The sequence below is a fragment of the Nyctereutes procyonoides genome, unplaced genomic scaffold (genome assembly GCF_905146905.1).
Source record: "Nyctereutes procyonoides isolate TBG_1078 unplaced genomic scaffold, NYPRO_anot_genome, whole genome shotgun sequence".
Lineage (NCBI taxonomy): Eukaryota > Metazoa > Chordata > Mammalia > Carnivora > Canidae > Nyctereutes > Nyctereutes procyonoides.
In genome coordinates this window covers 13531254-13602805 of record NW_026575025.1, presented here as the reverse complement: position 1 = coordinate 13602805, position 71552 = coordinate 13531254, and the positions used below count along the sequence as shown (strand labels likewise).

The 71552-nt window shown below is 42.9% G+C and overlaps 3 protein-coding genes across 3 annotated transcripts; all 3 read left to right on the top strand.

Annotated features, from left to right (window-relative positions):
- The first annotated feature begins 2133 nt into the window (after positions 1 to 2133).
- On the top strand, positions 2134 to 3082 carry LOC129499735 (mammaglobin-A-like). The gene is made up of 3 exons (XM_055309606.1): positions 2134 to 2195; positions 2561 to 2748; positions 2986 to 3082. The coding sequence occupies exons 1-3, from the start codon at positions 2141 to 2143 to the stop codon at positions 3022 to 3024; spliced, it is 282 nt and encodes a 93-aa protein (XP_055165581.1). The 5' UTR covers positions 2134 to 2140; the 3' UTR covers positions 3025 to 3082.
- Positions 3083 to 19636: 16554 nt separating this feature from the next.
- On the top strand, positions 19637 to 22837 carry SCGB1D2 (secretoglobin family 1D member 2). Its single transcript, XM_055309243.1, has 3 exons — positions 19637 to 19731; positions 21405 to 21595; positions 22714 to 22837. Exons 1-3 carry the CDS (start codon positions 19677 to 19679, stop codon positions 22738 to 22740), a joined length of 273 nt encoding a protein of 90 aa, XP_055165218.1. The 5' UTR covers positions 19637 to 19676; the 3' UTR covers positions 22741 to 22837.
- Positions 22838 to 46889: 24052 nt separating this feature from the next.
- ASRGL1 (asparaginase and isoaspartyl peptidase 1) lies at positions 46890 to 69659 on the top strand. Its single transcript, XM_055315073.1, has 7 exons — positions 46890 to 47163; positions 48305 to 48528; positions 56885 to 57027; positions 57614 to 57771; positions 66487 to 66605; positions 67354 to 67464; positions 67907 to 69659. The coding sequence occupies exons 2-7, from the start codon at positions 48327 to 48329 to the stop codon at positions 68110 to 68112; spliced, it is 939 nt and encodes a 312-aa protein (XP_055171048.1). The 5' UTR covers positions 46890 to 47163; positions 48305 to 48326; the 3' UTR covers positions 68113 to 69659.
- The last annotated feature ends 1893 nt before the right edge of the window (positions 69660 to 71552 follow it).

Below are 71552 nucleotides of genomic sequence, written 5' to 3'. Positions count from 1 at the left end.
CTTTTCTGATTCCACACAAATCTTAAAATAATTTGTTCTAACTCTCTGAAGAAAGCCCATGGTATTTTGATAGGGATTGCATTAAACGTGTAAATTGCCCTGGGTAACATTGACATTCTCACAATATTAATTCTGCCAATCCATGAGCATGGAATATTTTTCCATCTCTTTGTGTCTTCCTCAATTTCTTTCAGAAGTGTTCTGTAGTTTTTAGGGTATAGATCCTTTACCTCTTTGGTTAGGTTTATGCCTAGGTATCTTATGCTTTTGGGTACAAGTGTAAATGGGATTGACTCCTTAATTTCTCTTTCTTCAGTCTCATTGTTAGTGTATAGTAATGCCACTGACTTCTGGGCATTGATTTTGTATCCTGCCACGCTACCAAATTGCTGTATGAGTTCTAGCAATCTTGGGGTGGAGTCTTTTGGGTTTTCTAGGTAGAGTATCATGTCATCGGCGAAGAGGGAGAGTTTGACTTCTTCTTTGCCAATTTGAATGCCTTTAATGTCTTTTGTTGTCTGATTGCTGAGGCTAGGACTTCCAGTACTATGTTGAATAGCAGTGGTGAGAGTGGACATCCCTGTCTTGTTCCTGATCTTAGGGGAAAGGCTCCCAGTGCTTCCCCATTGAGAATTACATTTGCTGTGGATTTTTCGTAGATGGCTTTTCAGATGTTGAGGAATGTTCCCTCTATCCCTACACTCTGAAGAGTTTTGTTAAGGAATGGATGCTGTATTTTGTCAAATGCTTTCTCTGCATCTATTCAGAGGATCATAGGGTTCTTAGTTTTTCTCTTGCTGATACGATGAATCACATTGATTGTTTTACGAGTGTTGAACCAGCCTTGTGTCCCGGGGATAAATCCTACTTGGTCATGGTGAATAATTTTCTTAATGTACTGTTGTATCCTATTGGCTAGTATCTTGTTGAGAATTTTTGCATCCATGTGCATCAGGGATATTGGTCTGTAATTCTCCTTTTTGGTGGGGTCTTTGTCTGGTTTTGGAATTAAGGTGATGCTGGACTCATAGAATGAATTTGGAAGTACTCCATCTTTTCCTATCTTTCCAAACAGCTTTAGTCGAATAGGTATGGTTTCTTCTTTAACGTATGATAGAATTGCTCATGGAAGCCATCTGGCCCTGGACTTTTGTGTCTTGGGAGTTTTTTGATGACTGCTTCAATTTCCTCCCTGGTTATTGGCCTGTTCAGGTTTTCTATTTGCACCCCGATGTTTATAACAGCAATGTCCACAATAGCCAAACTGTGGAAGGAGCCTCAGTGTCCATCGAAAGATGAATGGGTAAAGGAGATGTGGTTTATGTATAGAATGGAATATTACTCAGCCATTAGAAATGACAAATACAAATTAAAAAAAAAAAGAAAGAAAGAAAGAAATGACAAATACCCACCATTTGCTTCAACGTGGATGGAACTGGAGGGTATTATGCTGAGTGAAATAAGTCAATCGGAGAAGGACAAACATTATATGGTCTCATTCATTTGGGGAATAAAAATAATAGTGAAAGGAAATAGAAGGGAAGGGAGAAGAAATGGGTAGGAAATATCAGAAAGGGAGACAGAACATGAAGACTCCTAACTCTGGGAAACGAACTAGGGGTGATTGAAGGGAAGGAGGGCAGGGGGTGGCAGTGAATGGGTGACGGGCACTGAGGGGGGCACTTGACGGGATGAGCACTGGGTGTTATTCTGTATGTTGGCAAATTGAACACCAATAAAAAAGAAATTAATTATTAATTAAAGTAGGAGGGGAGCGAGGAGGGTATGAAGACCACACTAATAATAAAACACCTGGGACAACAACAGAGGCTCAGTTGGCTGTAATATGACTAGGTAGCAAGCACGTCTGCATTAATTTCGTCTAAAGTCATGTATCATTATGGAGTTCCAAGCTCTGTCTCCTTGGTTTCTGCAAACACAGAGCAGACTAGCTGGGTTGCAGTTGATTCTTGCTGCCATTTCCTGGTCCGAAGCCAGGTTCATGATGTGACTCATTCCCTCATTTATGGGAGGGATTAAGGTAGTGACCAGGAGAATAAAGGGAGGACTCCTAGGTCCTCCCATCCAACGTGAGTTCCTTCCTCCCTGTCAGACCAGCCAGCAAGAGCTGACTTCAACCATGAAGCTGCTGAGAGTCCTCATTCTGGTTGCCCTCCCCCTTTACTGCTTTGCAGGTGAGTTTTGGGTGGGGAGGACAGGCTTTGGCCTGAAGATCTGTCAGCGCTTTCTGGAAGATCTCCTGTTCCCCAAACTCCAGTGTAGAGATCTCATTTCTCTGGTGTCTTCCTGGTTCATGGTTACTAGTGTCTAGCTTCTCTGGACTATGGAGGGAATGTGAGAGGGATCGGGAGGAGGGGGCACACATGTTCGCGGGCTTAAAGGAAATTCCATGCTAGAATCGAGAACTCAAGACCATTCACCATAATCTTCCTAAATGTATATGTCTACTTGAATGTAAGCAGATGACCACTATCTTAGAGACTCCCTAAAAGGCTTCATCCCTACATAATTGAGACCACTTTTGCATGTTTTCTTTCAGGTTCTGGATGCTTATTTTTAGAAGAAGCAATTAACAAAGCAATCGATTCTCAAGTGAGCATAGATGAATACCAAAACTTCCTTCAACCTTTCACATATGGTCTTGAAGCTAACGAGGCCATAGCAGAGCTGAAGCAATGTTTTCTCCAGCAGTCGGATGAAACTCTGAGCAATTTTGCATTGGTGATGGTAACTATGGTTTCTCCTGATGTGCTTTCAAACCAGTTGACAGGGACGAGCAGGCTCTAAGCTTGTCACTCATTATTCCACATATTTCTGACCTTAAATCATACACCGAGTTCCATGGGTACCAGATGTATGTGGACAAACCCAGCAAGCCAAGGAGAAGAAATGTTTGTCTTTCAAGATTTTCCTTTGTCACAGAGAGCTGAAAATCTGAGCGATGTCTCTGCTTTTATTTTCTAGGACATAATATATAATAGTCCTTCGTGTGTTCTGTTTTAACCTTCCACGTGATCTGGGGCTCTGAGGACTGCAGAGAATGGTTGGACGCCGACTGCTGATTAATACAAACCACAACTTTCTTTTCCTTTTTGTCTTTTGATCTATGAACTACAAGATAATTGTTGAAACCTTGAGTACATTTTCATTTCAATAAAGTATCTGCAAATGGAAGTTTGTTTTTCTTATGTTATCTGATCAAAGTGGAGGCTTTAGAGAGGCTCTTCTATCACCGGTGCATGTGCCCGGGTGCACACACACACACACACACACGCACACACACATTCATGCATAGTTTCTCATTGGAGAACACCTGCGTGAAGGAGTGGGGAGTCTGAAAAGCACTTTGTTCCTCCCCATGTGTAGCCCAACACGGTCCTCTCTCTGTCAATGTGCTCTTCCACCCTCCTGACCCCCATTTCCCTCGGACTATCTGGGAAGTCCTCAAGACTTAGTTCTGGTGTTTGTGAGGCTGGCAGTTCCTGAGCCACCACAGTCTTTGCCTGTGCTGCAAGCCAAGCTCCCGCGGCTGGGCCCCTCTCCACTCTCTGCCCCGGACCCAAGAGTGCGGGGCCAGGACCAGAGCCAGGGAGAGACGTGACTCATACAAAGCAGTAGTGACTCCTGTCTTGATGTTAAACTTTAATTAATGTGGCATGCATTTTGTTTTTTGAAATATTTCTTCAAAATCTGATCTGCCCTCGGGATCCCTGGGTGGCGCAGCGGTTCGGCGCCTGCCTTTGGCCCAGGGCGCGATCCTGGAGACCCGGGATTGAATCCCGCGTCGGGCTCCCGGTGCATGGAGCCTGCTTCTCCCTCTGCCTATGTCTCTGCTTCTCTCTCTCTCTGTGACTATCATAAATAAATAAATTTAAAAAAAAAATCTGATCTGCCCTCATTCCTGAGGTTGGGCAGGGCCCCGTGAAATTGTGTGAGTGCCCCTACTCCCGTCCCGGCAAGTGGCAATGTGGCCCAGTCTCTTCACCATAATGACCTACAAAGCCACGTAGGTTGAGGGAAATATGTGTGCTCTTTAGGGATGAGGCAAAGCCAGCAGTTTTTATACTGAACCATAGCTACCCTTGCTTTTACCTGTCCCCTCATCCCGGTCACCAGGGATAGTTTAATGCCACCCCTCTGCTCACAGCTCACAGAACCTCTCTTCCTTCACAGGCTATCCTGTCACCCCAGAAGCCCCTCGACTTTTCCTCAGGACTGTTTCTCAGTTTCCACCAGGGCTGACCTTCACCAGGCATAACCCATACGGAGAATTAGACACATGATACTCAGGACTCCACATGAATGCTATACTCCCCTTGAAAACATAACCAAGGGACACCTGGGTGGCTCAGCGGCTGAGCGTCTGCTTTGGCTCAGGTCGCGATCCCAGGGTCAGGGGATGGAGTCCTGGATCAGGCTCCCTGCCAGGAGTCTGCTTCTCCCTCTGCCTGTGTCTCTGCCCCTCTCCCTTTCTCTGTGTCTCTCATGAAGAAATAAATAAAATCCTTAAAAATATATATTAACCAAAAGTGACTGAAGTAATAATGAATATATACCAACGTACCAGTGCGGGGTATATTCTTCTTTATTCTAATGCAGCTGTAAGATATCATTTTTATTGTGCTTTTCATGGAAACTGGCCCAAAATAAATAAGACTCAGAAAAGTCATAATGAGTCTCACCTCTCTTTTTTTTCTCCCAAACACCTCAGGGCCCTGTAGTGCTATTAGACTTGGGCAAAAGGACCCTTGCCCGGAACCCACATTTTAAAAGATCCCCACTATTACACACACACACATACACACACACAGACACACTCACACACACACACACACACACACCAAACCATTTATTCATTAAGAACGCATGGACCGTACTCAGTTCTGAGTGTTCTCAGTGCACCGTCACTGGCGAGTGGGGGGCACCATTTCTTTCTGCCTTTCATATACGGGGGCCTCAGTCCACCCTCTCTCCCTCTTGGACCATAACAGGAGAGGAACAGGAAGAGATTCAGCTGCAGGAAATGGAGAGGACACACAGCGATGCAGAACTTCGTATCTTTTGAGATGAGCCCGGTCCATTTGATGAAGGTGTCTACATGTTAAACAGCAAATTTCATGCAAGAATTGGTAATAGAGCGTATTGCAGGATGGGAGCAGTAAAAAGGGAAGATAAAGGACGTGCAAAGAAGGATCATTTGGAAGGACACTACTGACTCTAGAACTGGAAACAAAAGGAGATTGTATAATAAGTAAATATAGTGGCACATCAGCAAAAGTGCCTATGAATGAAGGTATAGGGGTGTTCTTCCCCTGCACATATGACTTTGTCATTTCTGTACCCTTGTAGGAGTACTTTTTGGTTTTTGTTTCCAACCAAGATTTCACCTGAATTCAAAATGGTTAATTAAGAGCGTGGTATTGCTGTCAGGGTGGAATTTAGGGATTGGGGGCATGGCAAGATGGCAGAGGAGTAGGGTCCCCAAGTCATCTGTCCCCACCAACTTTCCTAGATAACTTTCAAATCATCCTTAAAAACCGACAAATTCGCCCTGAGATTTAAAGAGAGAACAGCTGGGACGCTACAGAGAGGAGTCTGCGCTTCTAACAAGGTAGAAGGCGGGGGGGGGGGGGGGGAGAATCCAGTGGGGAGGGCCCCGAGGAGCCGAGCTAAGGCCCGCGGTGAAAGCCGTGAAAGCCCCCGGGGACAGGGAAGCCCAGTCCCGGAGGAGCAGGAAACTAAAAATCCAGACCGGATTCTTCCTGGAGGGAAGGGCGCTCAGCAGGGAAACTGGGCAGAACCGCAGGAGGGGCAGGGGAGCCTGCAGTCTCCTGGGGTCACTAACAGAGGACGTGCACCCCGGGGGAGAGCGCCCCACATGCCGGGCCGATGCGGTAAAGGGCTGGAGCGCGCTGCTCAGGCGGCGGCTCAGGGCGGAGGGGGCTGCGCCCTGCTGCCTTCGAGCCTTGCGCCCGGGGGCGCGATTCTGCAGTGCAGGCCCCGGATCCCAGGGCTCGAGCAGACACAGCCGGGGATCCTATGCTCACCCCCGGGGCAGGCGCAGGCCGGGAGGACGCAGGGCAGCGAGGACCCTCCTGCCGCCGGGCGCCCCGGAGCCGTGCAGATCAGCACCCGCCCCCGGAGCATCCAGGCCGGCGCGGACTGGGAGACTGCGGCAGTCACTGCGGGAGCTGACTCCGGAGCTGGAAGGCCGGCTGCCGCCAGTGTGGTTGTTCCTCCTGGTGTCACCCTGTGCCTGGGATGGAGCGGGGCCGCCAGGGAACAGGGGCCTCACGGGGTAAACAGCTCCCGCTGAGCCCGGCACCTGGCAGGGGGGCGGGGGGCGCAGGGCAGCTCCCCCAGGTGCACACACCTGAGAATCAGCACAGCAGGCCCCTGCCCCAGAAGGCCAGCTGGAAGGACAGGGGAAGAGCAAGTTCTTGACTGAGCAGCGCTGGACAACTCCAGGGGAAGTCGAGGGATTTACAGTACATAGAACTAGATGATACCCCTCTTTTCTTCTGCCTTCCTTTTTCCCAGTACAACTCGTTTTCAGCCACTCTGCACTGAGCAAAATGACTAGAAAGAAGAACTCACCACAAAAGAAAGAATCAGAAACAGTCCTCTCTCCCACAGAGGTACAGAATTTGGATTACAAGTTGAGGTCAGAGAGCCAATTCAGAAGCACAATTATAAAGCTGCTGGTGGCTCTGGAAAAAAAGCATAAAGGATTCAAGAGACTTCATGACTGCAGAATTTAGATCTAATCAGGCCGAAATTAAGAATCAGTTAAATGAGATGCGATCCAAACTGGAGGTCCTAACGACGAGGGTTAATGAAGTAGAAGAACGAGTGAGTGACATAGAAGACACGTTGATGGCAGGGAAACAAACTGAGGAAAAAAGAGAAAAACAATTAAAAGACCATGAGGAAAGGTTAAGGGAAATAAATGGCAGCCTCAGAAGGAAAAATCTACATTTAACTGGGGTTCCAGAGGGCACCGAGAGGGACAGAGGACAAGAAAACATATTTGAACAAACCATAGCTGAGAACTTCCCTAACTTGGGGAGGGAAACAGGCATTCAGACCCAGGAGATAGAGAGGTCCCCCCTAAAATCAATAAAAACGGTTTGACACCTTGACATTTAATAGTGAAACTTGTAAATCCCAAAGATAAAGAGAAAATCCTTAAAGCAGCAAGAGACAAGAGATCCCTAACTTATATGGGGAGAAATATTAGATTAACAGCAGACCTCTCCACAGAGACCTGGCAAGCCAGAAGGGGCTGGCAGGATATATCCAGGGTCCTAAATGAGAAGAACATGCAGCCAAGAATACGTGATCCAGCAAGGCTCTCATTCAGAATAGAAGGAGGGATAAAGAGCTTCCAAGATAGGCAGACACTGAAAGAATATGTGACCACCAAACCAGCTCTGCAAGAAATATTAAGGGGGACTCTGTAAAAGAAAGAGGATGCCCAAGAAATAATCCACAAAAACAGGGACTGAATAGGTATCATGATGACACTAAATTCATATCTTTCGATAGTAACTCTGAACATGAATGGGCTTCATGACCCCATCAGAAGGTGCAGGGTTGCAGACTGGATAAAGAAGCAAGGCCCATCTATTTGCTGCCTACAAGAGTCTCATTTTAGACATAAGGACACTTACAGCCTGAAAATCAAAGGTTGGAGAACCATTTACCATTCAAATGGTCCTCAGAAGAAAGCAGGGGTAGCCATCCTCATATCAGATAAATTAAAGTTTATCCCAAAGACTGTAGTAAGAGATGAAGAGGGACATTTTATCATACTTAAAGGATCCATCCAGCAAGAGGACTAACAATCATGAATATTTATGCCCCGAATGTGGTGGCTGCCAAATATATCAATCAATTAATAACCAAAGTTAAGACATACTTAGATAATAATACGCTAATACTGGGAGACTTCAACACGTCGCTTTCTGCAAATGACAGATCTTCTAAGCACAACATCTCCAAAGAGAGAAGAGCTTTAAATGATACGCTGGACCAGATGGATTTCACAGATATTTACAGAACTTTACATCCAAACGCAACTGAATACACGTTCTTCTCAAGTGCACATGGAACTTTCTCCAGAATAGACCACATACTGGGTCTCAAATCAGGTCTTCACCGATTCCAAAAGACTGGGATCGTCCCCTGCATATTTTCAGACCATAAGGCTTTGACACTTGAACTCAATCACAAGAAGAAATTTGGAAGGATTTCAAACATGTGGAGTTTAAAGACCATCCTGCTAAAAGATGAAAGGGCCAGCCATGAAATTAGAGAAGAATTAAAAAGATTCATGGAAACTAATGAGAATGAAGATACAACCATTCAAAATCTGTGGGATACAGCAAAAGCAGTCCTGAGGGGGAAATATATTGCAATAAAAGCATCTCTCAAAAAATTGGAAAAACTCAAATACAAAAGCTAACCTTGCACCTAAAGGAACTGGAGAAAGAACAGCAAATAAAACCTACACCAAGCAGAAGAAGAGAGTTAATAAAGATTCGAGCACAACTCAATGAAATAGAGACCAGAAGAACTGTGGAACAGATTAACAAAACCAGAAGTTGGTTCTTTGAAAGAATTGATAAAATAGATAAACCATCAGCCAGCCTTATTAAAAACAAAAGAGAAAAGACTCTATTTAATAAAATCACAAATGAAAAAGGAGAGATCACAACCAATACCAAGGAAATAGAAACGATTTTTAAAACATATTATGAGCAGCTATACACTAATAAATTAGGCAATCTAGAAGAAAAGGACGCGTTTCTGGAAAACCACAAACTGCCAAAACTGGAACAGGAAGAAACAGAAAACCTGAGCAGGCCAATAACCAGGGAGGAAATTGAAGCAGTCATCAAAAACCTCCCAAGACACAAAAGTCCAAGACCAGATGGCTTCCCAGAGGAATTCTATCAAACACTTAAAGAAGAAACAACACCTATTCTACTAAAGCTGTTCCAAAAGATAGAAAGGGGGGCAGCCCCGGTGGCGCAGCAGTTTGGCACCGCCTGCAGCCCAGGGCGTGATCCTGGAGACCCTGGATTGAGTCCTACGTCAGGCTTCACGCATGGAGCCTACTTCTCCCTCTGCCTGTGTCTCTGCCTCTCGTTCTCTCTCTGTGTCTCTATAAATAAATAAATGAATAAAATCTTTAAAAAAAAAGGATCCTTTAAAAAAAAGATAGAAAGGGATGAAATACTTCCAAACTCATTTTATGAGGCCACCATCACCTTAATTCCAAAACCAGACAAAGACCCCACCAAAAAGGAGAAATATAGACCAATATCCCTGATGAAGATGGATGCAAAAATTCTCAACAAGATACTAGCCAATATTCAAATTGGCAAAGAAGTCAAACTCTCCCTCTTCGCCGATGACATGATACTCTACATAGAAAACCCAAAAGACTCCACCCCAAGATTGCAAGAACTCATACAGCAATTAGGCAGTGTGGCAGGATACAAAACCAATGCCCAGAAATCAGTAGCATTTCTATACACTAACAATGAGACTGAAGAAAGAGAAATTAAGGAGTCAATCCCATTTACACTTGTACCCAAAAGCATAAGATACCTAGGCATAACCTAACCAAAGAGGTAAAGGATCTATACCCTAAAAACTACAGAACACTTCTGAAAGAAATTGAGGAAGACACAAAGAGATGGAAAAATATTCCATGCTCATGGATTGGCAGAATTAATATTGTGAAAATGTCAATGCTACCCAGGGCAATTTACACATTTAACACAATCCCTATCAAAATACCATGGACTTTCTTCAGAGGGTTGGAACAAATCATCTTAAGATTTGTGTGGAATCAGGGCAGCCTGGGTGGCTCAGCGGTTTAGCCCTGCCTTTGGCCCAGGGCGTGATCCTGGTGACCCAGGATGGAGTCCTGCATCGGGCTCCCTGCATGGAGCCTGCTTCTCCCTCTGCCTGTGTCTCTGCCTCTCTCTGTGTGTTTCTCTCGTGGATAAATAAATAAAATCTTAAGAAAAAAAAGATTTCTGTGGAATCAGAAAAGACCCTGAATATCCAAGGAAATATTGAAAAAGAAAACCATAGCTGGCGGCATCACAATGCCAGATTTCAGGTTGTACTACCAAGCTGTGATCATCAAGACAGTGTGGTACTGGCACAAAAACAGATACATAGATCAATGGAACAGAATAGAGAATCCAGAAATGGGCCCTCAGCTCTATGGTCAAGTAATATTGGACAAAGCAGGAAAGACTATCCACTGGAAAAAAGACAGTCTCTTCAATACGTGGTGCTGGGAAAATTGGACAGCCACGTGCAAAAGAATGAAACTAGACCATTCTCTTGCACCATACACAAAGATAAACTCAAAATGGATGAAAGATCTAAATGTGAGACAAGATTCCATCAAAATCCTAGAGGAGAACAAAGGCAAAATCCTTTGTTTTCTTTTTGGTTTTTTTTTTTTCAACATCCTTTTGAACTTGGCCCCAGCAACTTCTTGCAAGATACATCTATGAAGGCAAGGGAAACAAAAGCAAAATGAATTATTGGGACTTCATCAAGATAAAAAACAAAAAAACAACTTCCGCACAGCGAAAGAAACAGTCAACCAAACTCAAAGACAACCTACAGAATGGGAGAAGATATTTGCAAATGACTTATCAGATAAAGGGCTAGTATCCAAGATCTATAAAGAACTTATTAAACTCAACAGCAAAGAAACAAACAATCCAATCATGAAATGGGCAAAGGACATGAAGAGAAATCTCACAGAGGAAGACATAGACATGGCCAACATGCACATGAGAAAATGCTCCGCATCACTTGCCATTAGGGAAATACAAATCAAAACCACAATGAGATCCCACCTCACACCAGTGAGAATGGGGAAAATTAACAAGACAGGAAACAACCGATGTTGGAGAGGATGTGGAGAAAGCGGAACCCTCTTGCACTGTTGGTGGGAATGTGAACTGGTGCAGCCACTCTGGAAAACTGTGTGGAGGATCCTCAAAGAGTTAAAAATAGATCTGCCCTACGACCCAGCAGTTGCACTGCTGGGGATTTACCCCAAAGATACAGATGCAGTGAAATAGCAGGACACCAGCACCCCGATGTTTCCAGCAGCAATGTCCACAATAGCCAAACTATTGAAGGAGCCTCGGTGTCCATCGAAAGATGAATGGATAAAGAAGATGTGGTTTATGCATACAATGGAATATTCCTCAGCCATTAGAATAGACAAATACCCACCATTTGCTTCAACATGGGCGGATTTGGAGGGTAGTATGGTGAGTGAAGTAAGTCAATCAGAGAAGAACAAACTTTATATGGTCTCATTCATTTGGTGAATATAAAAAATAGTGAAAGGGAATAAAGGGAAAAGGAGAGAAAATGAGTGAAAATATCAGTGAGGGTGACAGAACACGAGACACACCTAACTCTGGGAAACGAACAAGGGGTGGTGCAAAGGGAGGTGGGCAGGGGTTGGGATGACTGGATGTGGGCGCTGAGGGGGGCACTTGACGGGATGAGCACCAGGTGTTATGCTATATGTTATGTTATATGTTGGCAAATCAAACTCCAATAAAAAATATATATACAAAAAAAAGAATTTAGGGATTCATCCCTTCATATAATACCCAGTGCTCATCACAAATACCCTCCTTTATGCCCATCACCCACTTAGCCCATTTCTACCCACCTCCCCTCCAGCAGCCCTCACTTTGTTCTCTGTAGTTAATTAAGAGTCTCTTATGGCTTGCCTCCCTTTCTGTTTTTATCTTATTTTATTTTTCCTTCTCTTCCTCTATGTTCATCTGTTTTGTTTCTTAAATTCCACATATGATGAAGCCTCCCTCAATGACCCCTGGTTCGGTGGTCATTTTCCATGCTCCCATAATTCATAAAGTACTGTCCAAAAGGACAGCCCCAAAAGGGCTTCTGTGGGTCCCGGAGACACTATTTCTACAACCCCTATAAGAGATGATGTCAAAAACTGAGAAAACATGACTTCTGTCTTCTTCCCACCTTTAAACTCCCATCAGTGCCTTCCACTGGAAAACCACACAAGGCAGCACTGGTAAGAGAGTCTGGGATATGTAACTCACAGGCCTTCAGTTCTAGTGATAGAGATGTGAGTAAGATAAGCAACTCTGGAACTGAGAAGACACAGAGCCTATCTGGTACACAGAGATTTAACCTACAGAGCCTGGGTATTATTTTCCAACGTGATGGAGACCTCTTGTGTGACCTATAGAAAAGTTAATAGCTGGTGTGTTCGTTGCCTACAACATAATAAACATGACTTACTGGCATAATAAATATATCAACTAACACAACCATATTTTATTGGTCAATACCTGTTGTACTAGGTAATGCTGGGATAAGAAGTCCTTGAGGTCTTATGTCTTATGTCTCAAACCCAGAATGGCAGAGCTACAATCTGAGATTTGGGGAAGATGCTAAAGCTACATGTACATAGATATTAGAGTACAGTGGAGATTAAAGAGGATCAGTACCCTCAAGGCACAAATGAGTTTTATTGTCCACTTCACCTCAAAGGACTTTTCAAGGAGAAAGGTTTTCTGGTAAGCAAAGTAGAAAGGTCAGCAAGTAAACAGTCTTGTAATCCTACAGTAAATTCATCGGTTCCTTGGCAACCTCACAACTCCTGAGGTTATTTGGCCTCTTCTTTATGCAGTTCTTCCAAAATTTAGAAACAATTTTGCCTAACCTATTGTTGATGCCACAGTGTCACTGCTTTCCTGCCCAGGCTAACGATGTTGAAAATCTAAGTGGCATCTGAGTGAGATTTACTTAAGTGATTGCACAGGACTCCAACTCCCCTGTTTGGAAGGTACCTTTCTTTGATGAGGCTGTGACTTGCTGTCCTCAAGGTTCTTCCCACATGGGCTGACTTAAAATAAGCAGCATGGACCTCAGGATGACCCAGCACATCTGCCTACTGTGGGGATGGTCAACAAGTGTTGTTAGCACCTGGCCTTGAGCACCACAAGGCAGCCTCTCTGGAATTGCTCTCTGTAACATCTATTCCTCAGACAGAGCTCATATATTGTTACAGAGTCTCACCTTGGTCTGGTGGCCCTGACTCCACCTTAAAAGGAGCTTGGGATGAGAAGAGTCCTTGACCTTCAAGTGTCTTCTCATGGCAGAACAAAATTGCTAGGAGTTCCACCTGGAAATCTCTGGGGCCATGATAATTTCATATGCGCAGTTGATTGCAGCCCATTTTAATGCAACCTGTATATTTATTGTATTATTGAGAGGGCTTTAGGTCACTGTAGGCTTGTTATTTGTGATTTATTTAGTCCACAATTTGTCACTAACTTAAATATGACCTTTCTAGAGATCTGGGATTCTGGTGTTGGGGTATGATATGTGGTTGTAATTTGATGTTTAAAACATTGGGATGTGTGGGAAACTTTGTTTCAAAACTTGAGACTCTATTTTTGAGCAGAATTCCCACAAAGAGTCTACATGAAGCAAATGGAGTAACTCGTCAATAATAGGTGGATCTGGGTAAATGCAAACAATGTTCTTCTAGGGTACATAACATTGCATAATTCCCAAAAGCCTCTAGTTCTTTTCTTTAAAAAAAAAGATTTTATTTATTTATTCATGAGAGAAAAGGAAGAGAGGCAGAGACATAGGCAGAGAGAGAAGCTGGCTCCCTGCATGGAGCCTGATGTGGGACTCAATACCAGGACCCTGGGGTCACTACCTGAGCCAAAGGTAGATTAATGCTCAACCACTGAGCCACCCAGGTGCCCCTCTAGCTATTTTCAAATACAAAGTTAACAATTGTATTGCTCCGGGAAAATGAGATGAACAAACTTCTGTCTTCCCGAGAAGGAAGGGTCAGACCATCCGAGGAGAGTACCTGATATAGTCGGGCCACAGGAGGATCCCAGTGATGGGTGATGGTGCATTAAGTCAATGTGCAGTTGGATGAAAGATCCTCAAACTCCAGGTTGTGTCTGAAAAGGCACCTGGACTGCATTCCCAGCATTATTAAATGCAAGAATGGGACAAGGCACACATTGAGAACTTGTTATGGAAAATTCTGAAGCAACCAAGCATTTCTGACTTTTTTCTTCATTCTTTTCCCTATGTATGACCCAGAAAAAAGATTTAGACACCTTAGGATCATTGTTTTATGGCAACAGTTGGCAAACACGTGTCAGAAACAATCTCTGACGCCCAAGGACAATTTCCACATCATGGGCTTCTTTCTGCAGCTCGCAGCTTGTAGCAAGACGTTTGAGCATGCATAGGGTGTGAGGTTCGCTGCAGATGATGTGGGAGTAGTAGATGGCTCGGTCGGCTCACACATTTCCCTAAGGAACCTCATGGCAAAAATCTCAGGGTAGAGGCTCAGTAGTACAGAATGACAAGGGAAGAAACAATAAAATGGCTACATATGGAGTGAGTACGATGAGACACACTGGTGATTTGGATGTCATCAAAGATGCTTGTAGCTTTGGCTAAGGACATATATATGTTTCAATTTTTGATACTTCTTAAATGTGTGATGCAAAATATTATTGATACATTTCATAAAGAGCTGAATGAGACACTTTTTAGTTTTGTGTGTCCATAAATATCATGTATTGCTAAAAGTGTGTCAGGTTTATTCATGTTTTTCATCTTTAGAGATGTAAATCCTGAAAAGACGCCTCACATGAATGTGAAGATGGGAAAAGAGTGAATCTATGGCAGTGATGTCACTCCATCCTTTGAATTTCCCTAGGTACCAGCTAAAAATGACATTGTGATCTATCATTCTGATTTACCTTTAATGATTTATCATCACCAGCTAAATCAGATCCTTTAATGTGATCCAAGCAAGGAATCAAAAACCACTTCCTATAGAAAAAGATTATGTAATACAAAGTATTACTTTTAGTTATTTTTTTTTTTAGTTTAGAGATTTATACACACAGAGTCAATGCTGTTTAAGACCTGATGGGTGACATGCATGCTTCTGTCTTTAAAAACTGGAGCAAGAATATTTGTTGCAGGGAAAATGTGACATGACAACAAGTGTGACCACAGGATATATCTGTTGTAACACCATTTGTGGACCTTATGATCCAGAAGTAATATCTTAAATCTTTGCATGCCCCATGTCTATGTTAAGCACTTAAAGACTTAAGCCCTAGAGAATCCCTGGGGTTTAAACCACAACCAAACAGACACGTGTTCCCAGTGCCTCCTGATGTGAACAGGAGCCCAGAGACTCTTTGTGCCTTGGGGATAACTAATATCTATGGCCACCCACCACTCCCCTATACCTTTAGTTCCAGTACTCAGTGATTAGGAATTTAAAATCACAACAGCCATTTCAATATGATCAGCAAAATAAAAAAAATTAAATGACTGAAATGTAATGTGGGAGAAATTTTAACTGAGGAAAATTCCATTTTAACTTGAGAGAAATCTCAAAGGAATCAAAGACAAATTCTGAAGTATATGTTATTCACATAAACATTTCTCGTTGGTGGAGTTAGTTAGATTCAGTTTGAGATTTGATTTGAGAGTGAGCAAATTTATTTTGTGTGACATTTTACTGGTGTAATTTCCTTTTTGTTACCTGGGTGATAGCTGACATTACCAGAAACTCTGCTGAGCGTGTTTCCTGTATTAATTCATTTATGTTCACATAGATTGTATGAGGTAAACATTGTTATCACCTTCTTTTTACAGATGAGGCACCAGGCTAAGAAGGTCAACATCTTGCTGATATGCCCACAAGTAGAAAGTGTGAGAGCTGAGCTTGAGCAACCCAGAGTCTGGCCCTACAGTTGGACCCTTATACACTGGTCTCACTACTCAAGGAATGAATATATTCTACTTTGAAAGATCCACGGGATCCCTGGGTGGCGCAGCGGTTTGGCGCCTGCCTTTGGCGCAGGGCGCGATCCTGGAGACCCGGGATCGAATCCCACATCGGGCTCCCGGTGCATGGAGCCTGCTTCTCCCTCTGCCTATGTCTCTGCCTCTCTCTCTTTCTCTCTCTGTGACTATCATAAATAAATAAAAATTAAAAAAAAGAAAGATACTTCAGAATTCAAAACAAAGTGTAAAACTGTTCAGTAAAGATTCTGATGTGAGCTGAGTTGGATTTGCAAAATAATTTGAGAAGAGTGGATGTCCTGAATGTTCTTCTATTTCCATCAGGAGCAAAATGTGTGCCTCTATTTTTTCAGATTCCTTCATCAGTAAGTAAAGTAAGTAAAAGTATTTTTTACTTACTTTTATCAGTAAGTAAAACTTCATGATTTTATCTTTAAAGTTTTATGTATTTCCATTTATATATATCCTAACATAATTCTGTTGCTGCTATTGTTCAGTGGCCAATGGCATCTTTCCTTCCGTGTTGTAGCAGGTAATAGGAGGTTGATAGGAAAGTGATTGATGTTTACATGTTTTCAGCTACACAGGAAACTTTTATCACGTGTAATACTTTTTTTTAGTAGATTATTTTAAGTTTTCCTGACAGTTGATCAACTATCTATACGTAGTGACAATTCCATTGAATCAGGGTTTTTTATTGTTTTCTTGCTGATAGAGAATATGTGTTTTGTTTGTTTGTTTAACGATTTTATTTACTTATTTGACAAGAAAGAGAGAGTGGGGGAGACAGAGAACAAGCAGGGGGAACAGCAGGCAGAGGGAGAGAGAGAAGCAGGCTCCCCGGTGAGCAGGGAGCCAGACATGGGGCTCCATCCTAGGACCCTTGGATCATGACCCAAGCCGAAGGCAGAGACTCAGCTAACTAACTGATCCCCAAGCACCCAAAAGAGAATGTTTTTTTAACAGGAAGTTTCCTTCTTTCCTAATAGCTTTTATTGGGATACAGAAGTGTTAGGTTCACAGAAAAATTAAGCAGAGCACACAGAGTCCCAATGTGCCCCTCACCTCCACACGTGCACAATCTTCCTCACGCCACACCTGATGGTACATTTGTCACAATTGGTGAACTTATACTGCCACATCCTTATCACTCAAAGTCAGTAATTTAAATCACATTTCACTCAGGTTTCTACATTTGATGGGTTTTAACAGATACATGGTGACAGGTATCTGGCATCATCATCTCATACAGAGTAGTGTCCCAGCCTGCAAATCCTCTGCATTCTGCATATTCATCCTTCTTTCCTCCCCAACTTACAGAAACCATGGATCTTTTACAGTCGCCGTAATTTTGCCTTTCCAGGATGTCATAGAGTTGTAACCATACACTACGCAGCTCTTCAGATTGGCGACTCTTATTTGGTAATATGTGTGTAAGGTTCTTTCGTGCCTTCTCATGCCCTACAGCTCATCTATAAGAGCTCAATTCCATAGAATTTTGCAACTGTATTTCACTGTCTGAAGGTACCACAGTTTCTCCGTCCATCGACCTATTGAAGGACATCTTAATTGCTTACACAATTTGGAAATTATGATTAAGAATGCCATAAACATCATGTGCAGGTTTCATATAGACATGTATATAGCTCCTTTGCATAAATACCAAGGACACAATTGCTGGATAATATGGTAAGACTTTGTTTACTTTTATGAGAATTTCCACAATGGCTGTACCATTTTGCATTCTCACCAGCAATGAATGAGTGCTCCCACTGCTCCACATCACCAGCATTTGGTGTTGTCAATAAATTATATTTTTTCAAAAGCAAGAAAAGAAGAAGAGAACTGGAGAGAGAGAGATGAAGAAACTAGTTTGAGGATCATCATCCAGAAGAATTCAATTGAGTCAGAAACTGAGATGCAAGCAGAGAACTTCATTGTCATCAGCCCTCTTCCACCTGACTTGGCACCACCTCTAGCCATCTTGACTGAAAGTACCACTTTGTTACTGTACAATTCATACACTATCATGCCTGAGCTAGACCTACTGGCTTCCAACCCGAACAAGTTTGAGCAAGTTTCTTACTTTCTGCAAGTTAGCTGACTCAACTTTTAAAATAGGAAATAGAATTCTTCATAGATTTGTAGCAATGATTGAAGATGATAAATTATGTTTGCACATTGTCTGGCCATAGCTAGCAAGCAAAAATTAGTGCTACTCTTTTTATTGCACAATTATTATTGGCTATGTGAGGTTTTGAAACCCAAAGGAACTGTACAGAGGATTATAACAGTATGTTGCCAGATATAATCAGCCCACTGTTCTTGTGATTACATGATTTTTATTGAACATGATATTTCACCTGCCCCAGCCTCTGGCAACCAGCATTTGCTCTATGTCTATGAAACTGACTACTCTAGGAACCTCATACTGGTGGAATCATGTAGTGTTTTTTTCTTTTTACTGGCTTATTTCCTTTAGTGTACTATCCTCAAGGTTCACCCATGTTGTAGCATGTGACAGGTTTTCCTTGATTTATAAGGCTGAATGTGAATAGTACTACATTATATATATGTACCACATTTTCTTTATCTATCCATCTGCCCATGGACACTGTGTTCTTTCCACCTCTTGGTTATTGTGGATAATGAAGCTATGAACATCAGTATGCAAATACGTGTTTCACACCCTGCTTCAATTCTTTTGCACAGGTACTCAGAGGTGACTCGATTGATCATATTAACTTTCCTTTTAATTTTTGGAGGGATATCCAGGCTCTTTTCCTCACAGGCTGCACCATTTTACACTCCCACCAAAAAAAGCACAAGAATTCCTATTACTCCAAATCCCTGCCTACACTTGTTCTCTCCTGTTATTTTTTTTTACAATAGTCATCATAATGGGTGTGAAAAGCCCATGTGATTTTGACTAGATCTGAAACCCAGCAGGAAAGCACTAGTGCAAATAAACCTACATGTGTCTCATCCCACCCACCATTCTGCCCCCACATCCCACGGAGTACAGTGGAAACTCTCCTTGATTTGGCCAGTCCAGTATCTCTAGTCACACAACTTTCCCTCTGCCACTATGTACTATTATATATTAAATATTAGCTTAAATTAGTAAATTATTATTGGGGATATAGGCTTCCTCTTGACATTGTCTTCTTTTGGGATACCATAAACCACTCATTCCTCTCACTGGGGTCACCAGGCTACTAACCTTTCTCCCTCACCTGCCCAAAGGGAAACTTGGCAGAGCAGGCATCATTTCATACTGAAGATACACCCTAAGTTTAGGGGTTTGTTGATTCATAGTCACTCATTTATTCTAAGAATATTTGCTTTTCCTCTCATGTGTGCCAGACACTATGCTAAATAAACATGAGCAAAACCAGAGGTTGCCCCTGCACTTCAGGAGCTAACATCCAGGGGGGCTTGCATCAATTAATTGACTACACATTTGTGAAATCACATCATCAGTGTTTGCTACAAAGGAGAGGTGCATGGTGCCAGCAACGACCATGAACAGGAACTCTGACCCTGCCACTGGGGTCTGTGACATCAATTGATGACATGAGAGAGGAACAGAGGGCTGGAAGCCAACCCCTTAACCTGACCACATGTTTATTTGGGCAGCACCAGAGAGGCTCTCTAGCTATAAGTAGCCCTGGGCTCCCTGGGCTCCTGAGTTCAGCTCCTAAATTGCTCACCATTCACTAAGCTGAAAACTCAAAACAAAATAAACCATGAGGCTGTCCCTGAGTGTCCTGCTGGTCACTCTGGCTCTTTGCTGCTATGAGGGTGAGTATCATTACTCATCAGACAGGCACCAGCCCTGGTGAGTACCCTTCTCTGAGCTAGGTGAACCTAAGTGGCTTTTCTCTTTTTCTTCTACTTGTGAACTAGTCCCCAACCCCTTCTCCCAACCTCAGGGCTCATTTTATCAGTTCCCAACACTCTAGAGTTTTACAAGAAATTGTTGCAGGCAAATTTTAAGAGTTTTCCAAGGGAGCCTCCTCCTTATTTGTGATCTGTGTTTCAGAAGCAAGAGGAGAAAGATTTAGGTTTGATACATGGCTCTGCCACTTACCAGTGTTTTGAGCTTGAGCAAAATGCTTAATCTCTTCTCATCCTTGGATTTGACAGATACCACAAGAGTAGCTACAGCAATGGATGAGATTAAGTCTGTTAAGGGTCTAACTTTTGTCTACTAGTTCCTAGACATTCCCCTTCCCAGAGTTTTTCAGGTGCCAGTGTAGTCCACAGCTTTTTAACTCACGGATTCAGACTCATAAAATGTTACAGCTGGAAGGGTTTGGGAGAGTTATCACTTCCAGAAGAGCCTGTGTTCTCTTAGTCTCTGATCATAAATCTTCAAGGAGGCTCTGGTAACAAGCAGCAATCACTACAGCTACTAATGAGTAGATCTCACTGTATCTACCAGTCCTCCTGGTTTTCTAAGAGTGCTACCAGTATTTTGTAATACACCAAGTACACTTGGAGGGGTAGGATTTCTGTTTATCTAGATGAACTGTGGCCATCCACTCACAATATTTTGGCCTGTCTTCTTACCCTTGATATTGACCCAAGTCTTCTTCAGTCTTTCTATTTCATCTGATTAAATGTCCTGGTCTTTCCCTCTGCTGACTGTGGTATGAACCTCTCAAATTCCTTGCATAGTTTCACATCCAATCAGGGGTCAGATCAGAATCTAACTACAGTGCGGTTACAAAAACTTGGGGAGATAGAGAATCCACACTAGGAAAAGTGGTCACTTCAGGCCTCCACACAGTTTCATGGGATCAAGAAAGAGCCCCATTCCCTGCCTCTCACCCTCTCTAAGATATTCTGCACATCACTGAACAAATAAGAGAGCCTATCATAGTTTTGTAGATAAGCTTCAAATGTGTTCAAACTGATTACCTAGGAGGTTGTGTTTGTATGCATGTGGTTAGCTTTTTGACCTGTCGGTGTCCAATGACATAATATTATTCTTTAGTCTGAAAGTGGCATATTCCAACATATAAATAATGTGACCTGCTCTTCTCCAGATTACTCTCCCCTTCTCTGCTCTCTGGAAAGATCTGGTTCTACCATTCACTTAAAAAAATGATTACCAAAATCTCCTCTTCTCTGATATCCAAGACAAAAATAAGGCATCACTCTGTTCAGGCAGACTTAATTGTTTGAAATAAAAAGAAAGTAAACTTCTGCACCAGGAAATCTTGTAAAGGAGGGAATGTGCCTTAAAAAGGACAAAAACTGAACTAGGGATCACTAAGTCTATAGTCTAGTCCTGGCTCTGCTGTTTGCTCCCTGCCTGATGTGAGGAAGTCACAGCTTCCGGGGTCAGGCATCGTCATTGGCACTATTATGGCATGAGATCCTAAAACCTCTTGTCTAGTTCTGACTTCAGGGAGCCACGGGAAAATGTGATTTTCCTTACATAGGTTGTATATCTTTTTCTTCCCCAGGCAATGCAATCACCTGTCCAGGCTTTGCACTTGAATTGAAGAGCTTCTTCTTTCTAGACCCAGCTAGCTATGAGACTATACTTCGGATACTATGTGACCCACCTCAAGAAGTCATTCAGGCCAAGTTGAAAGTGAAGAACTGCACAGATCAGATATCCCTTGGGAACAGAATGCTAATTGCAAGAACAATGGTAATTCCTTTCTTCTTTGTGCATAGAGACTTCTGCTCAGCTGAGCAGCCAGGAAGGCAGTCAGGGTGCTGCTCCACTGGGGACACAGGTGGTGGAGGTACCTGTCTCCCTTCGCTGTGATAGGCTTAAAGATGGCCACAGGGCAGATGACGTTATACCTGGGGAGCTACACTGAGGCTGCAAGGAGCTCTGGGCACATTCCTCCTTCTTTAGGCCACTTCCTGGGCTCTAGGTTCCCCAAAGTGTCCTGAGGAGGACAAGCAGTGATGTCGAAGGGCCAAAGCCTGGCGGCCTCCTTATCAGGGAGCTCTACTGTGGGCGAGCTCCCCCCTCAGATTGGACACAGTCACAGGGGAATCCCATGGAGGTCTTGGGGTTGAACAGAGAGACAGCTTGAAGAGAGGAAACCCAGCCCTCTGTCAGCATGAAGAGCAGCCTGTCAGCTGCTGCAGAGCCAAGGCCTACCCTCCATACCTCAGCTCACTTCACCATCCCTGCCTACTATTCTTTCCCTTATTATGCCCATGTCCAGAGACCCTCCTTCCTCTGTCTCCTATAGCCACCTGTGAGGGTGAAACACTTCAATTACATCTTTGTCGAGAAATTAGATATTTAACAGTGCCTCTCAGCCCATCAGGTGCTGGCTTTGGGTCATGAGATTCAGTCACAAATGTCACAGGGGCTGAGTTGGATTTCCACACCATGACCCTGGGACTCACCTGAAAGCCATATTCCTCAAATCCCCTCCCACCCTTTTTCTAGTCACTCACTCTCATATCCCCACTGCAATGAAAATTTAGAGTCCTCTGCCTTGAGATAGTAGAGAAAAAACTCCCGGGCTGCTCCTCCTTGCATTAGAAACCTGGGTCTAATGGCTCTTGGCTCATCTCAGGATTTATTTGCCAGACTATGGAAATAGATTGTTCCTGAACTGCATGGTTTGTTCTAATTGTGTCAGATGTATTTAGCTTACCATCCTCTCTGGTTTCCTGTCTTGTGCCCATTCTACTTGCCTTTTGTTGGTCAAAACTTCACTGACAAATTTTTGTGAGTGACAGTCTGTGTTAAGATGTCATCCCCAGGAGCAGCACTGATCTCTCTTTCTTTATCTATTTCAGGTGAGAATCATGGAGTCCTGTATATAACGAATCTTACATACTAGTATCCCTGTCTCCCAATGGTCACCTGATCTTGTAGAAAATGTAAAGGTTTCAACATCTTGCTTCAATAAATCACTCTCCCTGCACTACTCTATTTGTCTTCTTATTACTCCACAGTCTCCAGCCTTGAGTTGGGGTGGTCTTTGTCATGAAGTGCCCATTGGGTGCTGTCAACAGTAAATTTCAGAGACTTAATATCCAGTTACTCATGGCAACCTGAAGAGCAGGACCACAAGAGGGAATATTTGCTCAGGAATAATCCTGCACCACTTTATAGATTTCCCACTCACATGGCCATGATCGTAAATGAGATTTCAGAATGATGCACAATTAAAATGTTACTGCTGTAGTTTTGTATGAGGGATACCCACAGCTTGTCTGGTCAGTCACACGTTTCTCAACCAGGAGCATCTCTAATATTGTGTCCTTATCACAACTACAACCAACCTGCTTGGTCCTCACAACTTCACTCTGATTTCAATCCTATGATTCTCTGGTACAATTTGTTTTCTGTCTCCTTCTCAGTTTTTAGTGAATCTCCAGGGTTCACCCTTTAGTTAACTCTTTTTGACTCTGCACATGCACATTGCTCTGTGACCTCTAGACCACTCATCAACACCTCAGGCTAATGCTTTTTCCCTCATATTCTCCTGAGAGCTCCAGAAACAGCATCCAGCTGCCATCTGGACAACTTCATTCAAGACTCCACAGTTTCTTCAGGATAAATGTATGAAGCTGTATATACTGCCTTGCTACCTGCTCTTCCTTCCACAAGCCCCGCGTTCTACTTAAGGCCCCAAGCCATGAGGCACCTGATGCGGAAAATCTGGATTAATTTCCAGTGACTGCTGCAAAACACTACCACACACTTGGTGGTTTACACCAATTATTTTCTCAAGTTGGGATGACAGCGGCCCAAAATCTGTAACACTTTGCAGAAATCATTGTGTCGGAAGGGCCACGCTCCTTCTGGAAAGTTGAGGTGAAAATCTATTTATGGCTACTTATAGTTTTAATGGCTGGAAACCATCATTCCTTGTCTTGTGTCCCCTCACTCTGATCTCTGCTCTATAAGGTCACACTGCCTTCTCTTTTCCATGCCTGTCAATCTTCCTCTGTCTCCCTTATATAAAATATATGGGTTTTCAGGGCACCTGGGTGGCTCAGACAGTTAAGTATCTGCCTTCAGCTCAGGTAGTGGTCTTAAAGTCCTGGAATCAAGCCCAGTTTCAGGCTCCCTGCACAGCAGGGGTTCTGCTTCTCCCTCTCCTTCGCCTATCCTCCTACTCATGTTCTCAGCCATTCTCTCTCTCTCTCATAAATAAATAAATTCTTTAAAATAGATTAGATTGCATTTAGAGGATAATCCCCAAAATTCAGGATAACCTGTCCATGTCAGAATCTAGTTTTATCACATGGACAAAGTCTTTTTCTACCATGAAGGGTAACATTGCAAGTTGCAGGCATTAAGATGTGGGTGTCTTTTGGAGAAACTTGATAAGTTTAACACAATCCCCTTCCCCACTGACCTCTAAAATTTCTTTATTTTTTAAATTTTTTTAAAAATTTATTTATGATAGTCACAGAGAGAGAGAGAGAGAGAGAGAGGCAGAGACACAGGCAGAGGGAGAAGCAGGCTCCATGCACCGGGAGCCCGACGTGGGATTCGATCCCGGGTCTCCAGGATTGGGCCCCGGGCCAAAGGCAGGCGTCAAACCGCTGCGCCACCCAGGGATCCCTGACCTCTAAAATTTCACTGAGTTCTGCCCCCCTCCAATCCCACAGTCTCACTCTGAGCTTCCCTCCCAACTTTCCCCACAGCTGTTATCACAGTCCAGTCCCATCCTGCCCAGCTTGGGTCAAAGTCACCTATAAGGTTCCCTGAACTCTCTGGTACCTTTCCTGCAATACCTCCTCCTCATCAATGCGAAAGTGACCTTCTCACCTAACTATGAATCTGACCTCACTCCTAGAACCATGAATTACAAAAAGTTAAGTGTTTCCAAACCTTTTCAGTAAGAGGACATTTTCAATCTTAAACCCAACTCTAAAATTAGGATCCCTGGGTGGCTCAGTGGTTTGGCGCCTGCCTTCGGCCCAGGGCACAAGTCCTGGGATCGAGTCCCGCGTCGGGCTCCTGGCATGGAGCCTGCTTCTCCCTCTGCCTGTGTCTCTGCCTCTCTCTCTCTATGTCTATCATGAATGAATAAATAAAATCTTTTAAATAAATAAATAAATAAATTATAGTCAGCAATTGATACTACCTCTTGACGGAGAAACAGAAGGTGACAGCTATCTACCATTATCAATTATTAGCAATGCCTTAATAATAAATATGTATTTAACATATCAGGGAATATGTACACTCAAACTGGCCCCCTTTTATGAAATACATCCCATATTCTCCCATATTCAGCCTACACACTATGTGCAGCTGGCACAAGGACTATGGATCTCTTGCAAACCCTGAGATACTCAGACTGCAGACAACTGCTGGGAGGAGCAAGGCCCATCATTTACACTATACACAAGGACATCCATGGCTCCACCCCTGGGCAGCCCCTCAGCCTCTCTCCCTGATCACAGGGACTGTATACTCAGCCACAGTCATCTACATACCATTCCCTCATGTATCCTACTCAGTCACACTACCTCAGTACCAGGACCAGGACAGGTGGGGTCCTCTTTGCCTCTAATATCTTCCCTGAATAGGACAGCCTACCATCTCACCTGTAAAGTCTATTTCATGTCTCCTCCTCTGGGAAGCTTTCTCTGAGTCACACACCCTAAAACAAATCTTTATACACCCTCAAGAACAAGCACACAGATACACAGTTTTACAATCACACACAGACAAACCCAGAGACACTCATACACTGACAAACACACACACATACACGCCCATTCTTTCGTTATCATTTTGCCTTTCTGTGATAGAATATTCCTATGTCAGAGTTGTTTGCAGTAATTTAATAATATAAAACAACAAATTTCTATCACTATTGTTGTTCCTAAAATACTAGCATTTATATTCATTGAGCAGTCTTATGGACTGGTCATTACCCGAAAAGTTCACATGTTCTCTCACTTATCCCGACTGGTAGCCAGGAAGGTAAAAGATTATTACTACCATTGAATGTGGAGATGAAAAATGTCTTCCTCATGTTCCTCTACCCTGCCTCTGTGTTGGAACCAACTGTGAAGATTTCAAAAGCAGCTGATGCTTAGACTGGTCCCACCTCTGCCAGGACAAACATACAGATATCTCTGCAGGTAGAACCCATTAAGCCCTCATTTCTTCATCTCCAACCCCTTTAGGTGTCAGCAGTCCAGTGACTGGTGAACATGTGCCACCTGTTGACAAGTGGAGGAGGACAAGATTCTCCATAAGATTCAGAGAACCCCCAGCATCACCATGGTGATCACCTTGACCTTACTATTTTTATTTAAGTAGTCTCTGCACCCAACATGGGGCTCAGACTCTAGATCAGGAGATGAAGAGTCCCATGCTCTTCCCATTGAGCAGCTAGCCACCCAGTGCCTAAGACTTTTCCTTAGCTATTTCTGTAAACCTTCAAGCCCAATAATTTCAGGGTATTCATTAGTTTCACTGTTATACAAGTAACAAACTTAGGGATTCATGAAGGACATTTTCCTTCATGAGCTGCTCCTAGAGAATGTAAGGTAAGATAAAGCAGGACTGCAAAGGCTGGGGCTGAGAGGAGAAATGTTCACAGAGTGATTGTTTACTGTGTGCAGTTTCTGACTGAGTTCACCTCTGCAAATGGGTAGCCGTGACAACACTGGGAATGTACTTAATGCAGTAGAACTGTACATTTAAATATGGTTTAAGTGGTAAATGTTATCTTTTGTGTATATTACCAAACACCAACACATACACACTGTCGTGCACACAAAACACACATACTCCATAGGCTATAGCTCTCTGAGGCAGCAGAAAGAGAACTATATGGAGGAGGACCTGTAGTTCAATCTCCATTGGACATAATCCTCCACTGTTGCTGACACCTCAACCTAAATTACGTCTGGTGTCAACTCACTGTTTGATTTGCCTCCTGGATTTTTCATGTTGACATAAACCTATTTTTCTAGAAACTCTGGATCTAAGTCACAACAGTGAATAACCAAGTATGAAGGATGGATGTATTCGGAGTTTCTCGATTTTGACTCAGGCCTCTAACTGTTCCCAGATTAATACTCTCTGCCCGGGACTCCTCTTCCAATGGCTTCTCCCTACATCCATCTTACTCCCTAGGACAAGGTCAAGACTCTGAACACAAAGCTCTGCTTTTGCCATGGCTTATTTCCAGCAAACTTTCAAAGGTTCTCTATGTCCTAGGATATGACGTCTAATGTCTCCATTCTGAAATTAGCATATTCAGGCCTGTAAAGTAATCAAAATCTCACACCATTTCACACTTAAGACTTCTCCTTTCTTTCTCTCCTTTGCTACTATTTTTTTTTCTCTCCCCACTACTAACCATAATTTCTGACAGAGTTAGGGCCTAAAATGAGGAGAGACAAAAGGACAAGAAACTTCTTAATTGATTCACACTCTTTTGCAATTAGTCCAGATACTGTGAGACAGGCAGCTCTTTCTCCTGAGAATCCTTTCATGGGTCTTCAGAAAGCCCAGATTACTAAGATCTTTTCAATTCCTCAAGACTTAAAAACATTCAGAGTAAAAGAAAGCTCTGGAAAAAATTAAAAATCTAACCACTGAAAAAGAATAATAAGTTGGAAGACAAAGCAAACTGTGGAACAAAAGTAATGTATATGAAGTGGAAAGGATAAAGAACATAAATATGAGAGAAAGCAAAAGCATCTTAAAGCATCAATCCATAACACCCAACTAAAAAGATTCTAGAATGAGACAGACCATGATGGAAAGAAAATTATCAGAGAAAAATCTCAAGAACATTTCCTAGAAATGAAGAATACAAAATTGCATCTCCCACTCACTCTTCACATAAAAACACATTTCTGTGATCCTTTTGAACATCCTCAGAAGAAAGGTATTTCTTTCAGGAGAAAACACTGGGACATATAAAGGAGGAGGGAAAATGGATCCAACACTAGAGGGGAAGACACGAGAGTTAGATTAAAAATTCAGAGGTTACAATCTATAATTGTATATGAATGGAATTCTATATGAAATCAACTATCACTTAAGCAAGAAGATAAATGGAGATTTTCAAAATACAAGTCCTTAAAAGTTTTCTCTCCAGTGAGCTTTTCCTCAGAAACTATGGGAGGTTATGCTTTACCAAAGAGAAGGAATAGATGAGGAAGATAAGACACGGAACTCAGTCAATGTAGGATATAACATAGGTTCTTATGGATGAATCAGTAGAGAAAGGTTTTATTTTTTAAAAAAGATTTTGTTACTTATTCATTTGAGACAAAGAGAGAAGAAGGGACATGGGCAGAGGGAGAAGGAGGCTCCCTAAAGGGAGCCTGATACAGCACTCGATCCCAGGACCCCAGGATCACGACATAAGCCGAAGGCAGACACTCAACCACTGAGACACCCAGATGTCCCAAGAACCGATTTCAAGAGTATTGAGAACAGGGGTCTCTGAGTGGCTTAGCAGTTGAGCACCTCCCTTAGGCCCAGGGTGTGATCCTGGAGACGCAGGATCAAGTCCCACATTGGGCTCCCTGCATGGAGCCTGCTTCTCCCTCTGCCTGTGTCCCTGCCTCTCTCTCTCTCTCTCTCTCTCTCTCTCTCTCTGTCTCTCATGAATAAATAAATAAAATATTTAAAAAATAAAAAAAGTTTAAAAAAAAGTATTGAGAACATGACAAAACCAGGAGACACAGTGAAAAAAATCATAGATGAGTATGAGACTACATGGTGTGGATAAGAATAGAGACCGCTCCAGTGCTTATCATTAGAAACTGTTTTTCAATCGTTTCTTTTTTCAACAGTGTTTCCATATCACTATTTTAAAATGAAAATTTTTGAGATACCACCTCACACCAGTGAGAATGGGGAAAATTAACAAGGCAGGAAACCACAAATGTTGGAGAGGATGTGCACTGTTGGTGGGAATGTGAACTGGTGCAGCCACTCTGGAAAACTGTGTGGAGGGTCCTCAAAGAGTTAAAAATAGACCTGCCCTACGACCCAACAATTGCCCTGCTGGGGATTTACCCCAAAGATACAGATGCAATGAAACGCCGGGACACCTGCACCCCGATGTTTCTAGCAGTAATGTCCACAATAGCCAAACTGTGGAAGGAGCCTCGGTGTCCATGGAAAGATGAATGGATCAAGAAGATGTGGTCTATGTATACAATGGAATATTCCTCAGCCATTAGAAACGACAAATACCCACCATTTGCTTTGACGTGGATGGAACTGGAGGGTATTATGCTGAGTGAAATAAGTCAATCGGAGATGGACAAATATTATATGGTCTCATTCATTTGGGGAATATAAAAAATAGTGAAAGAGAATAAAGGGGAAAGGAGAAAAAATGAGTGGGAAATATCTGAAAGGGAGACAGAACATGAGAGACTCCTAACTCTGGGAAACAAACAAGGGGTGGTAGAAAGGGAGGTGGGCAGGGGGTGGGGGTGACTGGGTGACGGGCACTGAGGGGGGCACTTGATGGGATGAGCACTGGCTGTTATGCTATATGTTGGCAAATTGAATACCAATAAAAAATAAATAAATAAATAAATAAATAAATAAATAAATAAATAAATAAATAAATAAATAAAATGAAAATTTTGAGGGGCGCTGCCTGGCTCAATGGGAACAGCATGAGAATATTGATCTTGGGATCCTGAGTTTGAGCCGCATGTGGCATGCAGAGATGACTAAAAATAAGTAAACTTAAACAAATCAAGTGAAAAATTTGAAAAACACAAGAATTTATTAGAAATGAAAGGAAGGACAATAGTGAAGAGCAGATGCAAGAACAATTAATTGGTCAGGGAACAATGTGGCCAAATATATGTTAAATGTTGCAAATTATCTCAGGTCAACTTGGAGTCTACATTGCACCAAACTTAGGAGCAGCTTACGTATTTTATTGGAAGAATTAATAGATTTTCTTTAGGAATGAATTATCATATCTAAATGATAGGACATTTAAAAAGCAAAGAAAAAATCAATATATCCCCGAGAATGAGAGTCTACCATAGAATTCAAAGGCCATAAGACATTCAACCAAGAACAATGCCTTTAGGAGCTATATATTCTCTCTCAAGAGAGACTTTGGGAGGAGGTAATGACTGAGTTGGATTTAGAAGGACAAAGAGGATGTGGATGACAGAATGGAGAAACCACAGCCCTCGTGAACAAGAACAAGATGAGCTCTGTGCACCAAATGACACAGATGACCACACCCTTGCTGGCATCTGTCTGCACTGGGGCTCCATCCACTGTCCACTTACTGGGAGGCTACCTAGCACAGCTGATCATTTGCCACAGGGCAAGTGCTTTTAGTTATTTCTCTAACATTGAGTTTCCTAATCAAGGCCTTATTGACAATTGAGGTTGAAAAAGACTTTTTTAAGTAAATGTCCTGAGCATTCCAGGTTCTTTAAAGAACAGCCCTCATCTCTACCCATCCATTGCCAATAGCACGCCACCCACCCAGTAAGGACACCCAAAACATCTCCAGATATTGACAATTACCTACATATAGATGAAAGGAGAGAGTAAGTCAGCTTTAGTAGAAAATTGCTGTTCCAAAAATGCAAATCCTTTATGTCAGATCTCCTAACTACCCCTTATAAAGTCCCCAAGAACCAGAGGTTCACAACCTTGCATGCCTACAGGTAGTAAGAGATCTGGAGGGAAATTACCAACTCACTCCAGAGGATAATGGTGTAGATATCTAATGAAGCACATGAACTGTCACATGTTTCTGGGGACTAAATACCGAACCACATGTTTCTTGGCAATATCACGTTGTTGTAAATTTAGGGTTTTGGTGAAAGAGCCAAGGAGATTGGCTGGAGGCGACACCTGCTCCTGGCTTGGCTTCCGAATCCGGCTTGCAGCCCCAAGTCATCAGATGGATCCGGGATAGACTGGACTGAAGTTACATTGGCCCAAGGTCATGGTCACTTCTGGGGAACAAGGAGACTGAGGTGGCCAAGTCCATGCATGACATGGGCTCCCACTTCCTCCTGTCTTCACCAGCCCTCTCCCTATTCTGACACCAAAGTCCTCATCCAGGAACAGAAACAAGGTGGGTTTAGCACCAGAATGACAGGCTGGGGAGTGTTTCTAACGTGGAGTTTGATCCCTGACTTCATTAGAAATTCAAACTTGCTCTGGGAAATGAACTAGGGGTGGTAGAAAGGGAGGTGGGCAGGGGGTGGGGGTGACTGGGTGACGGGCACTGAGGGGGGCACTTGATGGGATGAGCACTGGGTGTTATTCTATATGTTGGCAAATTGAACACCAATAAAAAAATAAATTTATAAAAACAAAATTCAAACTTGAATGTGATCTCTAATACACCTAATAATAAAACATGTAATATAATCATGAAACCTTTGGATAAATACAAAATCTGTCCCCAAAAAACAGTTACACAACAATTAACTAAGCTCCTACTATTTCACAGCCATCACTCAAAGACCAGAGGTACACAGGCACAACCTTGTGGGAGCATAACAGGGAGGAAGGACCATGAGATAAGGATACTGGGATGCCAAGAGAGAGCTGCACACAGAGAGCCAAGGAGTCTTGGCAAGGGAGATCCCTAGAGATTTGGGGTCTGGGATCCCTGGGTGGCGCAGCGGTTTGGCGCCTGCCTTTGGCCCAGGGCGCGATCCTGGAGACCCGGGATCGAATCCCACATCGGGCTCCCGGTGCATGGAGCCTGCTTCTCCCTCTACCTATGTCTCTGCCTCTCTCTCTCTCATTCTGTGATTATCATAAATAAATAAAAATTAAAAAAAAGAGAGATTTGGGGTCTGGAAAGGGCACAGGAAGAGGGCTGTCTTTGATGTGCCATTGGGAAGGAATGAGGAGTTAAATTCCAGTGGGACAGAGGCAAGAACCATGGTAGGGGATTCCACAGAGAGCAAAGTCCTTGGCAGAAAACTCAGGGGCTTCCATAGAAATCACCCTGGCATTCACATAGAGCAGTGGTAAGAGTCCAGGTCACAAAAATCCACTTGAGCCTTAACAGGAAAGTCCATAAGGATTACACTAAGGTCAGTAGTATCGACAGCTGTCTCTCAGCCAGAACACCAGTCTCCTTACCTGGCTGCCACCCACAAGCATGGGTTGCTGGTCAACCTACTTGACCTCTCTTATGCCATTGTGTGCATCTGGAGAGAAATGATGTGCTCACCTCACGGGCACCTTGGGGAAGAGGATGCAACCTCCAGGTGAACCATGAGCTGGACCCAAGCAATGGGAGGCTCCTCATCCCCCTCCCTGTTCTTGGAATGTAGGTTCCATTTGCTTGCTGCACTCCCAGAAGCTGCCCAAGCACAATGCCTTGCTTTGTGATATGATAAATATAGTGATATGATATATGATAGTGATATGGTCATGAGACCACCTGAACTTAGGTTGAACCTAGGTGACTGATCACACCCAAGGCCTCTCTGTAATGATCCTGATTCTGGCTGCTAAGTGTAGAAATCTCCATCTTGTGGCTACCCAGGACAGCACTCTAATGTAACTTTACTTGCTCATTAAACCTGCCACATACCAACCCAGAGCGACCTGCCTTTTCTTCAGTCGCTCCCTACCCTCTATGGACAGAGGCTGCATTCAGATTACACCTGGAAAGCTGCAGAAGAGGTTCCGAACCAAGGGAGTGGGACCACATATCTCAGTTTTGTCAGGAGAATCCTGCTTTCTGCTGCTCTCCTGGCCCGCCATCCATTTTGTGACCTCTTTCACACTGTAAGTACCTACTTTGGGCGAATAAATGTCATCATCATCCTGTGGTTGGATTGTTGTTGTCAACATTAAAGGAGGTTTACTCCAGTGCCTTAGGTACATTGAGAGTGCTCTCTTATTGTTTGCCATTCATGTTTTATTGAATTTCGAAAACAGGTAAACACCCATTGCTCCAGGGCTTTGAAAAGATTAGCAAACCAACAGTATGTGGAATATTTTTGACAGAGAATTTCTATGTAAATTATATCTCAATAAATCTCTTCCAAAAAGAAGTCAGAACTGTATGAAGTAAGCATAGATCAAAATTCAGGGCTTTATATTCAAACACAGGAATTTTACATCAGATGTGCATGACATTTTCTAGATCTTTCAGAGAATGTGATGTTGAATCAAGTTTCCAGTGGTCTCTGATGGTCTTAGAAGTCCTTCAGAGTTTATCATAAGATCTTTCTAAATTTTATTAAATGAATCACTTCCAGCTACAATGTACAGCACACCTGCGTTTTACCCACCCTAACCACAGGACTTATAATATTCCCAGTGTACAAAGAGATGCAGCCGTGAAATCTCCACTGCAGTCTTGGTCCATGGCAACTAGTGAGCCTGGTCTAGGAATGGTCTAGAGACTGGGAACAACCAACATCTCACTGCCTTCAAGATGTATCCAAAGCCAGAGTCTCTCCTAAAGTTTCTGGCCTAGGTAAGTCCCTTCCTCCCCAAGTTCTAGACTTTGGCATGATCTGAATGAGGAAGAGGTTTACTTCCAAAGAACATGCCTGAGATCGTGGTCCCAACAGCCCTGAGGGGGAGGGGCAGAACTGATTTCATAGAATGAGTGAAAAAAAAAAGTGGGACATCTTCTCCCCAAACACTGTAAAGTTGATCCATATTAGTCCTTACTATTTTTTTTTAAGATTTTATTTATTTATTCATGAGAGACACAGAGAGAGAGGCAGAGACACAGGCAGAGGGAGAAGCAGGTTCCATGCAGGGAGCCCAACGTGGGACCCGATCCCAGGTCTCCAGGATCATGCCCTGGGCTGAAAGCAGGTGCTAAACCACTGAGCCACCCAGGCTGCCCTAGTACTTACAATTTAAAAGCACTTAAAGATCATCTAAATTTCAAACTAACTCTTTCATAGGCTTTGTATCAATGTGTGAAGTATGGGAAGGCCTCAAAAGACCAAAATATTGGTGTCAGTAGATCTCAGGTCCTGCATGAGCCTGAGGACAGGCCAAATATAACTCCTTCTTGCCAAATACTTTCTCTCTCTCTCCCATGACACAAGGTATTCAGGGTAAAATCTGCACCTGTACAAATTCACCTATACATCATGGTTTGTCATATTAGAGGATAAATAAGTGTCACATAAACATTAAAAATAAAGGTTCCTTCATTCTTCTAGTTTCTGAGCATCATTTGGGGACCTGACCTAAAGCTCCTTTTGGAAAGAGAAAACATCAACCTAGCTATACATACATTCTGAGTTTTCAGTTTCTTTCATTTCTCCTGATCAACACTGGCTTGCCAATGAGTCCTTTATGTGCTGAATTAAGTGTTCATTCACCTGAGAATGATCATCATTTGCAACAGAAAAAACATGAAGAATAAAAAAATAGACCTCTTCGTTATGGGCACCATGTACATGATGTGGGATTTGATTTGATTTGATTTGATTTGATTTGATTTGATTTGATTTTTTGCTGAGTAAGAAACCTCTGCAGAGACTTGTGTCACAGCAGGTAACAAACAAGTAAGTCCATAATATCTGGGGCACCAGGGTGACTCCCCATTACGATTTAGCTAAAAAGTCTCTCCTCTCATCACTAAAGTCTTTTGTTTGCCTTTGGAATGGAGATTGGAAGCAATGATCAACTGGGGGAAAATGTACACATAAGAACATCACCTTCTCTATTTCTAGCCTCTCCCTAAACTAATATTGTTCCTGGAAACTCATGATCTAGCAGAAGGATGGAGAGAAATAAATTCCAAATAATCCAAACACAAATACTGCATTCACAATTAATCTACTCATCTCTCTGGCTCTCTAATCAATTTCTTTTTCTTTTTGTTACCTTGAGCCTACTTTGTTTCTCATGTTCCTATTGCCCTCAGGTTGTCCCTGCTTCAACTGATGCAGTTTTTCTATTTCTATAGTATGAGGCCGTCCTGTGTCTCTCTTGACACCAAGAGGCACACTGTTGCTTCCTTATCTTGCCAAATTCGAAGTGCTCCAGAGCCTCTGTATGTGCTCTTCCCTCTTCCTAGAATACTCTTTCCCAAATCTTCCTCTTGATATCGTTGTCCACTCATCCAAGGTTTTATATATATATATATATATATATATATATATATATATATATATATATATAAAGATTTTATTTATTCACGAGAGACACACAGAGAGAGGCGGAGACATAGGCAGAGGGAGAAGCAGGCTTTCTGTGGGAGCCCAATGCAGGGGATCATGATCTGAGCCAAAGGCAGACGCTCAATCACTGAGCCACCCAGGTGCCCCTCACCCAGGCTTTACAGTTCCCCCTCCTGTAGCCTTCCTGGACCTCTGTTTGGGACACTGCCCCTCGAGGTTGTTTTGTTTTTCTGTACAGCAATCACTTTTTGTGTCAATCATTCAGTTATGGGCTTGTTTTTTGCCTTCCTTATAAGATGTAAGTCCACAGGGTAGAAATCCTGGGTGAACCACTGAATCTGGAGTACAGAGCACAAGCCCAGTGCTGGGGGAAGCCGGTGGTTACTATTGAATAGTCCATGGATGGATGGATGGATGGATGGATGAAACCTCCCATTTATTTATGATTACCTTTTTGAAGCCCTAGATAAGCTCTTTACATAATGTCTGTCATCCTCGCAAAACCAGGCATGGTTTTATTTCTGCTTATTTTAGAAATGAAGAAAGGGAAGCTTGAAATGAAATGACCAGCAGTTTCACTTGCCCAAGGACACTTCGCGATTATTTGTTGCATCCAAGGTTTAAATCCACATCTGCTTGAGACCAGACCTCTACACGGACCCACCATTCAGTACGGACCCACCATTCAGCCTACAACTTCTTGCTCTACTGCTTCACTCTACTTTGAATCCATGGGGGGAAAATCTCAAGCAGCTAAAAGAATTCATAGATTTTATAGATAATAGCCTGAACTTATGAAATTGAGTTAAATGAGATATTCTCTTTTTAAGATTTTATTTATTTATTTATTTGACAGAGAGAGAGAGAGCACAAACAGGAAAAGCTACAGAGGCAGAGGGAGAAACAGGCTCCTGAGCATGCATCCCAACTCAGGATTCAATCCCAGGATCCTGGGATCACGACCTGAACCAAAGACAGACATTTAACCGACTCAACCACCCAGGTGCCCCTAAATGAGATATTCTTTGTAAAAACTGCCTTCAGTGAAAATTAGACATTGTACTTCCCAAAAGTCAAGCACCTTATTAAAATATCTATGGATGAGGGAAGACTGCCCTCCAGAGGACATATGTGAGATTTGATATTTTACTGATGGCAGTTGTAAGATACATACTTAATAGGCTTTTTTAAGAAAATGGCCCAGGGATCCCTGGGTGGCGCAGCGGTTTGGCGCCTGCCTTTGGCCCAGGGCGCGATCCTGGAGACCCAGGATCGAATCCCACGTCGGGCTCCCGGTGCATGGAGCCTGCTTCTCCCTCTGCCTATGTCTCTGCCTCTCTCTCTCTCTCTCTCTGTGACTATCATAAAAAAATTAAAAAAAAAAAAAAAAAAAACGGCCCAAAGAACCTAAGACACAAAAGTGATAATGAGTCCTTCCCTTCCTCCTTCGCCCAAATACCTCAGGATCTGTGACACCATTTAGGCCCAGGCAAAAGGACCCTTGCCCAGGACCCACATCTTAAAAGATCCCCACGATCACACACACATACACACCACAGTTAATTAATTAATTAATTAATTAACTTTAATCTCCTTAATCCTCTTATTTTAAAATAATTATGGATTCAAAGAAGTTGCAACAAACCTGTACAGGGATGTTCTGTGCACCCTTCAGCCATGGTCTCTCAACGGTAACATGTTAAATACCTATAGTGCAATATCAAAGCCCAGAAATCGTCATTGATGCAAAGCACTTACTCAGATTTCTGCAGTTTCACATATGTTCATTTGCATGTATGTATAGTTTTATGCAACTTTATTACACGTGTAGCTTCATGGAATCACCACGCAATCAAGATACAGAATTATTGGGGGATCCCTGGGTGGCTCAGCGGTTTAGCGCCTGCCTTTCGCCCAGGGTGCGATCCTGGAGTCCCGGGATCTAGTCCCATGTTGGGCTCCCGGCATGGAGCCTGCTTCTCTCTCTCTCTCTCTCTCTCTCAATCTCTCTCTCTATCATAAATAAATAAATAAATAAATAAATAAATAAATAAATAAATAAATCTTTAAAAAAAAAACATACAGAATTATTTCCTCACCGAAAGTCTTCCTTGTGCCACTTCTTTTGTCGTCACACCTTTTCTGTCACCCCCCCTTCCTAATCCTTGGCAAGCATTATAATTTTGTGATTTTAAGAATACTCTAGAATGTTACGTCACTATTTTACACTGTGTAATCTTTTGAAGCTGGCTCTTTTCACTCAGGTAGAATTTTTCACCTCTGTGTATCAATAGCTCCTCTTTGTTACTGAGTAGTAGTCCTGAATGTACTGCAATTTGTTTGACTTTTTACCCATTGAAGGACACCTGGTTTGTTTCCAGTGTTTGGCGAATTTGTATAAAACTGCTATAAACATTTGTGAGCAGGCTTTCACACAATTATTTATTAAGAATTCATAGGCCATTTCACTTTGCATAATACCTTCAGATCACTACATTTGTATCTTTGGAGTATATACATAAGAGTGCAATTGCTGGGTTGTTTCACTCATATGTGGAATTTAGGAAACAAAACAGAGGAGCATAGAGGAAGGGAGGAGGAAAATAAAACAAGACATAATCAGAGAGGGAGACAAACCAGAAGAGATTCTTAATCATAGGAAATGAACTGAAGGTTGCTGGGGTGGGGGTGGGGGGTTGGGGGGGATGAGGCAACAGGGTGATAGGCATTAAGGAGGGCACACAAGATGTAATGAGCACTGGGTGTTATTTACAACTGATGAATCACTGGGGGTGCCTGGGTGGCTCAGTCAGTTAAGTGTCTGCCTTCGGCTCAGGTCATAATCTCAGGGTTCTGGGATTGAGCCCCAAGATTCCAGCGTTCTGGGATTGAACCCCAAGATCCCAGGGTTCTAGAATCGAGCCCCAAGTCGATCTCCCTGCTCAGTGGGGGAGTCTGCTTCTCCCTCTCCCTCTGCCACTCCCCCTGCTTATGCTCTCTCTCTCTCTGTGTCAAATAAATAAATAGAATCTTTAAAAAAGAAAAAACTGATGAATCACTGAACTCTACCTCTGAACTTAATAATACACTCTATGTTAATTAATTGAATTTAATTTTTTTAAAAAAAGGAAAAAATAGAGAAAATTTGGTGGAAAAACTCTGTGTCCCACAATAAGAATAAAGTATGATCTTTGTATGGAAGAACATTATGCAGCAATTAAAAAGCATATCAGAAAAATATATTAGTATACCCAAAATGAGAAGCAGTCATGAGTAAAAAAAATTAAGTTTTCATGCTTTCTTGATTATGATCCTGCTAATATAATGTTAAGACATAAGGTAAATACTGAAAGATAGTAAATTATATTGGTAGTTATTGTTGGGTGGTGCTGATTCTATTTTCATCTTTATATTTTTCTGTATTTTCCACAATATCTACAGTAATCTTGTATTAGTTTTATGATCATAAAAAATAATAAAAGATACAATTCAAAGGTGAAAAAAAAAAAAAAAGAAGAACGCATGGACCACACCCAGTCCTCGATCCCAGGACCCCAGGATCACACCCGAAGCCGAAAGCAGACATTCAACCACTGAACCACCCAGGAGTCCCAGTTTTGTTGTACTGAAAATCATCCGAGCTCTGTCTATTGTTCCTTCCTATTCCCAACTGCTGACAACCCAATGCTCTTTTTGTCCCCCTTGTTTTTACTTTTCCAGAACATCTACCACTGAATGCAGAGATCCAGTAGAGCCCTAAGTCTTTTGCGGGACCCAAGGAATTTAACAAAAATCCCCTACCCCGGACAAACAGAGCAGGACTGATTCCATTTTGTGCTACACCCACCATCTCCTGTATGACCCCCACATGACCTGCTTATGGCTTAGGGCACTCCCCGACCCTAGTCAAGCCGCTGCGCACACCCTTACCGGAAACCGGCTCCTAAGAATGTAAACCCGCCTTTTGCCCGCCAAACTTGAGCGCCAGTTCTAAGCAGAGTGATAGGCCAGTTCAAATGGTCACTATAGGGTAAATTGTAATTCAATTGGCCACCTGCGTGTGGACCGACATGACTGTGCAACTTTCTAGGTGTGCTACAATCTCATTGGCCACTGGCCCCTGTAAAACTGCTAAGCCTCTTAGCCTCGGGGTCCAAGTCCCTGCTCCGCTGTGTCGGGTATACTTGGACCCAAGCTTGAGCTTGTTAATAAACCCTCGTGTACTTGCATTGATGTCAGCTCCTTGGTGGTTTCTCGGATACTAATCTTGGGCACAACATCCTTGAGACACCAGAGCCATTCAGTGGGAACAGCCTGGGCTCCTAAATGACTGGATGTGGTCAGGATGTGTCATGGGCAGGGCACTGGGAGCACCCTGCTCCAGGTCTGTGTCACAATTATTTAGGATGTCCAGCAATCAGGCCCCTGGATGTCTCAGTTGGCTAAATATCTGACTCTTGGTTTCAGCTCAGATCATGATCTCAAGCTGATGAGATTGAGCTCCGTAGCTGGCTCCTTGTTCAGCTTGGAGTCTGCTTGTCCTTTTCCCTCCTCTTCTTCCCCATCCCTACTCTGATACGTGCACATGCTCATGCTCTCTCTTGCTCTCTCTTGCTCTCTCTCTCAAATAAATAAATAAAATCTTTTTTAAAAAAAATTCTCTCTGTCCCTTCTCCCCTGCTCCCTCTCCCCCTCCAAAAAAAATTTTTTTTAGAACATCTAGCAAGGAGGGGCATGTTATCCGTGATATTGTCTAGGAAAACAAGCTCATGGTGATCATTAAAAGGCGTTGACTTTTATTCCATTTCATTGTCACTTTTAAATCCTCCATAAACAAACACCCATTCATTCTCCATACCCTGTGGGAACACTCCCCTGGCACCACCCTCAACCTCAAGCTCCTCAAGGAGCATCTCCCCTGTCCTGGCCAAGTGTGTTGCACTGAGATATGCTAGTAATAAGCCATTATTTTTTAAACCACTTAGAATAAAAAATAAGTAGAAAAATTGAGAGATATATGTATTTTGGACTCAGAAATGACTTCTGCAACCAGATGGAATAGATTGCCACTTGGCCCTATCTTTGAGCAGTTTATTATCCAGAAATACACGGCCCAATATCTGAAAAATGGTTTTTAAAGAATTACTTTTAATTGCATTTTTAACACATAAGAATATGTAGTATGTAGTGATTCTTTTTTTTTTAAGGGGGTGGTACAGCAGGGGCAGAGGGAGAAGGAGAGAGAATCCTAAGGATGCTCCATGCCCACTGTGGAGCCTGACTCGGGGCTCCATCTCACGACCCTGAGATATTGACTTGAGCTGAAACCAAGAGTTCATCAGTTAAACAAATGAGCCAGGCAGGCATCCATTGAGTGTAGCAATTCTTAAATCCTTTTTCCCCTCTCTTTGGTTTCTGTCACCTCTTTGATCTTTACTCAAATGTCACTTTCTCAGTGAGAAGAATAGCATTTTTAGATTTTTTACAAGTCTCAGTAGAAGATAGCTGGTTTTACATTTTGCTTCAGTCTTAAATGTTGCAACATCACATGTCTGGCAGCCAGATTACGTAGGGGTGAGGAATTAATAGAAAGTAAAAAAGTAAACAGTCACTCTCCAGGGTCTCCAGGGTGATGATTGTTTCAAAGACTGGTCAACAGAACCTAAATATGTTATTTTCTGGAATGTGTCTCTAGAATAATTGAGGACAATTCACGTTCATACAAAAACTAAGAGAACTGTCTGACCAGACTCTAGAGAGTCCTTCGGCCAGGAATGCTCATCTCCGGGACACTTCACACTCTCTCCCTCATCTCCTTCAGATCTGGGCTGAAACATTATGTCCTCAGTGAGTCCTTTTGGGTCTACCTGCTTTGTGTTGGTCTGAGCCTATTAGTAGTGATGGTATCAGCTAGCAATGTCTGGAGGCACTCACCCGGGCATGCACCACTTGTATTGATCCCCCATAGACACATTCCAACTGGAGCTTATGTTGTGGCTAGACTAGGCCTGTGGTTCTTGTTAGGATTGCAAGGAACCTGACAATAATCATCAGAATTTTAAAAAGCAAGGTTCATTACTCACCTGGAATCCTGGAGGGTATACTGCATGCTAGAGGACCACACTTGGAGGTAACCAGCAAGAGAGAGTGAGTTCTGACCTGAGGTTCTGCCTTTATTGGAGTTGAGGGTAGGGTGTCTAGGGTTCACTCTTTAGGGGTGATTTTTTTTTTAAGATTTTATTTATTTATTCATGAGAGACACAGAAAGAGGCAGAGACAGATAGACGGAGAAGCAGGCTCCCTGTGGGGACCCCAATACAGGACTCTATCCGAGCACCCCGGGATCACCCCCTTGAAGCAGATGCTCAACCTCTGAGCCACCCAGGCATCCCTTTAGTGGTGAATTTAACACATAAGCGTGGCAATTAGACACCAGGAGAGAAAAGTAGGGTCTCTCCAGCAGTCATCTTTCTTTCTGTGGCCTTTGCCTTGGGCGTGGGTGCTGAATTTATCTATGTGCCCTGGCTTGCACTATCTACCTGGGTCCGCAAGAGTTTTGCCAGCAACAGGGGAATGTTGGCTAGGATTCACAGACAACTTCTTATCTTTTAATGTCAACTTATCTGCAAACAGATAAGCCACAACACGTTACAGACATACGGATTCAACTACGTGGAGAAGAGGTAAGAAAATGTTTCTAGAGTGTCTTTTATATACAAGAGTCCAGTGAAAAAAAACCTTCATAGTTATCTAAGGGAAAATTCATCAATAATGATTGCCAGATGTGGGCCTATGTCAGCCAGAGTGGTCAGAAAGTAAATAAGATAATTTGGTTGCTGATATCTTCTGGGCCCTATCTCCATGGTCTAATCTCTAAGAAAAGGCAGCACTGAGGAAAGAATGTGGTACTCTCTACAATGCCTGGTGCTTATTGTCTCCTGATTCAAAGCTTCAGGCCGGGTGAGATGAGCTTCTGACTGAAATAAAGCATTGCAATGTGGCTGACTCATGGAAAGGCATCATGAGAAGCTTCTGTAACATCTTCCAGGTCTGTGGTGACAAGAAGCCCACCTGCTTCCCAAGAGTGCAGAATCAGATGAGAGCTAGGTAGTTGTATTAGTTACAACTAATTACTACAGCTGCTGAAGCAAAAAGCCACCAACTTGCCAGCTTAAATCAAAAGAAATGTATTCCTTCACAGTTCTTGAGGCTAGAAGTCCAAAATCAAGGTGTTGGTAGGGTAGGGCCAGGTTCTCTCTGAAGATTCTAAGGGAGGATCCTTCCTTGCCTCTTCCTAGCTTCTGGATAATTGCTGACAATCCTTGAGTTTCTTGGCTTGTAGATGCATCACTCTGATCTCTGCCTCCACCTTCCCATGGTTTTCTCCCTCTCTATATCCAAATTTCCTTCTTTTTTCCCCCAAATTTCCTTCTTATAATCACATTGTTAGACCACCTGTTGTGGCCCAAGTTCCCCAGATAAACAAAGACACTCTTATCAGATAGGATATGCCAGTGGTTTAAAGATCATCTTCCAGGGGCATCTCGGTGGCTCAGTGGTTGAGCGTCTGCCTTTGGCTCAGTTCGTGATCTCAGAATCCCTGCATCAAGTCCCGCAGGGAGCCTGCCTCTCCCTGCCTATGTCTCTGCATCTCTCTGTGTCCCTCATGAATAAACTATTTTTAAAATAAATTCTTTTTAAAAATCTTTTTTTTTTTTTAACAGATCACCCTCCAGGAGCAAACGACAATGTCCAGATCTTTCTTTGGCTAAGGTTAATCCTTTACTACACAGCTTCATTCTGTAAACAGACTCTCCACATAGTGGAAAAGATGACCACCGACAGCCCCAAATCGACAGTCTCTCTAATTAGCAACTACAATAGGCAAAACTTCTTTCTTTTAATGTCAACATCAATTCCAGAGAAGTTATATAGTTGACCCTACTTGGATCACACAGTCACTTTTTGAGCCAATTACGATTGCCAAACAAATGGAATACCATGATCGGCCAGGTTGGGTTTTTGTGTCCATGTCTATGGCTATGGATTGAAGGCCTATAACCAGAAAAAAAGGGGATGGAAATGGTCAGCACTTGGTCTATAAATGCCAGTTTCCCCAATTTTTGTCATCACTTCCAACTTAAGACCAACCAGAGAAGGCCAAATATGTCCCCTAAGCAATCACATAGAACAACCACTTTCGGTCAGCCTGCCTTCAGCTTTACACCAATAACTTCCAGTCAGAGCACACCTGAAGTTTTCTCCCTTTCTGTCATTGAGTCTCTTCCAAATATAAGTGATGGTAGCTCATTTCTTAGCTACAGCATGCTCTGAATTAAAAGGGACCTTACAGCAGATGCTGGCCTTCTTCAGCTCTGGAAATCAGAGCATCAGGCCAAACCTTTACCTCAGGCTTTTGCTTCTGTTGACTGCCCATCCACCTATCCCCAGGGGTGTGCGGTTCCTTTAGGCTAGTGACAAACTCACTTCTCTCTCTTCTTCTGAGGAACATAAAGTCAGAATGTGAGTGTTTGGGAGTAACTTCATTATGGGATGATTGAATCTGCTGTAGATTTTAAGAAAAGCTTTTATTTTTATTTTTTTTTACAGTGGGCTCCATGCCTAACATGGGCCTTGAACTCAACCCTGAGATTAAGAGCTGCATGCTCCACCAACTGAGCTAGCCAGGTGCCAGAGGAAAAGCTTATATTCTTAATCTTCAAGAGTAGCAACTTCCTTTTGACACAGCTCTGAAAGAGGCTGCTCTGCCTTGTGCATGCAATTCATCTACAGTGGTTTTCAAACTTTTTCACTAAGAAATTCCTAATGGGGGGATCCCTGGGTGGCGCAGCGGTTTGGCGCCTGCCTTTGGCCCAGGGCGCGATCCTGGAGACCCCGGATCAAATCCCACGTCGGGCTCCCGGTGCATGGAGCCTGCTTCTCCCTCTGCCTATGTCTCTGCCTCTCTCTCTCTGTGTGACTATCATAAATAAATAAACATTAAAAAAAAAAAAAGAAATTCCTAATGGGGGGTCCCTGGGTGGCTCAGCAGTTGAGCGTCTGTCTTTGGCTCAGGGCATGATCCCAGATTCCCAGGATCTGTTGTGCCCAAGATTGCGAATCCGAGAAACCACCAAGGAGCCGGCACGGATGCAAGCGCACGAGGGTTTATTTGTAAACTGGAGCTTGGATCCAAGTATACCCGACACAGCAGAGCGGGGCACTTGGACCCCGAAGTGGGTTACAGCTGGTTTTTTTATGGGCTGGTCTAGGGGATTTTCAGAAGGGGTGGAGGAATTTCTCAAGTTCTATTCTCATTCTAATATGGGGCTTTCAAGGGCATTGGGCTCTGTTCTCATTCTAATATGGGACTTTCTACCATGGTTGTGGGCTCTGTTGTCTTTCTGATATGGGATTCTCTGCCAAGGGCAATTCTGAGCTCTGTTGTCTTTCTGACATGGTATTCCCTGGCAAGGACATTCTGCAGTTTCTCCTGTAAAGTTCAGCTCTTATTCACAGGGGCCTAAGATGGCTGTACTTGTGCTAATGCTAAACTTGAGGTGGAATGGCCTTGATTTTTCTCGGCCATTTTCTTGGCCATCGAGTCCCACATCAGGCTTCTTGCATGGAGCCTGCTTCTTCTCCCTCTGCCTATGTCTCAGCCTCCCTTTCTGTGTCTCTTTTGAATAAATAAACAAAATCTTAAAAAAAAATTCCTAATGATGAAAGAGAGAGAGCTCTTCCCTGGGGAAGTGGAGATGAGGGAATAATAAATATATTAATAATAATAATAGCGTAACAACAGCAACCCCGTATTATGCATTTACTATGCACCAAGCTAATGCTAAGGGCTTTGCATACATTTTCTCATTTAATCTGTGCAAAAAAACTTAGTTTCCTGGACTGGTTGCTGTGGAGGCCAAGAAAATTAAGGCCATTCCACCTCAAGTTTAGCATTAGCACAAGTACAGCCATGTCAGGCCCCTGTGAATAAGAGCTGAACTTTACAGGAAAAACTGCAGAATGTCCTCAATGTCCTCGGCAGGGAATCCCATATCAGAAAGACAAGAGAGCTCAGAATGCCTCCAAGCCCCTGCTCTGCTGTGTGGACTATACTTGAACCCAAGCTCGAGCTTGTAAGTAAGCCCTCGTGCGTTTGCATGGTGTCGGCTCCTCGGTGGTTTCTCGGATATGTAATCTTGGGCACAACAGTTGCTAGAGAAGTTGTGGTTCAGGGTTCAATTTTTCTATAAGGGCTGGCCTTTGCCCTTTAAAATCAGTCTCTCAGGAAGGAACTGCTACCAGTGAAAGAGTCTGTGTTGTGTGCTTGGAGGTCTCCATGCTTAGATTCCTTAGGAAAGATTTATTTGAGGATTGGCACTGGAATAAAGACAAACAGAAGGACAATAGCAAGCACACAACAGTTTACTAAGCACACTATACACGTAAGCACTCTAGAAGGGAGAATAGGTAGGCCCAGAGTTGGCAATTGCACCAGGGTTGTCTTTTTTTTTTTTTTTTTTCTTTTAATGTTTGCAGAGGTCCTGGCTCTTAGCTAGGGAGATCTCCCACTGAGGTTTCCAATTATCTAAGGGACTCCTACAGTTTGGGGGGGGGGGAGTTTTTGGCTTTACAGGGTTCTTGCCAGAATTGTCAAGGCATCTACTCCCCAGGAGGGTGGGATGAAGAGTGGGAGGGGTGAAATCACAGTGTAAATATATTACAATGAAGCTATAGGTTACCTGAGGCAGAGGTTGAAGAGGAGAGTGTTGTAAGCCACAGTCAAGCTTCTAATGCGTCATCTATTTATCACTGCATTTGTCTCCAGCTCCTGTCTAACTAACTGGGTATTCTATCAGAATCAGCAACTACATTGTCAGTACCTAAATTGGGGAGGTTGTGTGATGCTATTACTGGACAGTGAAAAAAAAAATTTTTTTAAAGATTGTATTTATTCACGCACAGAGAGGCAGAGACATAGATAGAGGAAGAATCAGGCTCCTTGCAGGGAGCACCTTGCAGGACTCAGTCCTAGGACCCCAGGATCATGACCTGAGCCAAAGGCAGATGCTCATGTGCCCCAAAAATTTATCTTTGACATTGGCTTATCCAACCAATAAAAAGTTTAAAGCAAATTACTAATGAAAATAAAATTCTAATTCAAAAGGCTACTTTGCATATTGGAATAATGTATCCTTTGGTTCATGCCACTAATCTAGTATCGTCCAGTTGCCTTACTGGATAGAAATGCAAATTCTTACTACTGGAGGGGCGCTATGGCAACGCGAATGGAGTCAGAGCCTTAAGGGAACTTTCTGGGGCAGGCTGGAGAAAATGTGTCAACAACAACAAAAAACTAAGGGCACGTGTGGTTTAAAGGATTTAGAGCTGGGCTCCTGGAAGCTCAGAGGGAGTGCGCTGGAGATTTCAAGACTCTCCGGTGCACCCCCGGCACAGAACTAGACCAGTTAGAGTTTTTATCCTTCTGTTTTTTACAAAAGGTTAAGGAGAGAGACGATTAAAAGGAAGAAATGTGAATTAAAACGAATAATGAACAAGACTGAGAAACATCTCGAGCGAGCAACAGTACTCGTGCGCGCAGCGCTGCTTTTTAATTTTCAAAGACAAAACCTTGGCCCAGCACTTGACGCCTTTCGCCGCCGACGCCCCGCCCCAGCCCCCCAAGAAGGGAGAGGAGGTTCCCCCTCCCACCCGGAAGGTCGGGTGCGCGGAGGGCCAGCGGCGTCCCGGGGCCCGGAGCCCGGAGCCCGGAGCCCGCAGCCCGGAGCCCGCAGCCCGGAGCCCGGAGCCCGGAGCCCGCAGCCCGGAGCCCGCAGCCCGGAGCCCGGAGCCCGGAGCCCGCAGCCCGCCCGCTAGGGTCGAGCCGGCCCTGGAGCGCGGGCAGAGATCCGCGGAGCTGCGCGGCGGCCCGACGTCCGGGCTTCTCGGCGAGTGAGTGGCGCGCTGGCCCCGCCCCCCTGCGCAAGCGCGGAGCCGTTGCCGGCTGAGCGGTTGTGAGCCCGGGACCCGCTTCCCCGAGATTCCGGGCTGAGCCGCGCGGGTTCGGAGGCCGGCGGGGCGGCTCGGCCCAGCCTGAAGCCCCGGCGTCCGCCTCCTGCGGCGTCCTCGGTGAGTGGACGGCCCTGCCGGAGCAGCCGCCGGAGACCGGTGTTAGGAGACCGGGACGAGGTGGGGGAGAGGGAGCGGCTCCCTGACGAGCGGCCCTGCTGGGGATCGTCAGGGCCGAGGGATTCCAGTGAGGTGGCGCATCTCTTTTGGGGGGCGCTGGAAGGGGGACATGGACCTCAGCAGCGCAGGGTACCCCCAGAAGTCCGTGTCTGTGGCCCAGTCTGTCCCTAAGGGCCTGGACTGGAGGATCCCGGGAGGCCGGATGCTCAGTGTGCTAGCAAGTGCCTGCGCAGTTCACACCGGAGCACCTGCCCTCGGACCGCAGCTCTCCAGGCCTGTTGGATGGGGCCTGTCTTACCTCAGCCGGAATAATCCGGAGGCCAGCGTTAACTCCCACTGCGATAATAATGAGGTCGGAATTGTGGGTACGCGCAGTCCCCCGTACCCTTTTCCTTGGGGCTTGCCCCATTCCTAAACTCTGAAAGCCCCAGGAAGGCATCTGAGATCCTGCGAGATCTGGCTTTAGAGAGTAACTGCTTTGGAGCTGAATGGACCCCAGGAGCCTGGTGTCCCTCCCAGAGGCCCGACCTGTGCCCGGGACTATCTGTTTACTAAGCATAGTCTGCTCTCCCTACATGGGCCAGACCCCGGACCATTCAATACCAGGGATCCTGGATGCCTAGTCAGTGTGGTGCCTGCCTTCAGAGATCCCGGACCTACAGGCTTGGAAAAGGGACCATCCCAGGGGAAACCCAAGGCCAGAAAGAGCCAAGGCGGAGGGCTCCATGTCCGGCCCTGGACACAGTGCCCACCCCTCCCCAGTGCGGAGGCGGCGCGGGCTCTGGGCTCTGGGTCGCGAGGCCTTGCCCCAAGGCCCCAAAGTGCGAGAGGTGAGGGTGGACGACGGGAAACGGGGAATGCGGAAGGCCAGGGGACACTCTGGGCATCTGTGCAAAGTTCAAACGGATCTGTGTCTGCCTCCCACTCTCCTCCCCTCCGTGTCAGGAAATTTCTTGAGGCTGTAACCCTTGCCTCCCTCCTGGGGACCTAGTCTCCGGTGAAATCTCCCCCAGGCGGTTTGGCCCAGGGTAGTTTTCTTGGGCCTGTTGGAAGTGACACTTTCATCTTCCTGATCCCTAAGATCCGTCGCCTTGAATTCTGACATGAATCCTGACATGAATCCCGTCGTCGTGGTCCACGGTGGCGGAGCCAGCAAGATCTCTAAAGACCGGAAAGAGCGCGTGCGCCAGGGCATCTTGGAAGCAGCCCAAGTAGGTTACAAAATCCTGACAGAGGGAGGGAGCGCAGTTGACGCTGTGGAAGGAGCTGTGACCATCCTGGAAGATCATCCTGAGTTCAACGCAGGTATGTGTGCAGTGCAATTAATATTTGATGCCAAATCAGGTTAAACTTATCAAAATTGAAACAAATAGAATGAATGAATGTCCATGAATCTAGTAAGCTTTTTTGTAAAATTTAATATCCTAAAAAGATTTGATTTTTCTTTTTACCTGTTGACCAGGTTGCTTTAAGAATTTTTAAATCCGGGGGGATCCCTGGGTGGCTCAGCGGTTTGGCACCTGCCTTTGGCCCAGGGCGCGATCCTGGAGTCTCGGGATCGAGTCCCGCGTCGGGCTCCCGGCATGGAGCCTGCTTCTCCCTCCTTCTGTGTCCCTGCCTCTCTCTCTCTCTCTGTGTGTGTGTCTCTCATGAATAAATAAATAAAATCTTAAAAAAAAAAATTTTTTTTTTAAATCCGTTGGTTCACCTTTTTTAGCTTGCTTCCTAGAATTCACATACCAAGAGGATTTTTTATTACATCTTTTTGCAGAGGTGTGGGGGCAGACTATATACTATAAAGTGCACCCATTTTAAGTTTTGAAAAGTGTATACACCTGTGTAACCACACCACAGTATTTAAAGCATTTCCGTCATTCCCAGAAGTTCCTTCAGGCCTCTTTGCATTTAATGCACCCTCATCTCCAGTACCAGGTATCCACTGCTCTTCTTCTGTCGCTATAGATTAATTTGTATTCTCTAGAATTCCATATAAATGGAATCGTGTCGAGTTTTTTTGTGTTTATCTTCTTCCTCTCAATTGATCCTTTTTAGAGTAATCATAACTACTATGAGTATCTACTATGTATCAAGCAGTGGTCTGAGAAACTTGCATGATTGACTCATTTAATCTGCATTATGCGTTAGGTAGTTCTTGTGCTCGTTTATTTTAAAATAGAGAACCTAAAATCTAGGGATTAAAATATTTCTTGGGATGATACCACCCATCCAACATCTGTCAGGGAAGAGAGTATCTGGAAATCTGAACCAATTAGTCATGAAATACTTAGGATTTGTTTCGCCCTCTTTCTTCTGCAAAATTTTAGAAGTCAGCTGACCATAGAATGAAGCAGAAGTGCATCGTTATGGTGCTATGTTGTCTGAGCCAGAATTTACTAGATGGTCCCCCTTGCCAGCAGGGAGGGTGGCCTGCTGTTTCAGTGGGAGAGTTGCTCAGTTACCTGCTGACAGCAGTTGGGACCCTCTGGCTGACAAACACCCACTTTTTCACAAGGACTTTGATTTGAAACAGATCTTTTGGTCTCCCACCCTCTCTGAACTACTGAGATCAGTCATCTGCACGAACCAGGGAGTATGGACTCAGAACTGGAGTGGCTAGTTCCCATCTTTGCTCTCTACCAGAGCCCGCACCTTCTAAGTGACTTGCTTCTACTGTCCCAGGTGTCTGCTATGCAGCACATTGAAGGGAGGAAAGAGTAGAATCGTATAATCTATAGCTTTTTGAGTCTGGATTCTTCATTTAGCGTAATGTGATGGAGGGCCATCCATGTTGACACAAGTATTAGTAGCCTCTTCCATTTTTGCTGTTAAGTAGCTTTCCGTTGTATGACTGTACTGTCGTGGTCATTTACCAACCAAACAAACATGGCCAATTTGGGGCCATTACAAATCACTATAAAAACAATTGCATGCATGTTTTTATGTGAACGTAAGTTTTTCTCTTTCTTGGGTGAATACCAAGGTGTGGGATTGCTGGTCATAGGGCAAGTGTATGTTTAACTTTATGTGAAACTGCCAAACTGTTTTTCATAGTGACTCCCACTTTCCATTCCCACCAGTAGTATATGAAGGTTCTAGGTACTCTACATCTTCACCAGCACTTGGTGTTGTCAGTATTTTGCATTTTTGCCATTTTAACAGGTGTGTGGTAGGATCCGATTGTAGTGTTAATTTGCATTTCCCTAAGGCAGATGATGTTTATTTTAACATCTTTTCAAATATTTTGTCAATTTCTTTATTGCATTTTTTATTATTATTACTGAGTGTTAAGAACTCTTTGCATATTTTAGATACTGGTCTTTTATCAGATATGTGATTTGCAAATATTTTCTTTACGTCTGTGGCTTGTCTTTCTCTTCACAGTGTGTTTTAAACAACTGAAGTTCTTAATTTTGTAGGAATCTAATTTTTTAATGGACTGAACTTTTTGTATCATGCCTTAAATATCTGCCTAGGGGCGCCTGGGTGGCTCAGTCAGTTAATTGTCTACCTTTAGCTACCTTTAGCTTAGGTCATGATCCCAGAGTCCTGGGATTGAGCCCCACAGCGGGCTCTCTGCTCAGCAGGGAGTCTTCTATTCCCTCTGCTCATGCTCTGTCTCAAATAAATAAATAAATAAATAAATAAATAAATAAATAAAATCCTTAAAAAAAAAAAAAAAAGAGGGGATCCCTGGGTGGCGCAGCGGTTTGGCGCCTGCCTTTGGCCCAGGGCGCGATCCTGGAGACCTGGGATCGAATCCCACGTCGGGCTCCCGGTGTATGGAGCCTGCTTCTCCCTCTGCCTGTGTCTCTGCCTCTCTCTCTCTCACTGTGTGCCTATCATAAATAAATAAAACAAACAAACAAAAAAAGAAATATCTGTCTAATCCGGGGTCACAAACATTTTCTCTTGTGTGTTTTCTAGAAATTTTATAGTTTCAGGTTTTGTATTTCGGTCTCTGATCCACTTTTAATAATCTTTTGTATATGGTGTGAGGTATATATCAAGGTTTTTGCATAATTGTTCTGACACCAGTTGTTGAAAAAGCAATTCTTTCTTCATGGAATCGCCCTCCCACCTTTGTCAAAAATCAGTTGACTTTGTATGTATTTCTGGACTCTTCCATTGGTCTATATGTGTATTCCTTTCACCAATACCACACTGTCTTGGCTACTGTAGTGTTAAGTCTTAAAATCACATAGAGTTTTGCAACTCTTTGTGTACAATGCATGTACTTGTTTCGGCTATTCTAGTCCCCTTTGTCTTAACCACCAATTTGGGAATCACCTTGTCAATTTCTTTTTTTTTTTTTTTAAGATTTTATTAATTTATTCATGAGAGACAGAGAGAGAGAGAGAGGCAGAGACACAGACAGAGGGAGAAGCAGACTCCATGCAGGGAGCCTGATGCGGGACTTGATCCCAGGTCTCCAGGGTCAGGCCCTGCCTGGACTGAAGGCAGAGCTAAACCGCTGAGCCACCCAGGCTGCCCCCCCCCTTTTTTTAAGATTTTATTTATTTATACCTTGTCAATTTCTACCCAAAAAATCCTGCTAGGATTTCAATTAGGACTGTATTAATAACTTGGGCAGCCCGGGTGGCTCAGCGGTTTAGCTCTGCCTTCAGCCCAGGGTTGTGATCCTGGAAACCCAGGATTGAGTCCCACGTCGGGCTCCCTGCATGAAGCCTGCTTCTCTGTGTGTGTGTGTCTCTCATGAATAAATTAATAAAATCTTTATTAAGAAAAAAAAAAAGGACTGTATTAACTCTATAGATCACTCTGGGCGAATTGAAATCTTAACAATACCGAGCCTTTCGATCCAATACTTTCAAGCCACAGTATATACTTCCATTTGTTTAAATCTTTGATTTTTTTTCACCAGTATTTTATAGCTTTTAGCATGCATATCTTATAAATATTTTGTTAGATTTATACTTAGTTATTTCATGCTTTGGTGCCACTGTAAATGCTTCATTTTATGATTACTATTACCAACAATTGTTGCTAATATAAAAATACAACTGATATTCTTTCATACTTGCCCTCTGTAGGTCTTTGGTGAGATGTCTGTTCAGGTCTTTTTCTCTCTCTTTTTTTCTTTTTTCTTTTTTTCTTTTTTTTTTTTTTGTTGTTTTTTTTTTTCTTTCTTTGTCTCAATTTTTTTTATTTTTATTTTTATTTATTTTTTATTTTTTTTTATGATAGTCACACAGAGAGAGACAGAGAGAGAGGCAGAGACACAGGCAGAGGGAGAAGCAGGCTCCATGCACCGGGAGCCCGACATGGGATTCGATCCCGTGTCTCCAGGATCGCGCCCTGGGCCAAAGGCAGGCGCTAAACCGCTGCGCCACCCAGGGATCCCCTGTCTCAATTTTTAATCAAATTGTTTTCTTATTTTTGAGTTCTTTGTATGTTCTAGGTAACAGTCCTCTGTCAGATGTCTTTTTTTTTTTAAATGTGTCTTTTATGAATACATTTTTTCCAGTCTGTGTCTTGTTTTCTCATTCTCTTGACAGTGTCTATCATTGGCAGAAATTTATTATTTTAAAGATATCCAGCTTAACAACTTTTTCTTTCATGGATCATGCCTTTGGTGTGATATCTAAAAACCCAAACCCAAGGTCATCTGGATTTTCTCCTATGTTATCTTCGAGGAGTTTTGTAGTTTTGCATTTTACATTGAGGTCTGTGATCCATTTTGAGTTAATTTTTGTGAAGGGTATATGGTCTGTGTCTAGATTCATTTTTTTCTGCATATGGAGGTCCGGTTGTTTCAGCACTGTTTGTTGCAAAGACTTAACCTTGCTCCACTGGGTTGTTTTCTCTGAAGATTCTGAACCCAATTCCAGTGCATATGTAGGTTTTTCCACACCAAGCACTTCTCTTACACCAACTGGATGTCCTACAATTTAGCTCACTTCTGATACCATTTACCTGGAGGTAGCATCAGATTCCACAGGTGAAGGGCCCAGTTCCGCAAGACTACCCTCCACTTCAAATGCCAACTATAAATCCAGGTTGTTACCTGTGCTTCTGACCTACTGACTGTAAACAAACAAACAAACAAACAAACAAATAATCTTTTTAGGAAAAGATGCTGAATTTATTTTTTTGTAAGGAACTTTATTTTTTAAAAAAATATATATTTATTTATTTATTCACTAGAGACACAGAAATAGAGGCAGAGACATGGGCAGAGGGAGGAGAAACAGGCTCCATGCAGCAAGCCTGATGTGGGACTCAATCCCGGGACTCCAGGATCACACCCTGAGCCAAAGGCAGACACTTAATGGCTGAGCCACCCAGGCATCCCAGATGCTGAATTTATAAGGGCACCTGAGTGGTATAGTTTAATGTTCAATTCTAACTTTTAGAGTTAGACCTGAGTTTTTAGCTCAGGTCTGATCTCAGGGTCATGAGATCAAGCCCCGATTTGGGCTCTGTGCTCAGCATAGAGCCTGTTTGTGTCTCTCGCCCTCTCTCCTCCCCCCTGTACTCTCTCTCTCTCTAAAATAAATGTACTTTTTTAAGATTTTATTTATTTATTTATTTGAGAGAGAGCACAAGTGAGAGGACACAGCAGGGGGAACAGCAGAGGGAGAGGAAGAAGCAGACTCCCCACTGAGCAGGGAGCCTGACATGGGGCTCAATCTTAGGACCCTGAGATCATGACCTGAGCCAAAGACAGCCACTTAGCCAGCTGAGCCACTCATGTGTCCCTAAAATAAATCTTTAAAAAAAAAGAAAATCTTGAATTTATTGGCTTAAAAGTTATTTGCAAAATATATTCTTTATTATTTTTTAATGTCTGTAAAGTCTGCAGAGAGGTCTCGTCTTTCATTATTGATATTTGAATTTCTGCCTTTTTTTTTCTTGGTCAGTCCTAATTATAGTTTATCAAGTTTGTTTTTTTTTTTTTTTCCAAAGAATAGTAGCTTTTGGTTTTAGAAGGGTTTTATGAAAAAAAAAAAAAAAACCCAAAAAAAAGGGTTTTATGGATTTTTTTTTATTGTTTTTTCTTTTACTGTTTTTCTCTTTTAAATTTCATTGATTTATCTCTATTATTCCTTTCTTTAACTTTGGGAATAACTTACTATTCTTTTTAGATTTTTTTTTTAAGATTTTATTTATTTATTCATGGAGACAGAGAGAGAGAGAGAGGCAGAAACACAAGCAGAGGGAGAAGCAGGCTCCATGCAGGGAGCCCGATGTGGGGCTCGATCCCAGGTCTCCAGGATCACACCCTGGGCTAAAGGTGGTGCTAAACCACTGAGCTACCTGGGCTGCCCTCTTTTTAGATCATTAATTTGAGACCAGTCTTCTCTAATACAAGCGTGTAATGCTTTAAATTTTCCTCTAAGCCCTGCTTTGATTGCATCCTACAAGTTTTTAACATGTTGTTGTCTTCTTTTCATTCTGTTCAAAACATGTTATAATTTCACTTGTGACTTCCTCATTGAACCATGGGCTATTTAGAAGTGCAGTAATTTCCAAATATTTGTGGATTTGCCAAATATCTCTGATTTTTATTTTAATTCGGTTACAATCAAAGGACATACTCTGTGATTTACATTCTTTTGAACTTTGTAAAGTTTGGGTTTTGGCCCAGAATATGGTCTCTGTAGGTAAATATCCTAGTTGCATTTAAAAAGAATATGTACTCTGCTATTGTTGTATGGAAAGTTCTATAAATCTCAATAAGGTCAAGTTAATTGATAATATTGTTCAAATCTTCTATACCTTGATTTTCTACTTGTTGATTCCTGAGTGTATTGAAGTCTTTAATTGTACCTGTGGATTTCTCTATTTCTCCTTTGACTTATATCAGTTTTGCTTTGTATATTTATAAATTGTTGTTGGGTACATAGATTGCTGTCTTCTGTGTGAACCAACTCCTTTATCATTATGTAATGTCATTATTATTTAATGTTCCTTGTTCTGAAGTCTACTTTACCTGATATTAATATAGCTGCTCCAGCTTTCATTTAATTCACTTCAGCATGTTATAACTTTTTCTATTCTTTTACTTTTAACCTATTTGTATCTTTCTTTTTTTTTTAATTTTTATTTATTTATTTATGATAATCACAGAGAGAGAGAGAGAGGCAGAGACACAGGCAGAGGGAGAAGCAGGCTCCATGCACCGGGAGCCCGATGTGGGATTCGATTCCGGGTCTCCAGGATCGCGCCCTGGGCCAAAGGCAGGCGCCAAACCGCTGCGCCACCCAGGGATCCCTGTATCTTTCTATTTAAAGTGGATTTCTTTTAGGCAGCATGTAGTTGTATCTTCCTTTTTATACAATCTAACCATCTCTGCTTTTTATTGGAGTGTTTACCATTTACATTTAATGTGATTACTGATATGGTTGAGTATAAATCTGTCATCTTTCCTTTTGTCTTCTATTTGTCCAATCCATTCATTGTTCCTTTTTTTCCTCTTTTTCTGTCATCTTTTGGGATAATTGAGTGTTTTTATGATTCTGTCTTACTCTTCTTGAGCTATCCTTTTTATCCTTTTATCCTTGATTGTCCCTCTGTCTCCTATCTCCTTTTAGAGATTCCAATTGCATATAGACTAGGTTGCTTGAAATTGTCCCTGAGCTCAATGATCCTCTGTTAATTTGTTTTTGGTTTTTTTTTTTTTAAGATTTTATTTATTTACTTGAGAGGAAGAGAGAGCATGAGCATAGAAGAGGGGTAGAGGGAGAAACTCCCCACTGAGCAGGGAGCCAAATGTAGAACTCAATCCCAGGATCCTGGGATCATGACCTGAGCCAAAGGCAGATGCTCAACCGACTGAGCCACCCAGGTGCCCAATTTGGAGTTTTTTTAATCCTTTTTTATTTTTCATTTTGGATAGTTTCTATTGCTATATCTTCGTGTTGATTAATCCTTTCTGCTGTAGTGTCTAACCTTGTTTTAATCCCATCCAGTGTATTTTCGACTTCAACATTTTTCTTTATCTCTAAAAGTTCTGTTTGGGTCCTTTTTATGTTTTCCTCCATGTTCTGGTACATGTAGAATATAGTTATAATAGCTGTTTTATTAACATTCTTGTCTACTAATTCTGTCGTTTATATCACTTTTGATATGTTACTATTGAGTACAGTTTTTCCCCTCCTTATTATGGGTCATATTTTCTTGTATCTTTGTGTGCCTGGAAATTTCTTATTTGATATCAAACATTGTGAATTTTACCTTGATAGGTACAGGATAGTTTTATAATCCTTTAAATATTCTTGAACTTTGTTCTTATCCCATTTTACAGATGAGGGAACAGGCACAAAGGATGAGCATAGCTAGACTTATAGGCATTATCTAGACAAAAGAAGTTAAAGAAAGGATGCTGTGCTTTACACAGAGCAACATTCACAAGGGCACAGAGCAATGAGAATTTATGGTACTTGCATGGAAACTAGTATTTCAGGATAGTGGAGCCACGGAATGGGGATAAAGCTCATAAGGGAGATCAGGAGGCCAGATTGGGAAGGGTGTCATACTTTTTCTTTTGTAGATCATGGGGTGCCAAGCCAGATTTGTGTTTCCAAACATGTTTCTCTGGCAATGGAACAGAGGATGAATTAAAGTTGGCAGCTTAGAGGAAACTTAGGAGCCATTTCTAAGTTCTTAATTCTTGCTTTTCAACTTCTCTTTGGTTTAGGCTGTGGATCTGTCTTGAATGCAAATGGTGATGTTGAAATGGATGCTAGTATCATGAATGGAAAAGACCTGTCTGCAGGAGCTGTGTCTGCAGTCCGTTGCATAGCAAATCCCATTAAACTTGCACGGCTTGTTATGGAAAAGGTATATGACTAAAGCATCCTTTTCATAAGAAATTGTTAACTTAACCACTGCACTTTAGCAACTAAAAGCGGTCTAACTGTAGGGAAACACTGTGGGTGCTGTTCTCCTAAAATCATGTAAAAGAACAGAAGCACTGCTATTTAAATTTCTCAGATAAGCCAAGACTCTGATTCTGTAAACAGTGGAATTTGACTGGTAAGGCCTGGTCTAGTGACTACTTTGTTTTTTCATGTTGTCTTCCTGTATTTTCTTCAGTCTTCTCTCAACATGTCTGACATAACACATACAAACTGAACAGACCAAGTGTTTAGTAGCATGTGTAAAATAAAAATGATTTATTTTTCTAAACTTAAGATCACACGTAAATACCTTTCTAGTAATATTCTATCACCTTGGGGTTTTTTGAAAATACAAGATCTCAGAATGCCAGGCCCTGTTCAACACTCAGAAAAGCAAGCTAGTGGAATTTGCATTTTTGAGGCTTTGCACCTAGAAAGAAGTAATTATGTCCTCACAGTTGGAGCAGTTAAAAAGATTTTAACTATTTCCAAAAACTAACCATGTTTCTGTTTCTTTCCGGCTCAAGACAACACATTGCTTTCTGACTGACCAAGGCGCAGCAAAATTTGCAGCAGCCATGGGGGTTCCCACGATTCCTAAAGAGCAGCTGGTGACAGAGAGAAACATAAAACGCCTAGAAAAAGAGAAGCATGAGAAAGGTGCTCCGAACTCAGACTGTCAAAAGTAAGTATCATCTTGACTTATAGCTTGGGGACTTATTTAGGCATGGAAGTGTGACAAATATCTGATTATCTACATTTCTCAAATAAGTCCAGAATCACTTGGTAGTTTCAGTTTTTGTACAAAATAATTCATAATACCTCATGGGAAAACTGCTTTTTTGTTTCTTATATTTAACCTCATTTATTACTCCTATACTAACAACTCAAATTCAGCTAAGAATTCTTTCTCCAATAGTCGAGTGCCTTGTGTTAATGGATTAAATACCAGATGCCTCTTGATCAGTTTGTTTTCTTAAGCAGATAAAACAAGTTGTCTGTGATCTAGTGTATGCTCTGAAGTTACTTGAACATGCTGTCCTAGTGCAGAGAAATCAGTACAGTTCGTATAAGTTTGAATTAATCCTGTATTCTGAATTACAGTTTTCTGTGTTACAGATTTCAAAATCCCAAATAAAAGCCCCATATTCAAAGCAGAATTTGAAAAATAAAATTGCAGAATGGTCTAGGAGTTTATAATAGAAAATAATATATTAACTCTGCATACTCTTTAAGATTTGTAATTTTTAACCAGTGGTATATTTGAATATCACCTAGGGAGCTTTTTCAAAGTCTACATCTGGTCCCTTCTGTAAAGAATCTACTAGATCTGAGGTGAGGAGTCCTGTGGCAGGTGTATTAGGAAAAAGTTTCCCAGATAATTCTGATGTATCCCCAGCTTAAGAATCTGTTTTACAGGGATTCCCTGGGTGGCGCAGCGGTTTAGCGCCTGCCTTTGGCCCAGGGCGTGATCCTGGAAACCCAGGATCGAGTCCCACGTCGGGCTCCCGGTGCATGGAGCCTGCTTCTCACTCTGCCTGCGTCTCTGCCTCTCTCTCTCTCTCTCTCTCTCTCTCTCTCTCTCTCTGTGTGACTATCATAAATAAATAAAAAATTTAAAAAAAAAAGGAATCTGTTTTACAAAATTGGCTTTGTATTGGTAGCTTTATTTTTTTAATCTTTATTGTTTTTTAAAGATTTTATTTATTTATTTATTCATGAGAATACACAGAGAGGAGAGAGAGAGAGAGGCAGAGACAAAGGCAGAGGGAGAAGCAGGCTCCATGCGGGGAGCCCGATGTGGGACTCGATCCTGGGTCTCCAGGATCATGCCCTGGGCTGTAGGCGGCGCTAAACCGCTGAGCCCCCGGGGCTGCCTGTATTGGTAGCTTTAGATAACCTTACCAGGTGTGCTGTTGTACCTGTAGGCCAGAGTCACAGGAATGGGGCTGCTTTATCAATGCTTCTTGAGTGTTTTAATAGATGTTGCCATATCCCTTTCCAGAAATTCTGCAACAACACATATCTCTACCAGCCAGAATTGCCCTTAGATATAAGTAAGAGGGGGCTCCTCTCTGGGTCCTACACTTACACTTGATCTTAGCCAAAAGGCCAAGAAGCGATGGGTCCTATACTTTAAAAGACCCCCAAGTCACAAATACACAAAACTGTTGGCTTATTACAGACACCTGGGGCACCTCTGTCACTCAGCAGTGGCATAGCATGACCCATGACCCTCATCATCCACTCTTGTGATTAACACCATTCAGCCCCCAGGGAAATGCTTCTCTGCATCTCTTGCTCTATGTCTTGGAAGTGAAAGGCACCTAAATCTAAAGATTTGTGGATTCTGCCACTGCTGATACCAGAAGTGGACACTGCTTCAGAGTGGGGGGAAGAATTGAACAGCAGAAGGACTTAGGTAAGAGAAAAGGACAAATTAATAACTTGTCAAATAAATTCTCACGTAACAAAGTAATTGTTTCCCAGTAGTGCCAAGTATCCATTTTCTTGCCTCCTTGCATGTACTATGCTATGGATGAAAGCACAGTATCTACAAGACTTGCACATAAGGACTGATGCCCATTACCCTTAAGTTTGTATACATAGGTCTAGACCAGCACTGCCCAATAGAAAGACAAGAGCTGCATATGTAATTTAAAATTTTCTAGTAGCAACGTTAAAAAATTAAAGAGAAATAGGTAAGCTCCTGAGTGGCTCAGTGGGTTAATCACCTGACTCTCAATATTGGCTTAGGTCATAATATTAGGGTCCTGGGATTGAGTCTGGCATTGGCCTCCTTGTCCCTCTTCCTGTCCCCACCACCACCACTTGTACTCTCTCTCTCTGAAATAATCTTTTTTAAACATTAAAAATTAAAGAAATTAAAATATGTTTGAATACACACACAGGTGAAATTAATATCTTACCCAGTATGTCCAAAATATTATCATTTCAACATGTAATCAATATAAGAAATTATTTGAGGGACCCCTGGGTGGCTCTCAGTGGTTTAACGCCTGACTTCAGCCCAGGGCGTGATCCTGGAGTCCTGGGATCGAGTCCCACATCAGGCTTCCTGCGTGGAGTCTGCTTCTCCCTCTGCCTGTGTCTCTACCTCTCTTTCTCTCTGTGTCTCTCATGAATAAATAAATAAAATCTTAAAAAAAAAAAAAAAAGAAATTATTTGACATATTTTCCATTCTTTCACACTAAATCTTCAACATCTGACCCAAAGGCTACCCTTGCAGCACACCTCCTGGAGGCTGCCCACACTTCCAGGGGACAATGGTGCAGGTTACTTGCCATATTGTACAGTGTTGGTCTGGGCAGAACCTGCATGAAGAACAGCTCTTTATTTGGCAACTAAATGGACACTGAATGTTAGAATTATGAATGGTTTTATTTGTTAAAATATGTTAAAATTTTTAACTTTTAAGTAATTTTATTTTAAAATGTTATATTCACTAATTGTAAATCATGTTTGACTTTAATATTAATAGATAATTTGGTATATTTTAATATATTTATCAGTATATTTATAAGTTTAGTTAAAACTTAACTTTTTGAAGTTATATCTGCAGTTCATTTATATTTATTCAGTTATAATTGGTCTTCATTTTTGGTGAAAATATATCCTAATTTTGTACACTTCCAAGACAATTACATCTTACTTTTTAATCCCTAGATTATTGAAAATTCATGTTAAATCAAGATTTTGATAGAAAAAGAATATAAAAGTGAAGCTCACAAAAGGAAATAAAAAGCTGAGAGGAAAAAAGAAGGAAAATAATCTTCCAGGACGAAGTTCACGTGCATTTTAAAAAACAACAGTAAAGTAAGGAGTCTTCTTCGCAGGATGATCCACCTAAAGTTCACAAGTGGAACATTCCAAATTCTTGGTCCAGTGAAGATTTATTTACCTGTTAGAAAAGTGAAAATTAGTAAGAATTCCATTTTTGCCACATCCTCAGTTTGACTATTCTAGTGAAATCCCAGCAATTTCCCATCCTTTACCAAGGGAAGATCAAAGTATTCATCAAGAAGAATCACACACCAAAAGGACACATTCAGTCAGTAGGATTGGGGGAACAGGCAGTTGATAACAGCGGAAAAAGAAAAAGACAACAGGAAACAGGGATGTAATGTTCTTGAAAGAACAATACAGTACGTCTGGTGTTTAGCCTAATGATGCTTTTCATGGCACTCCTATCATCAGCACTGTTTTTATAAAACACAGTGGGACATTTCTAGGCTTAATAAAAATTATTTCAAAATTCGATAAAATATGTAATGACAAAAATAATGAAACTAATGATCACTATCTAGGATAAAGAATTCAGGCAGATTAATTTAGTGAGTTATAAGGGGGAGATGAAATCAAATACATAAAATGTTTTTAACAAAATATTCGTTCTACTAGATTGTACCATGATCATAAGACATGTCGAGCAACTAACATTTATTGTATGTATCACTGTACTACCCCAAGAAGAAAAACAAGTCTAACTCAGTGAATGTTTACACCTGCTTTTTGGATTTAGAGAAGATGTGGGGAAAACTTTTCATCTTAGGCATCAATTTAAAAAATAGTCAAAGGCAGTAGGACACGTTGGTGGCTCAGTTGGTTGAGTGACCAACTCTTAATCTCGGCTCAGGTTATGATCTCAGGGCTATGAGATCGAGCACCACGTCAGGCTCCATGCTCAGTGCAGAGTCTGCTTGAGATTCTCTCTCCCTCTCCTGGCTTTCCCCCTCCCCTACTTGCACTCATGCTCTTTCTCTAAAATGAATAAAACTTGAAAAAAAAAATAAAACACTGTCCAAGGCAAGCCTATGATAATGGAGCTAACGTGGTTGGTAAATAAAAAATATATAAACATGAAGTTTAGCTAAGTGCCTGGAAGTATTCCATGTGACCTATAGGGTTACAGTTTAAATCTATTTCTAGGAGGTGTGCCCCCCTGTTGTGCAGCACCACCATTGTGGGACAGTAGAGGGTCTGATGCGAGATTCTCTACATAGGCCCAAAGTGGAACAGCGTGCTCAAATTCCTATCTGATCTTAGACCAAATCTCAGGCAGATAATGGGTATGCCCAACTCAGTGCTGTTAGGGTAATTACATTGAATTTACATGAATTCCGTGAAACCACAGAAGATCCTTGAAGAGTAAATCATGGACTTAGTGAAATTAATTTTGAATTAATGCTACCTACCATCACTTAGTATGAACTGTTAATTTCTATTAATAAGCTTAATAAAAGCTTTAAAAAATCAAACATATTAAGTTTAGAGAAACAAAATCATACTGCATGTGAATATGCAAGAATAACATTCCAGTGGCACCTGGGTGGCTCAGTCTGTTAAGTGTTGGACTCCTGATTTCATCTCAGGTCATAATTCAGAGCCATAGCATTGAGCCCCATGTGGGATTCTGCACTGGACATGAAGCCTGCTTGGGATTCTCTCTCCCTCTGTCACTCCCCCCACCACTTGTGCTCTCTTGCTAACTCACTCTCTTAAAAAAAAAAAAAAAAAAAAAATTCCAGTAAAATAAAAGGAAACTGAAAGAAGGCAACAAATATTCTTACCTAACTTGAAGGAGAAGATTCGTGTACAAATAATCCCTAAACCAGCTCCCATAGAAGCTGTTTTTCTATTCTATATCAGAGCACAGCACCATTTGAAGAGAAACTTGTACAAAATCAACACAACTGCTACTTTCAGTTTTCTTCATAATACACGGCAGTGAAACATAAAGAGCTGAAGATACTCTGTGTGGATCCTAGATGCTGCTGAAGAGATGATATAAATGACTACAGGGAGTGATCATGACATGTATGATCAAATTAAAGTATGTAATAGTGTCTTCTGTTACAAAAATTTATCAAGCAATGCCCAGTAGCGTTTGAGTGTGGTCATGTTCAAATCAGGAGTTCTTTCCAAATCTAAGGATTGCCCTAAGACTTTTGTTGAACATTCCAGTTACTAACTGCCTTAGTAGAGGGAAGCTTCTACAAATTAAAATTAATTAAAAACCTGCTAAGAATTACATGGACTCAAAAAGATCTGTCTTATGTGGCAGTTTGTCAATAGAATACATGTTGTATGGATATACGATTGTAAGAGCATACTGCTTCCTAAAATGAAAGCAGGAAAATCAACCTTGTAGAGTAAACACTTAATAATGTGTGTGTGTGTGTTTATGTATGTGTGTTTCCCACTCATCCCACCATCAATAGCTGATCCACAAAGGACCCAGATGGGCACAATGGTAATTATAAGTCATTATTGTACTTCGGTAGTTTAGTCATTATTGGTAGTTAAGTCATGTAAAAACCATGGCTTTACAATATTTTTAAAGATATATTCATCACTCTAAGAGAAAAGAGTGTATCTACAGCTTCTAAAAAGTAAACAGATGGTAGATAGGCCATATTTGTATTTGTAGCCTTGCCTCCATACCTTACAAATGTTAGGGGTGGGCCTGCCTCCGGAGTCTGGGAGTGCCTCCCCTCATCTGACATGAGGGTAACACTCCCTTTATGTGTTCCCTATCAACAAGTTTGAGCATTTGGCATTTGTTGGTGGGCCATGTTTCTGTGAATGTGCCTGTTTTGGTACTGTGATCATTTTTTCTCTTTCATTGTCATATCCCTTCTTCCCAGTCTTAAGGCTGTCTTCTCTGTTGGAAAAAAAAAAAACCTCCAAATCTGTTGTTTTTAATGTTGCTTTTACATTGCTTATGGTATCTTTTCCAAACACAAGTTTTTACTTTCTTATAATCAAATATGCAGTCCACCTGCCTTGTATAGTTCATAGGACCAGAAATGTAGAAGGTACTCCCAATCCTGAGACATCTATAGTCACGTAGATTTTCCTGAAGAATTTTGTTTTATGTTGATATCCAGGTCTTTTGCTCTCTGGAGTTGATTTTTGTGAATGCTGGAAGATGGGGTTCCTGTTTTCTTCCAAACAGAATGCCAAATTTCTCTTTCTAGCCACTTGTATGCCAGTCTGTATCTAGCTGCAAGTGGCTCTCTCCATGTGATTGCCCAACAGGTACCTCAAGCTTGTGTCCAAAACTGAACCCCAGATTTCCCCATCTAACCTCACTCCACACATACCAACAAAACCAAAAAACACCAAAAAAAAAAAAAAAAACCCATTCCTAATAGTCTGCATTTCAATGAATGGTTCAGTTCTTAACCCATTCAGTTCTTAAAGCCAGAGCCTTAGAGCTGCCCGTGATCTCTCCCTCACCCAGTTCCCCCACAAAGTCTGTCCACTCTGCCCTCAATATCCTGAGCCTAGCCCACTTCCTCACGTCACAGGAGCACTCTCACAGAAGCCAGCGAGTCTTTGAGCTGCCTGACCAGTCTCTAGTTCCTCTCTTGTCAACACACATTTACCAGAATAATTATTTTAAGAGAAACTTTTTGTACACGTGTGGCATATACACGGAAGTGCATAAGCCTTACATACTCCATGATGAGTTTTCAGAGTGGACCCATATAATCAACCCCCAGGTTGGGAAAGAGAACATCACTCCATGTTCTCCATAATGCTCCCTTCCATTCCTCACTCCCAAAGGCAACCACTCACCTGACATCTAACACTGTAGACTACTACTGCCATTTTTATTTCTTTTTTTTTTAAGATTTTATTTATTCATGAGAGACACAGAGGCAGAGAAGCAGGCTCCTCACAGGGAGCCTGATGTGGGACTTGATCCCAGAACTCTGGGATTACGACCTGACCCACAGGCAGACGCTCAACCACTGAGCCACCCAGGCATCCCTACTGCCAGTTTTCAAACTTCATTTAAGTGGAACCATATAGTATGTGCTTTATTTGATGCTTTCTTTCATCATTGTATTTCTGAGATTCATTCATGTGTTGTGTATCACAGTAGTTCATTCTCAAGGCAGTTTAGTATTCTGTTCTGTGACTATATCAGTCCATTTACTCTGCATTTGGTGGACATTAATGTCATTTTCAGTTTTCTGTTACTACAAACAGTCCTGCTCTGAAGGTTTTGGTATACATTTTTGGTGAGCACAGCTCCACATTTCTGTTGGAAGGATGTAGGAGTGTGATTGCCAAGTCATCTTTGGTAGATTTTGCCAAATGGTTTTCCAAAGGGGTTGCCCCAGTTTACATTTCCAGAGTAGTAACTCAGCATTCCAGTCCTGCATATGCTGGCCCATATTCAATACTGAGTTGCCTTCATTTTAGCCATTCTGGTGGATGGGCATGGTAAGAATGATATTTTTAAAAATTAACTCATATTGTGACACATCTTGGTTCAAGTTCTCCAGTGTCTTCCCATCTCACTCAGAATAAAAGCCCTGACAATGGCCTGTATGTAGGAGGACCATAGGATTTAGCCTCCAAATCAGAACTTGATTTTGAGACTGAAAGGGGGAACTATTACATGAGGATTAATCTGGACTGTCCTCGGTAACCGGGGTGTATGGTCACCACCCATCAGAACTTTCTTGGTCTGGCTGCTGGCCATCCCCTGACCCCCCTACCCTCTTTGCTTTATTCTCTCCAACCACAGTTACCTCCAAATTCCTTGAGCTTCGCAACCATGTTCCAGCTTCAGAGCATTCTCCCCAGCAGTCAGTGTGGGTTGCCCTCCTATCCTTCAGAGAGGCCCTACATAAAGGCCTTCTCCATGCTACTGGAGTCATCATAGTTTTTACTATCATTCCATAAAACAAATTATCACTCTGTTGCCCTCTGACCCCACATGCATGCTGCACAAGATAAGGAGGGACTTTGTTCATTTCACTGCTGTGCACAGAACTTACTATGTGCCTCAAACATAGTTCCTGGGAGCTGTTACTGTACAATTTCTTCCAGGTTTTTTTTTTTACTTGAAAATAATAGAGGAAACAACAACTTATTTCATCTTTACAGCAAGCCCCGTGAAATAGGCAAAGTGGGGTTTGACAGGCAGCATCCATGTCACCTGGGAGGTTTTGATAAGTGCAGTGTCCTGGATCCCACTCTGTACCCACCAACTTAGGACCTCTGGGGTGGGGCCAGGGATCCAAGGGATGTTTATGTACACAGTGTTTGAGATGCATGCAATTATCCCCATTTTACAGGTAGGGGAAATGAGACACAGAAAAAAATTTAGTAAAGTCACATGGCTAGAGGACGATGGTGCTGGGGTGGTATGTGCTCCTAAAGCTGAGGTCTAAAGGAATGTCTAGCAATCTGTCTAACCTGCAGACTAAAAAGTGAACATGAGGCGTGAATATTGGAATTAAAGTGTGTCCCATTTGCCATTAGCCTAAAGTGGGAATTTAACTGCTGTTCAGCTCAATGTTACTTGTGACAGTGTCTCTCGTCGCAGTCTGTCACTTTTCTTTTTATTCTTGGCAGAAACCTGGGAACTGTGGGTGCTGTTGCCTTGGACCGCAAAGGAAACGTGGCCTATGCAACCTCGACAGGTGGCATCGTTAATAAAATGGTTGGCCGTGTTGGGGACACCCCATGCATAGGTAGGCTCCATGGTAGGCTCCATTGTAGGTGGGGCTGCTGCCCCACCCCTTCCGCTGTCATCCTCCTATATCACCTTCTCTTCACTCCCTGCCTCTTCCAGCCGCTCCAGCACTTCCGAGAGCAAGCCCGCTGAAGGGCTTGGGGAGGGTGCACCTATTTATATATAGTAGGTACAATGCTTTTTTGAGGCTGGTGGCTCTGGGGATCATTTGGGGATGCTCAGGTGGCTCCCAGCAAACCCCCGAGGGCCTCTTTCTTCTCTCTAGCTTCAAGATCTGCAGACTTAGTCCCAAAGGGTTACGTACACAAAGCCTCTTCCCAGTAATGGGCTCAAATTAACAAACTGAGGAAAAGCTGAGAATTTAGGTTGGGAGCTACACATTTGAGTGGCATAAAAGCGACACAGTGCTGCTGCAGTGCTGCTACAGAGGGAAAAGTTTGCGTTGACATTGAAGTATGTCCACTAGTTCCCTGGCGTGGGTCAGTGGTGGGGCTGGAAGTGGCTGTATGGGCTGGGGGGAGAGGGGGCAGGGGCGGTGAAGGAGCTGCTCCTCCGTGAGAACTCAGGCCTGCCTGCCCTCCCCGATTTCAGGTTATCACCTGGCCTTTCTAGTCCACCTTTGCATCTCAAGGTCACAGCTACTGGCCTTTGTTCACACTTTGGCACATTTATGTAACAGGCTTGATACGTGTTTGAATTTCTTCACTGTTGCTGCTCAGTTAGAACCAGTCACCTTTTTTGAGCAGGATCTGGTGGTTATGCTGACAATGACATTGGCGCCATTTCAACAACGGGGCACGGGGAGAGCATCCTGAAGGTGAATCTGGCCAGACTCACTCTCTTCCATGTAGAACAAGGTACATAGAACAAGTTCATACTGTCTGAAGACAAGTGAATGGAAGCTCATTATAAATAGGTGGTAAAGTATATGAAACCCTTTCTCATCTGCTTTAGATGTTCCTTTCAAGTCGTTAACGCTGCTTTGACTTCTTCCCACCTTCTGTTAGGATCTGGAAAGAAGTGCACTTAGAATACTGCTTGTGTTGAGCATCTCCGGGGTAGTAGAGAGACTTTGAGCCTGGGTGTGGAAGGAAAGGCAGCTCAGCTTAGACTGATGCTAGGCTCCACCTCAGTGCAAAGAGGGCTTTTGAAAGAGGCCCTTCTTTGAAGCATTGAAATAGAAATAATTTGCCTGAAATCTTTGTTAACTCACTTTGATTTTTCATACTGCAACTGATTTTCACATCAGATTCCTTTCATTATAATGTGTGTTGTTTCTCAACCTTTCTTTGTTTTCAGGAAAGACCCTGGAAGAGGCAGCCGACATGTCACTGGGTTATATGAAGTCAAAGCTGAAGGGTTTAGGTGGTGTCATCTTGGTCAGCAAAGCAGGAGACTGGGCGGTGAGGTGGACCTCCGCCTCCATGCCCTGGGCGGCCGCCAAGGATGGCAAGCTGCACTCCGGAATCGATCTTGAGGAGACCAGTGTCACTGACCTGCCCTAGGGCCCTGAAAATTGTATCCTAGATGCTAGCTTGGAAGGAAAGTCCAGTTTCCTGGTGTGGAGACTTGACTTAATCAATTAGATCTAGAAGTGGAAAATTCTGCAGTCTGTCATTCGTTTTGTCGCCTTAATCAATGAGTATGTTGAGGGGCGGATCTGGAAGTGTCAAGAGAAATGCCCCTAGTAAGGTCAAAATAAGACCAGTGCAGATAACCAAGTCCTGAGTGTTTCTTATGAATCATCCCCAGCGTCTTAGATTAGAAAGAAGAAACTACATGATCTGAACACAACAGCAGCCACTTCAGTGCAAGGAGTGCCATCTGGGATCAGGAGACCCACAGCGGGAACAGAGTGGCAGGTTCAGAAGGTAGAGGGACCCACACCACCACCTCCAGGGGCTCTCTTGGTTGCAGACTCTTAATGGGACCCAGCCAAGGGTGAGGTGGGAAGGAAAGGATCCAGTGACATATCTAAAAGCACAGAAGCCTCAGAGCTAATGGGACAAGTCTAGGTGACCTGCAGAATGTTGCAGAGGTCGTATTAATTCAGAAGAATGTCTGGGAAAAGATCCCATGAGAGGAGAAACTGATTTTTCTAAGAAAGTTCAGATCTCAGATTCAGTGTTGTAGACTTGTTTCCAGATGCTTTAAAAGTAGCTTCTGGTAACCATAGCCCCCAGTCTGAGGGTGAAGGGTCTAATGGAGGCTCTGCAGCCTTCCTACAGGTCTGGGGGTTCTCTTGGGCTGCCATGTGAGCCTGCTGGCCTGGCATCTTCCTACTGGCCTCTGCCGGCTGCAGGCCCTCCTGGTTCTCACAGGTTCTGTGAGTAGCAGGGCTCGTGTGCATGCGTAGGGATCTGGTCCATCCTCCCGCTGTCCAGAGCCCTGGGCCCCCACAGCTGACTACCTGGGGCATGTGTACAACATGGTCTGCATGGCGAAAAAAAGTCATTTCCTTGGAGACTTCCTAATAACCTCTCTTTACACTGGAAATGCTGTTTCTGCTGTGACAATTTTTTAGTCTGTCAGGTCTTACCTTCTCTCTCGAAAGGAATTGCTTAAGGTTAAATTCCATGTGCCACTAATAAAACATATTTGGAAAGAATAACAGTGTGGTTAGGAGTCACTGTTGACAAAGACCAGAAAGTCCACAAGCTCCGATGTTTCTGCCAGTTCAGACAGGTGTACTAATGAAAGATTCCTGAGAGGAGGGTGGTACAGGACTGTGTTTGTACGTCCTGCCTCCTGGAGTATCTCAGAGAGATTTTCAGAAGCATGGAGCTTCTTCCGAACAGGTTAAGGGAGAAAGCAGAACCACTGTTTGCAAGGATCGGCAGGGCTAATGATCAGTGTTTTGAGGTTTGCCAGACCCTGGCCCACAACCTTCCCCTGCAGCCAGCTGCTCTGAGCTACGGAGGAGGAGGAAGCAGAGCTAAGTCTGAATTCTGACTGTCCCCACTACCTGGGTGACTCTGGGCAAGTTAACTTCTAGGAATGTTTTCATGTGTAAAATGGATTACCATGAAGATTAAATGAGATCAAAGGAAAACTGCTCTGTGTTTATCTTAAGGATCCTCTGAAGGAATCCTCTGGAAGCTGGTGGGGCCATGGAGGGAGTGGGTGTGTTTATGTCCTTGAAAATCTCAGAATGCCGGGGCACCTGGATGGCTCAGTCTGTTAGGCCTTAGACTTAATTTCCACTCTGGTCACAATCTCAGGGTTGTGAGATCAAGCCCTGAGTTGGGCCCCGTGCTCAGTGAGGAGTCTGCTTGAGATTCTCTGGCCTTCTCCTGCCCCTGTCCTTGTGCCCCTCCCTCTCTCTAAATTAAAAAAAAAAAAAAGGAACAGAAAAGCTCAAAATGCAACCACTGCCCTGCAGAAATAAGTATTTTGTTAGGGTTGTATTCATTTTTTAGGGCTGCCAACAAAATGCCACAGACAGGTCTACAAGAACAGAAAGTTGTGTTCTCACAGCTCCAGATGCTGGAAGCTCAGGACCACAGTATCAGCAGGCTGAGTGTCTCCTGAGGCTTCTTGTCAGCTTGCAGATGGCCTCCTTCTAGCTGTGTCCTCATGTGGTCTTTTCTCTATACACCTCTGTAGCCAACCTTCCTCTTCTGATGGGATAACCAGTCAGATTGGGTGAGGGCTCATTTTCACTTGACTACCTCTGCAAAGGCCCTGTCTCCAAATACAGTTGTGTGCTGAAGTACTGCGGGTTGAGGCTTCCGAATGTGAATTCTGAGGGGACACAAGTCAGCTCAAAAAGAAGGCAAAGCAGAATTACATGAGAGGTTGGAAAAGGAGAGACTGAAGAAGATAGCCATCACTGAGAGGATAAGAGGGGGCAGGAGGAGGAGAGGAGGAAGGCCAGCCAAAACATCTCATTTTGTGCTTATCAGTTCCACCATTCAGAAGGAAAGCAACTCTAGTCACCGAAGACTGCTGGAGGCTCTGGAGGTTCGGCTTGGGGGCCACCTGATCTCTTTGAGGGGCAGCCCAGTTACGTAAGGGTAAGAGCATCGCGTCCCTCGTACAGCCCAAAGTGTCCATTGTTGCCCTTGGACTCCAGTTCAACGACAAGTCGCCTCCACAAGCCTGGGAATTCCATAAGCGGAGACCCACACCGTGTATGGTTCTCTGTTTCATCCCACAGGTTCTCCAACCAGCAAGATAGAACAGGAGAGAATGAGAATCTTTCTACTACTTCCCCACCACAAGAGGGCAGCAAACTATACAACAACCAGCATTGCCTGGGACCTGCCAGGGAGACTAACCTCTTGACTGCATCAGAATAATCTGCTCAGTAGTTTGCAGGGTTATAGATCCTTTACCTCTTTGGTTAGGTTTATTCTTAGGAATCTTATGCTTTTGGGTGAATTGTAAATGGGATTGACTCCTTAATTTCTCTTTCTTCAGTCTCCTTGTTAGTGTACAGAAATGCCACTGACTTCTGGGCATTGGTTTTGTATCCTGCCACGCTGCCAAATTGCTATGTGAGTTCTAGCAGTCTTGGGGTGGAGTCTTTTGGGTTTTTTATGTACAGTATCATGTCATCTGCGAAGAGGGAGAGTTTGACTTCTTTGCCAATTTGAATGCCTTTTATTTCTATTTGTTGTCTGATTGCTGAAGCTAGGACTTCTAGTACTATGTTGAATAACGGTGGTGAGAGTGGACATCCCTGTCGTGTTCCTGATCTTAGAGGAAAGGCTCCCAGTGCTTCCCCATTGAGAATGATATTCGCTGTGGGCTTTTCATAAATTGTTTTCAAGACATTGAGGAATATTCCCTCTATCCCTACACTTTGAAGAGTTTTAATCAGGAATGGATGCTGTATTTTGTCAAATGCTTTCTCTGCATCTACTGAGAGGATCATATGGTTCTTGTTTTTTCTCCTGTTGATGTGATCTATCCTGTTGTTTTACAAGTGTTGACCCACCCT

Bases quoted from the DNA above. Each gene is read 5' to 3' on its own strand.
- LOC129499735 (XM_055309606.1), top strand. From the start codon at position 2,141: ATGAAGCTGCTGAGAGTCCTCATTCTGGTTGCCCTCCCCCTTTACTGC. The intron at 2,196-2,560 runs GTGAGTTTTGGG...GTTTTCTTTCAG, and splicing joins CCCCCTTTACTGCTTTGCAG to GTTCTGGATGCTTATTTTTA. The intron at 2,749-2,985 runs GTAACTATGGTT...TTTATTTTCTAG, and splicing joins GCAATTTTGCATTGGTGATG to GACATAATATATAATAGTCC.
- SCGB1D2 (XM_055309243.1), top strand. From the start codon at position 19,677: ATGAGGCTGTCCCTGAGTGTCCTGCTGGTCACTCTGGCTCTTTGCTGC. The intron at 19,732-21,404 runs GTGAGTATCATT...TTTCTTCCCCAG, and splicing joins GGCTCTTTGCTGCTATGAGG to GCAATGCAATCACCTGTCCA. The intron at 21,596-22,713 runs GTAATTCCTTTC...TATCTATTTCAG, and splicing joins TGCTAATTGCAAGAACAATG to GTGAGAATCATGGAGTCCTG.
- ASRGL1 (XM_055315073.1), top strand. From the start codon at position 48,327: ATGAATCCTGACATGAATCCCGTCGTCGTGGTCCACGGTGGCGGAGCC. The intron at 48,529-56,884 runs GTATGTGTGCAG...TCTTTGGTTTAG, and splicing joins TCATCCTGAGTTCAACGCAG to GCTGTGGATCTGTCTTGAAT. The intron at 67,465-67,906 runs GTACATAGAACA...CTTTGTTTTCAG, and splicing joins TCTCTTCCATGTAGAACAAG to GAAAGACCCTGGAAGAGGCA.